We start from the raw sequence: 72,089 nt of genomic DNA on the forward strand, positions 1-72,089 counted from the left end.
ATAAGTCCTTTATGGATTTTGGATATACACCGTTTATCAGATATGTCATTTGCAAATATCTTCTCCTATTCCATTTTTTGCCTTTTAGTTTTATTGATTGTTTCCTTAATTGTACAGAGGCCTTTTATTTTGATTAAGTCTCAATAGTTTATTTTTGCTTTTGTTTCTCTTGCCTCAGGAGGCACATCTAGAAAGAAATTGCTACAGCTTATGTCAAGGAGGGGACTGCCAGTGTTTTCCTCTAGGATTTTTATGGTTTCAGGTCCCACATTTAGGTCTTTAATAATTTTGAATTCATTTTGTGTTTGGTGTAAGAGAATGGTCCAGTTTCATTCTTCTGCATGTTGCTGTTCAGTTTCCCAACCCCATTTGTTGAGACTGTTTTATCCATTGGATATTCTTACCTGCTTTATCAAAGATTAATTGTTCATATAGTTGAGGTTTTATTTCTGGGTTCTTTATTGTGTTCCATTGATTTGTGTGTTTTTGTGCCACCATACTGTCTTGATGACTACAGCTTTGTAATATAACTTGAAGCTTGGAATTGTGATGCCTCCATCTTTGCTTTTTTTTTTTCAAGGTTGCTTTGGCTATTTGGGACTTTTGTGGTTTCATACAGATTTTAGGAATTTTTGTTCCAGCTCTGTGAAAAATGCTGTTGACATTTTGATAAGGATTGCATTGAATGTGCAGATTGCTTTGGGTAGTATAGACATTTTAACAATATTTGTTCTTCCAGTCTATCAGCATAGAATGTCTTTTTTTTTTAAAGATTTTATTTATTTATTCATGATAGACATAGAGAGAGAGAGAGGCAGAGACACAGGCAGAGGGAGAAGCAGGCTCCATGCAGGGAGCCTGACGTGGGACTCAATCCTGGGTCTCCAGGATCACGCCCTGGGCTGAAGGCAGGCACTGAACCGCTGAGCCACCCAGGTATCCCCAGCATAGAATGTCTTTCGATTTCTTTGTGTTATCATCAATTTCTTTCACTAGTGTTTAATAGTTTTCAGAGTACAGGTCTTTAACCTCTTATGTTAGGTTTGTGGTTTGTTCCTAGATATCTTATTATTTTTGGTACAGTTGTAAATGGGATTGATTCCTTCATTTCTCTTTCTGCTGCTTCATTATTGGTGTATAGAGATGTGACTTATTTCTGTACATTGATTTTGTATCTTGCTACTTTACTGAATTTATCAGTTCTAGCAGTTTTTTGATGGAGCCTTTTGGGTTTTCTATATAGAGTATTGTGTCATCTGTAAGTAGTGAAAGTTTTACTTTTTTCTTTGCAGATTTGGATGCCTTTTATTTCTTTTTGTTTTCTGATTGCTGCAGCTAGGACTTCTAACATACACAAAAATAAACTCAAAATGGATTAAAGATCTAAATGTGAGATGTGAAACCATAAAAAACCAGTTAAAAAGAGAAGAAGACATTAATAGAGATTTTCTCAAAGAAGACATACAGATGGCCAAAGACACACGAAATGATGCTCAATATCACTGATCATCAGTGATACAAATCAAAAGTACAATGAGATATCATCTCACACCAGTCAGAATGGCTAAAATCAACAACGACAACAACATCAACAACAACACAAGAAGCAACAGGTGTTGGAACACCTGGGTGACTCAGCGGTTGAGCCTCTGCTTTCAGCTCAGGGGTGGTCCCAGGGTCCCGGGATCGAGTCCTGAATAGGGCTCCCCATACGGAGCCTGCTTCTCCCTCTGCCTGTGTCTGCCTCTCTCTGTGTGTCTCTCATGAATAAATAAATAAAATCTTAAAAAAAAAGAAACTACAGGTGTTGACAAGGATATGGACAAAGGGGAACCTTCTTACACTATTGGTGGGAATGCAAACTGGTGCAGCCACTGTGGAAAATAGTATGGAGATTCTCAAAAATTTAAAAATAGAACCACTCTATGATCCAGCAATTGTACTACTATGTAAGTGACCAAAAAATACAAAGACACTAATTCAAACGGATACATGCACACCAGTATTTATAGCAGCATTCTCTACAAAAGCCAAATTATGGAAATAGCCCATGTGTCCACTGACTGATTCAGTGGGATATGGACTGGACACATGGGATACACACACACACACACACACACACACACACACACACACACTGGAATATTACTCAACTATACATTATACAATAGAATATTACTCAACCATCAAAAGAATGGAATCTTGCCATTTGCAATGATATGATTGGAGCTAGAGAGTACAATCTATGCAAAATTAGTCCAAGAAAGATATTGCCACATGACTTCACTCATATGTGGAATTTAAGCAGCAAAACAAATGAGCAAAGTATTAAAAAAGAGAGAGGCAAACCAAGAAACAGACTCTAAACTACAGAGAACAAACTGATGGTTACAAGAGGGGAGATGGGTGTGGGGATGGGTGAAATAGGTGATGGGGATTAAGGAGCACACTTGTTGGGAGGAGCACCAGGGGATGTATGGAATTGTTGAATCACTATTGTACACTTGAGACTTATAATACACTATGTTATTTAACTGGAATTGAAATAAAAACTTTTTAAAAAAATGGGAAAGAGCCAGTCTCTTCAAAAAATGGTATTGGGAAAACTGGACAGCCACATGAAAAGAATGAAACTGGACCACTTTCTTACAGCCTATGCAACTTTCATGTTTTTAAGTGTACAATATGGTGGCAAAATTACACTCACGGTATTTACCGAACATTGCATCTGTTTCTTTTTTTTTTTTAATTAATTAATTTATTTATGATAGTTACAGAGAGAGAGAGAGGCAGAGACACAGGCAGAGGGAGAAGCAGGCTCCATGCACCGGGAGCCCGATGTGGGATTCGATCCCGGGTCTCCAGGATCGCGCCCTGGGCCAAAGGCAGGCGCCAAACCGCTGCGCCACCCAGGGATCCCATTGCATCTGTTTCTATAGCTTTCATGAATCAAAGGGAAAATCTGTAGCCATTTATGAATAACTTGATCTAATGTAATGTCACAGGACCTGCCCTTGACAACTTCTAGTCTACTTTCTATCTCTATGATTTTTCTTACTCTAGATATTTCATCAAAGAGAAGTCATAAAATAAAAGTTCTTTTGCATCTGGCTTATTTTACTTAGCATAATGTTTTCATGGTTTGTCCATGTTTTAGCATATTTCAGAACTACATTCCTTTTTATGGCTGAAAAATAATCCAGTGTGTGTGTGTGTGTGTGTGTGTGTGTGTGTGTGTGTGTGTGTCTACATTTTGGGTCTTGTCAGTAATACTGCTATGAACATTGTTGTATAAGTACCTGTTTGTCTTCCTGATTTGGATTCTTTGACTATATACCTGGCAGTGAAATTGCTGGGTTGCATAGTAAGTCTTTGTTTAGCTTTTTTTTTTTTTTTAAAGATTTTATTTATTTATTCATGAGATACACAGAGAGAGAAGAGAGGCAGAGACACAAGTAGAGGGAGAAGCAGGGCTCATGCAGGAAGCCTGACATGGGGCTGGATCCCTGGTCTCCAGGATCAGGCCCTAGGCTGAAGGCAGCGCTAAACCGCTGAGCCACCTGGGCTGCCCTCTTTGTTTAGCTTTTGAGGAATTCCCAAACTGCATTCAATTCCGAATTCAGAAAGTTTATGTCCTCTGATTTTGTTCTGTGTAAAATTGTTTAGGCTCATTGGGGCTTCCTGAAATTCCATCTGAGTCTGAGGATCAGTTTTTCTATATCTTGATAAAGGCATTACCGCTTTTTGCACAAAAATAGTATTGAAAGGGATCTCATATATGGTCATTGAATCTCTGTATTTCTTTGTATAGACTGACATCTTAATGATGTCTTTCTACCTGTTAGCACCAGGCACAGTTCCATTTATTTAGATTTCCTCCAGTTTATTTCAGCCATGCGTTTTGTTTTCAGTGTACAAGTCTCTTATCTCCTTGGTTAAATTTATCTCTAGGTGTTTCATTGTTTTAGATGCTATTTTAAACAGAATAACTTTCTTCTATTCAGTTGCTTCTTTCAGATGTGTAAGAACACAACTGATATTGGTGTGTTGATCACCTATCCTGCAACTTTGCCCAGTTCTTTTTTTTTTTTTAAAGATTTTATTTATTCATTCAGGAGAGACAGAGAGGGAGAGAGAGAGGCAGAGACACAGGCAGAGGGAGGAGCAGGTTCCATGCAGGGAGCCCGATGTGGGACTTGATCCCGGGTCTCCAGGATTACACCCTGGGCCAAATGCGGTGCTAAACCACTGAGCCACCCGGGCTGCCCAGCTTTGTCCAGTTCTTTGCTCAGTGCCTTTCCTGTGGACTCTTTAGGGTTTTTTATATATAAGATCAGGTCCCTGTGAATAGAGATAGTTTTACTTCCTCCTCTCCAATCTGGATGACTTTTATTTGGTTTTCCTGACTAAGAGCTCTGGCTTGAACTTCCAGTTCCATGGTGACCAGCAGTGGTAAGGCAGGCTTCCTTGCCTTATCCTTGATGTTAGGGAGAAAGCTTTCAGTCTTTCAAGTATGGTGTTAGCTGTGGGTTTTCCATTAAAACCATTTAACATCTAGAGGAATTATTGTATTATCCCTAGTTTTCTGAGTTTTAAATTATTATGATACAGATGCAATGAAGTGCCGAGACACCTGCACCCTGATGTTTCTAGTAGCAATGTCCATAATAGCCAAACTGGAAGGAGCCTCGGTGTCCATCGAAAGATGAATGGATAAAGAAGATGTGGTCTATGTATACAATGGAATATTACTCAGCCATTAGAAACGACAAATACCCACCATTTGCTTCGACATAGATGGAACTGGAGGGTATAATGCTGAGTGAAAGAAGCCAATCGGAAAAGGACAAACATTATATGGTCTTATTCATTTGGGGAATATAAAAAATAGTGAAAGGGAATAAAGGGGAAAGGAGAAAAAAATAAGTGGGAAATATCAGAAAGGGAGACAGAACATGAGAGACTCCTAACTCTGGGAAACGAACTAGGGGTGGTGTAAGGGGAAGTGGGAGGGGGGTGAGGGTGACTGGGTGATGGGCACTGAGGTGGGCACTTGATGGGATGAGCACTGGGTGTTATTCTATATGTTGGCAAATTGAACACCAATAAAAAATAAATTAAAAAATAAATTATTATCATGAATGGGCTTTGGATTTCATGAAATTCCTTTTCTTCATCAATTGAGATACAGTTTTTCATACTTATGTTTATTAATGTGATGCATTTCCTTGATCTACTTTCTTATGTTAAATCATCTTGAGTTCTTGGATAAATATTATTTGGTTATGGTAAATTATCCTTTTAATTTGGTGTTGGATTCAATTTGTTAATATTTTGTTGAGGATTTTTGTATCTGTATTTATCAGGGATATTCTTTTGTAATTTTACTGTGATGTCTTTATATGGGCTTGGTGTCAGGGTAATGCTGGGTTCATGAGATGATTTAGAAAATGTCTCCATCTCTTAAAATTTTTTGGAAGAATATGAGAAATATTGGTATAAATTCTTCTTTAAATGTTTGGTAGAATTAACCAGTGAAACCCTGTCATCAGGAGGTTTTTTGTGTTGGGCGGTTTTTGATTAGAGATTCAATCTCCTTCCTCATTATTTATCTGTTCAGATTTTCTTTTTTCATGATTCAGTCTTGGCTTTGTTTACGTTTCTAGGAGTCTCTTCATTTCTTCTAGGTTATCCAGATTGTTGGCATATAATTGCTCATAGTATTCTCTTATGATCTTTTGTGTTTCAGTTTTTAAAAAATATTTTATTTTTAAATTTTAATTTAATTTTTAAAAAAGATTTTATTTATTGATTGATGAAAGACACAGAGAAAGAGGCAGAGACACAGGAAGAGGGAGGAGAAGCAGGCTCCATGCAGAGAGCCCCATGTGGGACTTGATTCCGGTACTCCAGGATCATGCTCTGAGCCAAAGGCAGACGCTCAACCGCTGAGCCATCCAGGCATCCCAGTATTTTATTTTATTTTTTTTAAAGATTTTACTTATTCATGAGAGACACACAGAGAGAGGAAGAGACACAGGCAGAGGGAGAAGCAAGCTCCATGCGGGGAGTCCCGATGCAGGACTCGATCTCAGGACCCCAGGATCATGACCTGAGCCAGAGGCAGACGCTCAACCATTGAGCCACTCAGGTGCCCCTCTGTGGTATCAGTTGTAATGTTTCCTCTCTAATTTCAGATTTTTTTTTTTAATGATAGTCACAGAGAGAGAGAGAGGCAGAGACACAGACAGAGGGAGAAGCAGGCTCCATGCACCGGGAACCTGATGTGGGATTCAATCCCGGGTCTCTAGGATCGCGCCCTGGGCCGAAGGCAGGCGCTAAACCACTGCGCCACCCAGGGATCCCTAATTTCAGATTTTATTAGAATCTTCTCTTTTTTCTTAGTCTAGCTAAATTTTCTCAATTTTGTATATCATTTGGAAAACCAACTCTTTGTTTTGTTGGTCTTTTATATAGTTTTCATGGGCACCTGGGTAGCTCAGTCAGTTAAGCATCTGACTCTTGGTTTTGGCTCAGGTTATGATTTCACAGGTGGTGAGATGGAGCCCTGAGTCAGGGCTCTGCACTCAGCAGGGAGTCTGCTCAAAGATTCTCTCCCTCTGCCCCTCCTCCAACTTGTTCTCTCTCTCTGTCTCTCTCAAATAAATAAATAAATAAATAAATAAATAAATAAATAAATAAAATAAATCTTTATGTAGTTTTCTGGTCTCTATTTCATTTATTTCTGCTCTTTGTGTTTACTTCCTTCTAAGTTTGACCTCAGCTTGCTTTCCTACTTGAGATCTTTTTTTCTTTTTCAAGTGTAGACATGTATCACTCTAAATATCTCCCTTAGAACTGTTTTTGGAGCATCCCATCGTTTTTAATATATCGTGCTTTCATGTTTTTGTTTCAAGGTGTTTTTATTTCCCTTTTGATTTCTTCTTAGACTTATTGGTTGTCCAGGACTGTATTGTTTAATTTCCACATATTTGTGTGTTTTCCAGCTTTCCTCATGTTATTGATTTCTTGTTTCATAGCATTTTGGTTGGAAAGAATACTTGTTAAGATTTTATTTTTATTTTTTTGTTTTTTTAATAATAAATTTATTATTATTATTTTTTTTGGTGTTCAATTTGCCAACACACAGAATAACACCCAGTGCTCATCCTGTCAAGTAATCTTTATAAAACTGCCAAGACTCTTTGGGAACCTATCATATGATCTATCCTGGAGAAAGTCCTATGAGCACTTGGGAAAAATATGTATTCTGAGGTTGTCAGTTGAATATTCTGTATGTCTGATAGGTCCATTTGGCCTGATGTATGGTTCAAGTCTAATGTTTCCTTGTTGATTTTCTGTCTGGATGATTTCTTCATTGTTGAAAATGGGGCATTGAAGTCCCCTACTATTATTGTATTGTTTATTTCTCCCTTTGGTCTGTTGGTATTTGCTTAATATTTAGGTGCTCTGATGTTGGGTGCATATATATTTATGGTTTTTATATTTTGGCAGTGGGACCCAGTAATGGGGGTTGGTCTGGGAGCATGTAGGAGCATAGTTGGAGGGGTTGGTTACAGATGAGCTCAGTGGTATAAACCAGTGACAGAAGGCAAGGTCTGATGCATGTCCACAAGCAACTGTGGGGGCCCCAGCTTTTGGTGAGTTCTTTTTTTTTTTTTTAAGATTTTGTTTATTTATTTATGAGAGACACAGAGAGAGACAGAGAGGCAGAGACATAGGCAGAGGGAGAAGCAGGCTCCATGCAGGGAGTCCGAAATGGGACTCAATCCCGGATCTCCGGTATCACACCTTGGGCTGAAGGGCGCTAAACCGCTGAGCCACCCAGGCTGCCCTTTTGGTGAGTTCTTTTGCTGCACGATCTCTCCCAGGCATGCACACTGCCATGGAGGTTGGTGATGAGTATCAGGCTGGTGGCTTACAATGCACAGCTGGAGGGACTATCTCCAAGTGAGCAGCACATGGTGCTAGGGGCCAGCAAGAGGGTCTGGGGTAGTGCTTTGCATTCACACAGCTTCAGAGGCTTGAGCTGGCTGCTGGTGTGGGTTAAGGGCTCAGAGTACAGGGGGAGGAATGTGAGGGACTCAGGTGGATGGTGTTACTGAACATGAGTAACTGGGGTGAAAGGGAATGCAAGGAGTGGACTTTGTTTTTTTCTGTGACAAAATATGCTAGGTTTTTATGCACTTCAGGTCCCAGTGAACTGAGATCAGTTCTGCTATTCGTATCCCCTGCTTTTTTTAATTTTTTAATTTTTAAATTTTTTATTGATCCTTGCCTTCTGATTATGTCTCAGCTTTGCTAGTCTGGGTGGGGTGGAACTTAAGGCATGTGCGATGCCCTGAAACACTGGGAAACTGATGGCTCAACCACTCGTTCTTTTCTGGTACGGGGACTCTTTCCATCTGAGGTCCCTCTTGGTGCTCACAAATGTCAACTTGGGGAATAGGGTAATGAAGGCAAAATGAAACTGGTTTCCTTCTCGTGTGATTGTTCTCAGGTTTTACCACTGTGTTGGTAAAATTTCTTAAGTGTACTCCAGAGCTCTCTAAGAGTTGTTTTTGTTTGTTGAATACGTGTCTAATTTTTTAAAAATTCTACTTGTTTGAGAGGGAGACAGAGCAAGCATGAGCTGAGGAGAGAGGCAGAAGGGAAGGGGAGAAGCAGAATCTCCACCGAGTAGGGAGCCTTTTGACAGTGGACTCACATGGGGCTCACCCAGGGCTCGATCCCAGGACTCTGTGTTCATGACCTGAGTCGAAGGCAGGCTTAACCTACTGAGCCATCCAGGTAGCCCTGAATTGCACCTTGATTATATATCCATCTTCTTTGCCTCTTTTTATAATTTTTTAAAGATTTATTTTTGTTTTTTTTTAAGACCTTTTATTTTATTTACTCATGAGAGATACAGAGCGAGAGAGAGAGGCAGAGACACAGGCAGAGGGAGAAGCAGGCTCCACGCAGGGAGCCCGACGTGGGACTCGATCCCAGGTCTCCAGGATCATGCAGTGGGTTGCAGGCGGCGCTAAACCGCTGCACCACCGAGGCTGCCCTAAAGATTTATTTTTGTAAGAAAGAGTGCAGCAGGGAGAGGGGCAAAGGAAGAGGGAGACAAGCAGACTTCCCACTGAGCAGGGATCCCAGGACTCTGAGATGGTGACCTGAGCCGACATCGAGAGTCAGATGCTTAACTGATGGAGCCACCTAGGTGTTCCTGCCTCTTGTTATAGTTTTTTACATAAAGTCTATTTTATCTGATGTAAGTATAGACACCCCTGCTCTCTTTTGGTTTCCATTTGCATGGAATACCTTTCTCCACATCTCCACTTTCAGTTTATGGTGTGCTTAATTGATGAAGTGAATCTTTTGTAAGCATGATATAGCTAGATTAGATTAAATCTCATGATAGGGATTAGAAAAAAGTCTATTCATCATTTTATGTGTTTTGATCAGAGAATTTTACATTTAAGTGATTATTGATAGGTGAGTTCTTACTATTGTCATTTTGTTAACTGTTTTCTTGGTGTATTGTAGATCCTTTTGCTCCTTTCTTCCTATATTACTGTCTTCCTTTGAGATTTGTTGATTTTCTGTGATTTGTTGATTCCTATTTTTTTTGTATAGGGTTTTGATGTGTGGTTAATATGGGGCTTACATTAAACATTTTAGTTGTAACAGCCTGTGTTAAGCCAACAACTTAATTTTGATTACATACCAAAGCTCCACCCTTTTACTTCCTTCATTTCATATTTTTGGTGTGTCAATTTATCTTTTTATATTGTATGTTTGTTCAATTATTGCAGTATAGTTATATTTAATAATTTTGTTTTTTACCATTACCCTAGAGTTACAAGTGATTTACAGCACCCTTAAAATGTTATATTTTTCTATATTTGACTATGTTTTTACCTCTATCACTGAGTTTTATATTTCAATATGTTTTCATGTTATTAACTGACATTTATTTTAGCTTGAAGAACCACTTAGAATTTCTTTTAAGACTGGTCTAGTGGTGATGAACTCCTTCAGTTCTTCATCTTTATCTCTCCTTCAGTTCTGAAGGACAGCTTTGCTGTGTAATGTATTCTTTTTTTGGTAATGTATTCTTGGTAGGTTTTTTCTTTCAATATTTTGCATAAAGCATCTCACTCTCTCCTGGGTTTCAAGATTTTTGCTGAGAAATCTGCTGATTGTCTTATGGGGTTTCCCTTGTATTTTTTTTAATTTATTTTTTATTGGTGTTCAATTAACTAACATACAGAATAACCCCTGTGGGCGTCACCCATTCACTCCCACCCCCCGCCCTCCTCCCCTTCCACCACCCCTAGTTCGTTTCCCAGAGTTAGGAGTCTTTACGTTCTGTCTCCCTTTCTGATATTTCCCACACATTTCTTCTCCCTTCCCTTATTTTCCCTTTCACTATTATTTATATTCCCCACATGAATGAGAACATATAATGTTTGTCCTTCTCCGACTGACTTACTTCACTCAGCATAATACCCTCCAGTTCCATCCACGTTGAAGCAAATGGTGGGTATTTGTCATTTCTAATAGCTGAGTAATATTCCATTGTATACATAAACCACATCTTCTTTATCCATTCATCTTTCGTTGGACACCAAGGTTCCTTCCACAGTTTGGCTATCGTGGCCATTGCTGCTATAAACATCGGGGTGCAGGTGTCCCGGCGTTTCATTGCATTTGTATCTTTGGGGTAAATCCCCAACAGTGCAATTGCTGGGTCGTAGGGCAGGTCTATTTTTAACTCTTTGAGGAACCTCCACACAGTTTTCCAGAGTGGCTGCACCAGTTCACATTCCCACCAACAGTGTAAGAGGGTTCCCTTTTCTCCACATCCTCTCCAACATTTGTTGTTTCCTGCCTTGTTAATTTGCCCCATCCTCACTGGTGTGAGGTGGTATCTCATTGTGGTTTTGATTTGTATTTCCCTGATGGCAAGTGATGCAGAGCATTTTCTCATATGCATGTTGGCCATGTCTATGTCTTCCTCTGTGAGATTTCTCTTCATGTCTTTTGCCCATTTCATGATTGGATTGTTTGTTTCTTTGGTGTTGAGTTTAAGAAGTTCTTTATAGATCTTGGAAACTAGCCCTTTATCTGATATGTCATTTGCAAATATCTTCTCCCATTCTGTAGGTTGTCTTTGAGTTTTGTTGACTGTATCCTTTGCTGTGCAAAAGCTTCTTATCTTGATGAAGTCCCAATAGTTCATTTTTGCTTTTGTTTCTTTTACCTTCGTGGATGTATCTTGCAAGAAGTTACTGTGGCCGAGTTCAAAAAGGGTGTTGCCTGTGTTCTTCTCTAGGATTTTGGTGGAATCTTGTCTCACATTTAGATCTTTCATCCATTTTGAGTTTATCTTTGTGTCTGGTGAAAGAGAGTGGTCTAGTTTCATTCTTCTGCATGTGGATGTCCAATTTTCCCAGCACCATTTATTGAAGACTGTCTTTCTTCCAGTGGATAGTCTTTCCTCCTTTATCGAATATTAGTTGACCATAAAGTTCAGGGTCCACTTCTGGGTTCTCTATTGTGTTCCATTGATCTATGTGTCTGTTTTTGTGCCAGTACCACACTGTCTTGATGACTACAGCTTTGTAGTACAACCTGAAATCTGGCATTGTGATGCCCCCAGATATGGTTTTCTTTTTTAAAATTCCCCTGGCTATTCGGGGTCTTTTCTGATTCCACACAAATATTAAAATAATTTGTTCTAACTCTCTGAAGAAAGTCCATGGTATTTTGATAGGGATTGCATTAAACGTGTATATTGCCCTGGGTAACATCGACATTTTCACAATATTAATTCTGCCAATCCATGAGCATGGAATATTTTTCCATCTCTTTGTGTCTTCCTCAATTTCTTTCAGAAGTGTTCTATAGTTTTGAGGGTATAGATCCTTTACATCTTTGGTTAGGTTTATTCCTAGGTATCGTATGCTTTTGGGTGCAATTGTAAATGGGATTGACTCCTTAATTTCTCTTTCTTCAGTCTCATTGTTAGTGTATAGAAATGCCACTGATTTCTGGGTATTGATTTTGTATCCTGCCACGCTACCGAATTGCTGGATGAGTTCTAGCAATCTTGGGGTGGAGACTTTTGGGTTTTCTACGTAGAGTATCATGTCATCGGCGAAGAGGGAGAGTTTGACTTCTTCTTTGCCAATTTGAATGCCTTTAATGCCTTTTTGTTGTCTGATTGCTGAGGCTAGGACTTCCAGTACTATGTTGAATAGCAGTGGTGAGAGTGGACATCCCTGTCTTGTTCCTGATCTTAGGGGAAAGGCTCCCAGTGCTTCCCCATTGAGAATGATATTTGCTGTGGGCTTTTCATAGATGGCTTTTAAGATGTTGAGGAATGTTCCCTCTATCCCTATACTCTGAAGAGTTTTGATCAGAAATGGATGCTGTACTTCGTCAAATGCTTTCTCTGCATCTAATGAGAGGATCATATGGTTCTTGGTTTTTCTCTTGCTGATATGATGAATCACATTGATTGTTTTACGGGTGTTGAACCAGCCTTGTGTCCCGGGGATAAATCCTACTTGGTCATGGTGAATAATTTTCTTAATGTACTGTTGGATCCTATTGGCCAGTATCTTGTTGAGAATTTTTGCATCCATGTTCATCAGGGATATTGGTCTGTAATTCTCCTTTTTGGTGGGGTCTTTGTCTGGTTTTGGAATTAAGGTGATGCTGGCCTCATAGAATGAATTTGGAAGTACTCCATCTCTTTCTATCTTTCCAAACAGCTTTAGGAGAATAGGTATGGTTTCTTCTTTAAACGTTTGATAAAATTCCCCTGGGAAGCCATCTTGCCCTGGACTCTTGTGTCTTGGGAGGTTTTTGATGACTGCTTCAATTTCCTCCCTGGTTATTGGCCTGTTAAGGTTTTCTATTTCTTCCTGTTCCAATTTTGGTAGTTTGTGGCTTTCCAGGAATGCATCCATTTCTTCTAGATTGCCTAATTTATTGGTGTATAGCTGTTCATAATATGTTTTTAAAATTGTTTGTATTTCCTTGGTGTTGGTAGTGATCTCTCCTTTCTCATTCATGATTTTATTAATTTGAGTCTTCTCTCTCTTCTTTTTAATAAGGCTGGCTAATGGTTTATCTATCTTATTAATTCTTTCAAAGAACCAACTCCTGGTTCTGTTGATCTGTTCCACAGTTCTTCTGGTCTCGATTTCGTTGAGTTCTGCTCGAATCTTTATTAACTCCCTTCTTCTCCTGGGTGTAGGATCTATTTGCTGTTTTTTCTCTAGCTCCTTTATGTGTAAGGTTAGCTTTTGTATTTGAGTTTTTTCCAGTTTTTGAATGGATGCTTGTATTGCGATGTATTTCCCCCTTAGGACTGCTTTTGCTGCATCCCAAAGATTTTGAACAGTTGTATCTTCATTCTCATTAGTTTCCATGAATCTTTTTAATTCTTCCTTAATTTCCTGGTTGACCCTTTCATCTTTTAGCAGGATGGTTCTTAACCTCCACGTGTTTGAGGTCCTTCCAAACTTCTTGTTGTGATTTAGTTCTAATTTCAAGGCATTATGGTCTGAGAATATGCAGGGGACGATCCCAATCTTTTGGTATCGGTTCAGACCCGATTTGTGACCCAATATGTGGTCTATTCTGGAGAAAGTTCCATGTGCACTTGAGAAGAATGTGTATTCAGTTGAATTTGGATGTAAAGTTCTGTAGATATCTGTGAAATCCATCTGGTCCAGTGTATCATTTAAAGCTCTCGTTTCTTTGGAGATGTTGTGCTTAGAAGACCTATCGAGTATAGAAAGAGCTAGATTGAAGTCACCAAGTATAAGTGTATTATTATCTAAGTATTTCTTCACTTTGGTTAATAATTGATTGATATATTTGGCAGCTCCCACATTCGGGGCATATATATTGAGGATTGTTAAGTCCTCTTGTTGAATAGATCCTTTAAGTATGAGATAGTGTCGCTCTTCATCTCTCACTACAGTCTTCGGGGTAAATTTTAGTTTATCTGATATAAGGATGGCTACCCCTGCTTTCTTTTGAGGACCATTCGAATGGTAAATGGTTCTCCAACCTTTTATTTTCAGGCTGTAGGTGTCCTTCTGTCTAAAATGAGTCTCTTGTAGACAGCAAATAGATGGGTCCTGCTTTTTTATCCAGTCTGAAACCCTGCGCCTTTTGATGGGGTCATTAAGCCCGTTCACATTCAGAGTTACTATTGAGAGATATGAGTTTAGTGTCATCATGATATCTATTCAGTCCTTGTTTTTGTGGAATGTTCCACTGAACTTCTTCTTAAAGGGGAATTTTAAGAGTCCCCCTTAAAATTTCTTGCAGAGCTGGTTTGGAGGTCACATATTCTTTTAGTTGCTGCCTGTCTTGGAAGCTCTTTATCTCTCCTTCCATTTTGAATGAGAGCCTTGCTGGATAAAGTATTCTTGGTTGCATGTTCTTCTCATTTAGGACCCTGAATATATCCTGCCAGCCCTTTCTGGCCTGCCAGGTCTCTGTGGAGAGGTCTGCTGTTACCCTAATACTCCTCCCCATAAAAGTCAGGGATTTCTTGTCTCTTGCTGCTTTAAGGATCTTCTCTTTATCTTTGGAATTTGCAAGCTTCACTATTAAATGTCGAGGTGTTGAACGGTTTTTATTGATTTTAGGGGGGATCCCTCTATTTCCTGGATCTGAATGCCTGTTTCCCTTCCCAGATCAGCAAAGTTTTCAGCTAGAATTTGTTCAAATACATATTCTGGCCCTCTGTCCCTTTCGGTGCCCTCAGGAACACCAATTAAACATAAGTTTTTCTTCCTCAGGCTGTCGTTTATTTCCCTTAATCTATCTTCATGGTCTTTTAATTGTTTGTCTCTTTTTTCCTCAGTTTCCCTCTTTGCTATCAACTTGTCTTCTATGTCACTCACTCGTTCTTCCACCTCGTTAACCCTGGTCGTTAGGACTTCTAGTTTGGATTGCAGCTCATGCAATTGATTTTTAATTTCTTCCTGATTAGCTCTAAATTCTGCAGTCATGAAGTCTCTTGAGTCCTTTATGCTTTTTTCTAGAGTCACCAGTAGCTGTATAATAGTGCTTCTGAATTGGCTTTCTGACATTGAATTGTAATCCAGATTTTGTAACTCTGTGGGAGAGAGGACTGTTTCTGATTCTTTCTTTTGAGGTGAGGTTTTCCTTTTAGTCATTTTGCTCAGTGCAGAGTGGCCAAAAGCAAGTTGTATTGGGAAAAGGAGAAAAAGAGAGGAGAGAAAGAAGGAAAGAAAAGAGAAAGAGAAAAAAAAGGAAGAAAAAAAAAAGAAAAAGAAAGAAAGAAAAAAGGGGGGTGGGGGAAGGAAACAAATCAAAAAGCAAAACAAAACAAAACAAAACAAAACAGAACAAAAAAAAAAAAAAAAAAAAAGAACCACGGGGGAGTATCTTCTGATTCTGTGTACTTTAAGTCCCTTGGCTTCCCCTGGAACTTGTCCGTCTAGCTGGTCTTCTGGGGGAGGGGCCTGTTGTGCTGATTTTCAGGTGTTAGCAGTTGGGGGAGCTGCTCTGCCCCCTGCCTGGTGCAGGGCTCAGCGGGGGTTGTTTACCCCGTGAGGCCCCAGGAGCAACAGCCCTAGTGGCGGGGCCAGCTCTGGAAACCTGGATTCAGCTCTGGCAGGAACTCCGGAGCTCTCCGTCTCCAGGGCCTGGAGGCTCCGGGGCGGGGCCGCTGATCTGCTCAGCTCGGGCCAGGAGCGTCCTCGCTGTCCTGGGCCCTCCCGGCCTCTGCCTGTCCCGGGGGGAGGCCGGATCCTGGGCTGTGTCCCGGCGCCCTGTGCTCCGGAGCCTGCGCTGGTGGATTCGCTCCCGGCCACGCAGCCCCTTCCGCGGAGCCGCCGCCCGAGCCCCTCCGAGCTGCTCCTGAACCGCGCAGCCCCCTCCGCACGGAGCCTCTTCCTCTGCCCGAGCCCCTCCGAGCTGCTCCAGGTCCCGCCGTGCCCGCTGCAGCCCTTAGGGAGCTCGGCGCACTCTCCCGGGGCGCAGGTGTCTGTTAGTTTCCCAGGGAACCCGAGGGCATCCTCGCCCTCCTGGGTCCTGCTCCAACTCCCTGGGAGCCCCTTTCCGCCCGGGAAGGTTGGTGCAGCTCCTGCGTCTCCGGGACGGGGCTCTCCTGTCCTGGGGACACTCGCCCCGGCCTCAGCCCGGCTCCTCGCGGGCCCCTCCCCCTTGGAGGCCTTTGTTTCTTTATTTCTTTTTTCCCGTCTTCCTACCTTGATAGAAGCGCAAACTCTTCTCACTGTAGCATTCCAGGTGTTCTCTCTTTTTTTTTTTTTATTTTTTTATTTATGATAGGCACACAGTGAGAGAGAGAGAGGCAGAGACACAGGCAGAGGGAGAAGCAGGCTCCATGCAGGGAGCCCGATGTGGGACTCGATTCTGGGTCTCTAGGATCGCGCCCTGGGCCAAAGGCAGGCGCCAAACCGCTGCGCCACCCAGGGATCCCCAGGTGTTCTCTCTTTAATTCTCAGGCCGAATTCATAGATTTTCAGGATAATTTGAAGGTTTTCTAGGTAATTTGGTGGAGATAGGTGACCTGGGGACCCTACTCTTCCGCCATCTTGCCCCTCCCCTCCCTTGTATTTTATGAGTCTTTTTTCCTTTGCAGAACCTCCAGAATCAGTGATGAAGATCCAGGACAGGGAGTTGTAATGGTCAGGGTTAGCAGAATGCATGCACTCTGCTATGGGTGCTAGCTGTAGTTTTCTGCATGGTAGCACAGCTGACTGTAAATACTTGCATGGTGGTGAGGGTCAGGACAATGTCAGGGGTCAGCCATGGGTGTGTGCATGGTGGTAGAAGCCAATGATAAAAGTTGGGGTTCTCTGCCTGAGTATGCACAGCTGTGGTTTCTGGGGCTGGTGGTATGCATTTGTATCATGACAGAGATAGCCATGAATATGCATGGATTTGGGGACCAGGGATAGGGAATGGGGCTGGCTGCATGCACATGTGTAGTTATGGGGGCCAGGACCAGCTGTGAGTATGTGTTCAGGGACCATGGTGACTTCTAGGATGAAGACACCTGTGGTGGTGGGAATGGAGTGGGACTCAACCTGTTGGTCTTTGCATGTGAAAATCTGCAGAACTCTTGGTGATGAAAACTGCAGGGAGACTATAGTAGCTGAGCTGGCTGTTGGTTTCCTCAGTGATGAAAGCTGCTGGAGTCATCTGTGGAGCAGGCCTCTGGGGTCTGCAATGGTGAACACTTGATAAACAAAATATGGTATATATACACAATGGAATATTATTCCTTAAAAAGGAAGGAAATCCTGACCTACAATACATGGATGAACCTTGAGGACATAAAGCTAAGTAAATGAGCCAGTCACAAAAGGACAAAAATTGTATGAATCTATTTATGAGGCACCTAGAGAAGTCAAAATTATAAAGCCAAAAACGGAATGGTGGTTACTAAGGGCTAGGGAAGCAGGAGACCTGGCCTTATCAAAATGACATAGAATTTTATGTTTTTTATTTTTTTTATTTTTATTTTTTTACCAGATGAAGACTTCTGGAAATTGGTTGCACAACAATGAGAAATACTTAACATTAATGAACTACACACTTAAAAATGGTTAAGATCACTTATTGTTAGTGTACAGAAATGCCACTGATTTCTGTGCATTGATTTTGTATCCTGCCACATGGCTGAATTGCTGTGGGAGTTTTAGCAATCTTGGGGTGGAATCTTTTGGGTTTTCTACATACAGTACCATGTCATCTGCGAAGAGGGAGAGTTTGACTTCTTTGCCAATTTGAATGCCTTTTATTTCTTTTTGTTGTCTGATTGCCAAGGCTAGGACTTCTAGTACCCTATGATCCAGCAATTGCACTACTGGGTATTTACCCCAAAGATGTAGTGAAATGCCAGGACACCTGCACCCTAATGTTCATAGCAGCAATGTCCACAACAGCCAAACTGGAAGGAGCCACGATGTCCTTTGACAGATGAATGGATAAAGAGGAGCACTGGGAGGATCCCTGGGTGGCGCAGCGGTTTAGCGCCTGCCTTTGGCCCAGGGCGCTATCCTGGAGACCCGGGATCCAGTCCAACGTCGGCTCCCTGCATGGAGCCTACTTCTCCCTCTGCCTATGTCTCTGCCTCTCTCTCTCTCTCTCTGTGACTATCATAAATAAATACAAATTAAAAAAATAAAAAAAAAGAGGAGCACTGGGTGTTATGCTATATGTTGGCAAATTGAACTCCAATGGAAAAAAAAAGAGGATGTGGTATACACACACACACACACACACACACACACACACACACACACAATGGAATATTACTCAGCCACCAGAAAAGGTGAATACCCACCATTTGCTTTGATGTGATTGGAACTGGAGGGTATTATGCTGAGTGAAAGCAGTCACTTGGAGAAGGACAGTCATCATACGGTTTCACTCATATGTGGAATATAAGAAATAGTGAAAGGGATTATAAGGGGGAGGAGAGGAACTGAGTAGAAAAAAATTAGAGGGAGACAAACCATGAGAGACTTCCTAACTCTTGGGAAACAAACAAAGGGTTGTGGAAGGGGAGGTGGGTGCGGGGATGGGGTAACTGGGTGACAGGCACTGAGGAGGGCACTTGATGGGATGAGCACTGGGTGTTATACTATATGTTGGCAAGTTGAATTTAAATAAAAAATAATTAACTTGAAAATCTTTGTTATAAAAAAAGATGAAAAAAATGATTAAGATGGCAAATTTTATGTTCATATTAATGTTTCAATCCACAGTCCCCTAAGTAATGAACACTGTACCTTAACTTGTGACAAAATATTGCATAGCAGTCAGAATGGCTAAAATAAACAACATAGGAAACAATATTTACCCAAAGAATACAAAAATACTGATTTCTAGGGCCACACACAACCTGATGTTTATAGCAGCATTTTCAACATTAGTCAAAATATGGACAGAGCCCAAGTGTCCATCGACTAATATATGGATAAAGAAGGTGTGCTATATCTATACAATAGAATACTGCCTAGCCAGAAAAAGAAAATGAAATCTTGCCATTTGCAACAACATAGATGGAGCTAGAGGGTATTTTGCTAAGTAAAATAAGTCAGCTAGAGAAAGACAAATACCATATGATTTCACTCATGTGTGGAATTTAAGAAACAAAACAGATGAATATAGGGGAGGGGGGAAAAGAGCAATAGAGGGAAACAAACCATATGAGACTCTTAACTACAGAGAACAAACTGGGAGTTGATGAAGGGATGTGGGTGGGGGATTGGCTAGATGGGTGATGGGTATTAAGGATGGTACTGTTATGATGAGCATCAGTTGTTGTATGTAAGTGATGAACCACTGAATTCTACTCCTGAAACTAATATTGCACTGTATGTTAACTAACTGGAATTTGAATAAAAACTTGAAAAAATGAAAATGTGACTGTGAAAACCTAAGGTGGGAGTAGCAGTTCTGTTTGAATTAATCAGAGAATTATTGCAGAGAATAGATTAGAATATATTGTATAAAACATCTTGTATATGCTCTGTGTATACACAGTGAAGATCAATGTTCGGGAAACATTTAAAGACTCAGAGATAAACCTTTGGGTGTTTGCATTTTTATAATAACATAGTTATATTTTTAAATATCTTATTTATATTACATATAATATAGCATATTAAGATATATTAAAATATACATCATGTATATAAACATGCACACTGTATTATCATACCCCAAATAGGTATCAGAATTCCTTATAACATTGATTAGATGGCAATATCTTTGTCCATAACTAAGAAAAAAAGACCTTTAAATTTTTTATTTTTAAAAGATTTTATTTATTCATGAGAGACACAGAGAGAGGGGCAGAGACATAGGCAGAGGGAGAAGCAGGCTCCTTCTGGGGAGCCTGACTGGATCCCAGGACCCTGGGATCACCACCTGAGCAAGAGGCAGACGCTCAACCACTGAACCACCCAGGTGCCCCAGAAAAGAAGACTCTTACCAAGTTAGAGAAGGATGGTGTGTCCACAATTACCAAGAATTTGAAATGGATGGATACCTACCCTTTACATCGATATGGGTGAAACTGGAGGGCATTATGCTAAGTGAAATAAGTCAATTGGAGAAAGACAATTATATGGTTTAACTCATATGTAGGAATATAAGAAATAGTGCAGAAGACCATAAGGGAAGGAAGGAAAACAGAATGGAAAAAAATCAGAAAGGAAGACAAACCATGAGAGACTCTTAACTCTGGAAAAGAAAACAGGGTTGCTGGAGGGGAGGTATGTGGGGGGATGGGGCAACTGGATGACGGGCATTAAGGAGGGCACAAGATGTGATGAGCACTTGGGCGTTATATGCAACTGGTGGATTATTGAAAATTACATCTGAAACTAATGATGTACTATATGTTGGCAAATTGAATTTAAATAAAGAATTTGGAATGAAGATGAGCAGACACAGGTGGAGAAAAGTACCCGATGTACACTCGGTCTCACAGGATCAGGGAATTCCTTCCTTCCAGATTCTTGGTCTTGAAGGATTTGCGTTTGCCTGGGATCTCAGTGACAATGAGAATGTTTGACTAATGAGGAGCTTTGGAAATTGAACCTCTAGAGATACAGAGACTGCAATCTGCCTGTGACCACTTATTTGAGCAATTCTTCCCATGAAAAGTATAGCATAATTGAGCCTCCTCCCATAGATGATCCTGCTTGCTCAGGAGCCTACATCTCATTCAGTTCCTCTGCCCCTTTCTGAGTACAAATTTCCCAGGTGGTGCATTCGGGGGAAATGTCAATCCTCATTCCACTGTGATGCCAGCCAGGTAACCTACATCGATGTTTGGAAACGAGGGCAGGTGTTTTACTCCAGGTTCATCGAGGGGAAGTCAGGAAGAGAGTACATGTACTGATGACTAGAAGGAAGTCATCCAGGGTTCTCCTGCCTGTCTGTCATCCCCTTCACATCCTTGTACTTTGTACCAATCTCAAGTACCTCCATTTACTAGTGTACCCACTCTCTAGGTTAGTCAGGACCATTTCTTAATGAATAGAAATCTGCTTTAAAAAAATAGGATGGACATTTACTGAATGGGCTCCACAACAGATTGGAAGTGGAAGAAAAGTGAATTAATGAATGAGGAGACAAGGTGGCAAACTTAGGCCTGACCATAGAGCCGATGTCAGCAGATGAACCGTTCCAGGACAAAACACAGATCAGACTAGATAAAACGGCCAAAGGCATACTATGCGGAGGAAATGGAGTCTGGATACAGACAAACAGGCTGAAAGCAAAGGAAGAAAAACGGAGCCTCAGCCTCCCTGTGGTCTGCTCTGGTCCACGCGCTCAGCCCTGGATGACTCCCAGGGCCTCTGACTCCAGCCTGGGAGCTGGAGAAGCCTCCACACCTGCAGACTTGAGGCAGGCCCTGTTCCCTCCGGCAGGCTTTCCCTTCCTGAGTGGACCGGGGCTTCTTCAGGAGACCCCACTCCAATGTTTAAGAGGTTCAGGCCCAGCTCTGAGCTACCTCGACCCCCGTCCCTGACCTCAGCAGACGTCCGGATGCATGTTTGAGGTACCTCACGTATGTACCCTGTTGCTCCACCGGGCAACTGCTGGAAGCTTTTCCAACTGTTCTTTCTTCCACTGGGGAAGAGACCTTGTGATCTGTAGCTCGCCTCACAGGGTTCTTTGCTCTCTGGAATTTTGAAGCCTTTAAAAATAGAAGATCTGTAATAAAAAAAAATAGGATGACTGTTAGACAAGTCTCTGACATTTACTTACAATTTTGTGGAGGTGAGAGGGCAGAAAAAATTTGGCAAAGTTCACTTTATCTTCCCATTCCTGGCTCCTGACATACTTACGTATTACCTCAGTTGCTTGCCAGCCACTGAGGTCTCTGGGCATCCAGACAGCATCTTCAGCTGCCTCCCCAATCTGTTTCTTTATAAAATTACCAAATGTTTCAAATAATCACAACACTATAGATAGTACAGTATTAAGAAATGGCCACCTGGCAACCCTTGTGGAAATTAATAAGGGATGACACTCTGCTATATCAGCTTCAGTTTTTTGATAATGGAACAGGATAATATGCCTTCAGAAGGCATTCATTTCTTATCCTTCTCTATTAGTCTCTGTCCCATCCTAAGACAGTGTTTGTCTCTGATGATGCTCCTTCTGCTGGCCTAGAAAACACACATTTGACTGTGTTGTCACTTCACCTTCTCCATCAGATCCATCAACAACATGGGACTCAGAAACAACACAGGGGTTTCAGAATTCCTTCTAATGGAAGTGACAGAGGATCCAGAACTGAAGCCCCTCCTCTTTGTTCTGTTCCTGTCCATATACCTGGTCACCATCCTGGGAAACCTGCTCATCATCCTGGCTGTCATCTGTGACTCCCACCTCCACACCCCCATGTACTTCTTCCTGTCCAACTTGTCCTTTACTGACATCTGTTTAAGCACAACCACCATCCCAAAGATGCTGGTGAACATCCAAGCAGAGGATCAGAGCATCACTTACACAGGCTGCCTCACACAGATCTACTTTATCCTGGTTTTTGCTAGTTTGGAAAGTTTCCTTCTTGCACTAATGGCCTATGACCGCTATGTGGCCATCTGTCATCCACTGAGGTACACGATCATCATGAACTCCCACCTTTGTGGCCTCTTGATTCTACTCTCTTTGTGCATTAACATTGTGGATGCCCTGATGCACAGTCTGATGGTGTTGCAACTGTCCTTCTGCACAGACCTTGAAATCCCTCTCTTCTTCTGTGAAGTTGTTCAGGTCATCAAGCTCGCATGTTCTGACACCCTCATCAATAACATCCTGATATATTTTGCAACTAGCGTATTTGGTGGTATCCCTGTGTGTGGAATCATTTTCTCCTATACTCAGATAGTGTCTTCTGTTTTGAGAATGCCATCAGCAGGTGGAAAGTATAAAGTTTTTTCCACCTGTGGGTCTCACCTCTCTGTTGTGTCCTTGTTCTATGGAACTGGTTTGGGGGTGTACATTAGTTCTGCTCTTACTAGCTCTTCCAGAAACACTGCGGTGGTTTCAGTGATGTACACTATTGTCCCCCAAATGATGAACCCCTTCATCTACAGCCTGAGGAACAGGGACATGAAAGGAGCCTTGAGGAAACTCATGAGTAAGATACCATTGTTTTTTCAGGAACGTGCTGTTTAATTTCCACATATTTGTATATTTTCCATTTGTCCTTCAGCTACTGATTTCTATCCTCACACCATGGTGATCAGAAAAGATACTTTGCACGATTTCAATATTTTAAAATTTAAATTTATTTTAAAATTTAAAATTTACTTTGCACATTTTCTACCGTTGTTGGATGGAGTGTTCACAGATAACTGTTAGGTTTTGTTTGTTTATTATGTTTTCCAAGTTCATTCTTTCTTTTTTATCTATCCAGGGGCACTAAGCATTGTTGAAAGTGATGTATTGAAGTCTCTTGTAATATTGTGGAAACATGTATTTCTTTTTTTTTTTTTTTTGAAACATGTATTTCTTACGTCACTTCTATCATGTGTGCTTCACTCATTTTGAGGCTCTGTTGTTTGGTGTTTGTATGTTTGTAATTGTCACACTGTCTTGATTATTGACCTTTAAATCTGTATTTCTGTGTACCTATTTACCTATATTCCATCTTGCTTGCTTTGTCTATTTCAACAGTTTTGGTTTAAAGTCTACTTTTTCCTCCTGACGTTAGCTCTCTTTCGGTAACTATTTGATTGGTTGTATTTTTAATTTTTTCATTTAAAAAGCTATTTGTTTGTGGATCCATAGTAAGTCTCTCATAAAAACCTATATTCCTGTGGTGTTTCCTTTACTTGTCTTCCAATCTCTACTTTTTGATTGGACAGTTTAATCTATTTACCTTTAAAGTACTTACTGATGAGGAGATTCTTAATTCTTCCAATGAAAATTTTATTTATTTATGTCTTTATTTTTGTTATTCTTTCTTTTTTTTAATAAATTAATTTTTTATTAGTGTTCAATTTGCCAACATACAGAATAACACCCAGTGCTCATCCCGTCAAGTGCCCCCCTCAGTGCCCGCCACCTAGTCACCCCCACCCCCCCGCCCTCCTCCCCTTCCACCACCCCTAGTTCGTTTCCCAGAGTTAGGAGTCTTCCATGTTCTGTCTCCCTTTCTGATATTTCCTACCCATTTCTTTTTTTTTTTTTTTAAGATTTATTTATTTATTTATTTATTTATCTATTTATCTATGTATTTATTTCTGAGAGAGAGACAGAGACAGAGACAGAGACAGAGACAGAGACACAGGAGGAGGGAGAAGGAGGCTCCACGCCAGGAGCCTGACGCAGGACTCGATTCCAGGATCCAGGGTCGCGCCCTGGGCCAAAGGCAGGTGCTAAACCACCGAGCCACCCAGGGATCCCACGGAAGAAAGATTTAGATGAGTATCTTGGCACATTATCTTGGGTGGAAGCTGCCAACTACCTATCATCATTTGCCTGTTCTGAAAGTCTTGGGTCAATGCCCTTTTCGAATGACTGACTACTTCCAGATGATGTCTGAGGTTCCTGATTGAGTAGCCTTCTTCTTTTGTCCAATTCTGAATTTTTTTAAAGTTAGTTAACATTTGAACCTCCTAGAGTTTCATTGCTATTTTTTAAATTTATTTTCTTTTTTTCTTCCAGTTTATTTTTTTATACATTTATTTTTTTATTGGTGTTCTATTTGCCAACATATAGAATAACACCCAGTGCTCATCCCATCAAGTGCCCCCCTCAGTGCCCGTCACCCAGTCACCCCCCCCCCCCCGCCCACCTCCCCTTCCACCACCCCTAGATCGTTTCCCAGAGTTAGGAGTCTCTCATGTTCTGTCACTGCCCTCCTTTCGGCCCCGTTGATTTTTTGTAGTGAACATTTTGGATTTTGTTCTTTTTGTTTTTTTGTTTTTGTTTTTTTAAAAATTTTTATTTACTTATGATAGGCACACAGTGAGAGAGAGAGGCAGAGACACAGGCAGAGGGAGAAGTAGGCTCCATGCACCGGGAGCCCGATGTGGGATTCGATCCCGGATCTCCAGGATCGCGCCCTGGGCCAAAGGCAGGCGCTAAACCGCTGCACCACCCAGGGATCCCAGATTTTGTTCTTTTGGAATATATCCAGGTAACTGTCTTTAAGGTTACCACGGGCATTATGTTTAACATGCTAAATTTAAAACAATCTAGTTTGAATTTATACCATTTTTATTTCAATAGCATGCACAACCTCTGATCTTCTATTGCTCTGTCCTTCTTTATGTTGTTACTGTCACAAATTAAATTTTTATATTGTTGCCAATAACACAACTTTAACATTTTTACATTTGTTTTTAAAACCAGTAGGAAATAAAAAGTGAAGTTATAAACCAAAAATACAATGCTGTTTTTTAATTTGCCTATGCATTTATCTTTTTCCGAAATCTTTATTTTTTTCCATGAAGAACTGATTACTGTTTTGTATCTTTTCATTTTAGCTTGAAAGAATCTGTTAGATATTTTCTTTTTTTTTTTTTTGTTAGATATTTTCATAGAGTAGGCTTAGTAGTAATGAACTCCTTCAGCTTTACTTGTTTCTTTCTTCTTTATTTGTTTCTATTCAGTGGAATATTTTGTTTCTTCCTCAGGTTTGGAAGGAAAATTTTATCAAATATAAAATCCTTGTTTGCCAATATTCTTTCAGGACTTTATATATGTCATCCTACTATCCTCTCACCTTCATGGTTCTGATGAGAAATTGGTTGTTAGTCTTATTGAGGACATCTTGTATGTGTGGAGTTAATTTTCTCTTAGGTTCTTGTATGTGATAAGCTCCTTTCAAGATTCTTTCCCTTTGGCTTCGCCAGTTTGAGGATGATGAGTCTTAGTGTTAGTATCTTTGAGTTATTCTCCTTGGAGTTCACAGGGTTTCCCAGATTTGTAGGTTCATGTATAGCATCATGTTTGGGGGAATTTCATTCATTTTATCTTCAAATACTATTTTCTCTTTCTCTTTTTCTGGGACTCCCATAATGCATATATATATCTTTTTTCACTTGATGGTGTCCCATAGGTCCCTTAGGGTCTGCTCACTTTCCTTCATTCTTTTTTTCCTTCTGGTTCTCAGAATCAGTATTGTAATGTAATATCTCTGAGTATCAGAATCTCCCCCACATTTGCTCTTTTACACAGTTTTATTGAGAAGTAATTGAGATATATCACTATATAAGTTTAAGGTAAACAGCATGATGGTCTATTCTACACATATTGTGAGATGATGATCACAATAGGTTTAGTTAATATCCATCATCTCATATAGGCACAATCAAAAGAAAATAAAAAATATTTTCTCCTTGTGATGAGAATTCTAAGGATCTACTCTAATAACTTTCCAATATATCATACAGCAGTGTTAGCTGTAGTCATCATGTTGATATATCCCTAAAACTTATTTAACTTATAACCAGAAATTTATACTTTAGATGTCCTCCCTTTAATTCCCCTTACCCCACCTCTCATCTGTCTTAACCATCAATCTGTTTTCTTTTTCTGTGAGTTTGGTGTTTTGTTTTTTAGATTCTACATATAAGTGAGATCATACAGCATTTGTCTTTCTTTGACTTATTTCAGTTAGCACAGTGCCTTCAAGGTCCATCCATGTGTGTCCAGTGATGGACAAATGGATTAAGAAGTTATGGTGTATGTGTGCATATACCATAAAAAATTAGGAAATTATACCATTTACTATTTTAAAAATTGTTCAAGGTGGTAGTAGTCTGTTTAGTGACTTTCCTAGAATGTATTTGCAGACTGTAATTTTTATGGTGTGTGGTCATCGAAATCTTTGTTCTTTATTTTGTTCAGGTAGTACTGTTACAGAATTCCTTAAATTCTAGGAGTGACACAGACAAAGAAATAACACAGCTCTCTCAGTCTTCATAGATTGGATCCGTGCTGCAGTATTCTTTCTTTTTAAAAAGATTTTACTTATTTATTTGAGAGAGAGAGTGGGAGGGGGTAGGGAGGAGCAGAGGGAGAGGGACAGGCAGATTCCATGATGAATGTGGAGCCTAACTTGGGGCTCAATCCCATGATCCCCAGATCATGACCTGAGCTGAAACCAAGAATCAGATGCTTAACCAACTGAGCCACTCAGGCGCCCCTGCTGCAGCACTCTTACAACACTTATCCAGGTTTGCACTGAGCATAGAGATCAGTGTGAAAATTTAGGATCTTCTCTGGCCTTTTCTGAGTATATGTCTTATCATGGGCATGCATGTGGCTTTCTAAATTTTCCCATACACTTGGTTGATTTTAAACATCCTAATTTCCTAAAGAAAACTTCCCCTGTTTTACTCTGGGGTTTAGCTGGTCTAGTTTATGTTTCTTTAAAAAAAAATAAAGATTTTATTTATTTATTTTTTAATTTTTATTTCTTATTTATTTATGATAGTCACACACACACAGAGAGAGAGAGGCAGAGACATAGGCAGAGGGAGAAGCAGGCTCCATGCACCGGGAGCCCGATGTGGGACTCGATCCCGGGTCTCCAGGATCGCGCCCTGGGCCAAAGGCAGGCGCTAAACCGCTGCGCCACCCAGGGATCCCTACTTATTTATTTATTGAGAGAGAGAGAGAGAATATGGGGGGGAGAGAGAGAGGGATAGAATCTCAGGTAAACTCCCCGCTGAATGTGGAGTCCAATGTAGGGCACCATTTCGTGACTCTGAGATCATGACCTAAGCCAAGACCAAGAGTTAGATGCTCAACTGACTGAGCCACCCAGATGCCCTCTATTTTACATTTTGACTTAATCTTTTATCATAGGTATATATAAGCTGCTAGTTTGGTTTGCAGTATTTTTGAACAATGCCTGCTACTTTTCCAGCCTGAGGTCTGAGTTAGGCAAAACAGAAATGAATGCAAAACAGAAATGAATTGTGTCAATCCTTCAAGCAGCAACCAGCAGGTTACAGCAGACATACAGAATGCTTTGAGTAAAGATCCACTCTGCTTCCTTGGAATACCTGCTGAGAATACAGGCTATGACAGTTTTCATACTAAGACTATTGCCATGCCAGGGAAAGGGAGCAGCAAGGGCAGGTAAAAATGCCACATAATTTTCCTACCATTTTGAAGTTGCTTTTTCCTTGACTCGGCACTCACTTGGTTGCTATAAATTTTGACTGTTTTCAGGAATTCTGAGAAAGTTAGTTCTAACAATTCTGTTGTTTTTTCAGTGTTATTTTGAGAGGACAAGAGCTTTGAGCTGGCTAACCTCCCATTTTACTATTGCACTGAGGCTATTCTTCCATGCACACTTCATTTTAATTATAGGGCAAACATTAGAAACTGTTGAATTGACAGGTCAAGGCTCGCAGGCTGTGCTGTCCCATGGGGGAGCCACTGCACACATGTGACTGTTGAGCACATGGAGAGTGGTGGTCCAAACTAAGACAGGTGCTGAGTTTAAAACCCACACTACATTTCAAAGAGGAAAAAAAAGTAAAATATCAATAATTTTGTACGGTTTACATATTGAATTAATACACTAGGTTAAAGAAAATATATTAACATTTATAAAAAAAGAGACAATTGAATATGTAGAAAAAGAATACAAAGAACCATACATAGAATTTGCTTTTTAGGGTATATTTGCTGTAATATTATGTATATTAACACTTGCATTTTATAGATGATGCATTTATCTATCTCCATATAATAAACTATATTTTTTAGCTTACATGTCCTGTCTTCCTTAGATTGTTGCTATAAAAGGTGTCTTTGAATGTATTTTAGACATTCTTTGAATGTCTTTGAATGTATATTCTAACAATATTAGAATCCAATTACAGAAGGGAACTGTATCCATGTATAAAAGGATCTTGAAATGGATGTGTAAAGAAATAGGTGGATGGACAAGAACTGTTTACTTTTGGCCTCCCAGGATGCAGGAATTAGCCAGTTTTAAGTTACTCCTCTGAGCCTTGTTTCTTAAGGATTTTTACTACCCTGGGATCAGCATAATAGCAAAAGAATGTGACTAATGAGGAACTTTGGATATTGAACCTTGAAGGGCCACAGAGACTGCAAATTGCCTGTGGCCACTTTGCTCAGGTCACTGGGCAATGCACCTGAGTCTTTTCTCAGGGACCATCATTTTGTATAATGGCCTAGTCCTTTGCGCTGTGTTTTCATCCCCCTCAGAAGAGGGCTTCCATTTATTTCCTTTAGTATTAAAGGGAGAAACTGGATATCATTCCTGAGGGCTGGCACCCGGGTAATCTGAAATTCCCTAGTCTATGGTTTTCATATAGGAAGAGGTGTTTGTCTACTAGTCCATTTGGGTCTGTTATTGGGAAAATGCTGAAGACAACCTGATCTTACTCACCTGAGAAGTGCCTAATTGTTGATCAATTGATATAAACATGTACTTTTGCAACAATACCTAATAAATCTCATTTTCTACTCTGAATCCAAAGTTTTAGAGATCTTTTCTATCCTCAGGAGAAATTTCTTTGCACAATTTGTGGAAAGTTCTAGAATTCTCTAAAATGTTTCTTAATTTCTGGGTACAGAATTGAGGTAGATAGTTAGCATATATTTATCCTTCCACATCTGTTTTTAATATTCCTTTGTAAGAATGATCCTTGGGGGCAGCCCCGGTGGCTCAGCGGTTTAGCGCCGCCTACAGCTCAGGGCGTGATCCTGGAGACCCAGGATGAGTCCCACATCAGGCTCCCTGCATGGAGCATGCTTCTCCCTCTGCCTGTGTCTCTGCCTCTCTCTCTCTCCTCTCTGTGTATTCTCATGAATAAATAAATAAATAATCTTTTTTTAATAAGGAAATATATATATTTTTAAATTTTTATTTATTTATGATAGTCACAGAGAGAGAGAGAGAGAGAGAGAGAGAGAGAGGCAGAGACACAGGCAGAGGGAGAAGCAGGCTCCATGCACCGGGAGCCCAACGTGGGATTCGAATCCGGGGCTCCAGGATCGCGCCCTGGGCCAAAGGCAGGCGCCAAACCGCTGCGCCACCCAGGGATCCCAATAAAAAAATCTTAAAAAAAAAAAAAAAGAATGATCCTTGGTCTTGACCCTGGTGCTTGAGTTTCAGATAAGTGTATACTCATGAAACCGTCACCACCATCTACCATCAAGACTATAGACATATCCATCATATCCCAAAGTTTCCTCCCATTTTAATTATTATTTTTATTATTATTTTTTGTGATGGTTATACTTATTTTTTTAATAATAAATTTATTTTTTATTGGTGTTCAATTTGCCAACATGCAGAATAACACCCAGTGCTCATCCTGTCAAGTGCCCCCCTCAGTGCCTGCCACCCAGTCACCCCCAATTGCCATCAGGGAAATACAAATCAAAACCACAATGAGATACCACCTCACACCAGTGAGAATGGGGAAAATTAACAAGGCAGGAAACCACAAATGATGGTTATACTTAATATAAGATCTACCCTCTTACCGAATTTTGAATCTACAATACGATGTTGTTAGCTGTAGGCACTACGGTGCATAGCAGATTTTCAGAACTTCTTTATTTTGCACAACTGAAACTTTTTACCCTTTGACCATCACCTCCCTATTTACCTCTCTTCCAAGCTGGTAGCAACTACCATTTGACTCTCTTCCATGAGTTTGACTACCTTAGATCCCATATATAATGATCCCATACAGTATTTGTCTTTCCCTGTTGTGCTCATTTCACTTAGTATAATGTCCTCTGGGTCTATCTGTGTTGTCACAATGGCAAGATTTTCTTCTTTTTTTAAGGTTAAATAATATTCTATTATGAATATATATCTCACTTTCTTTATCCATTCATACATTAATGAACATTTAGATTGGTTTCATATTTTGGCTATTGTGAATAATGATGCAACAAACATGGGAGTGCAGGAATCTCTTTGATATCCTGATTTAATTCTCTTGAGTATATACTAGAAGTGGGATTGCTGGATCACATGGTAGATATATTTTGAACTATTTGACGTACCTCCATAGTGTTCCCCATTGGGCTGTACCAACTTACAATTTCCACTAAGTGCATCAGGCTTCATTTTCATTTTCTCCACATCCCCCCCTTTTTTTTAAATAAAGAATTTATTTATTTATTTATTTATTTATTTATTTATTTATGAGAGAACACGTGAGCTGAGGGGAGGGGCAGAGGCAGAGGGAGTAGCAGACTCTCCCCCTGAGCCGGGAGCCTGACATTTGTATGTCTTGTTTGGAGAAATATATTTTTAGGTCTTTTCATCATTTTTTAATGGGGTTACTATTTTTTTGCTATTAGTTTGGATATTAACACCACATCAAGTGTGGTTTTGCAAATATTTCTCCCATTTTGTAGGCCAGCTTTTCATTTTGTTGAACATTTCTCTATGCTGTGCAAACTTTTTAGTATGATGTGTTCAACTCGTTTATTTTTTCTTCTGTTGCTTGTTTTTCTTAAGATTTATTTATTTATTTATGTATTTATTTATTTATAAATTTATTTTTTATTGGTGTTCAATTTGCCAACATATAGAATAACACCCAGTGCTCATCCCATCAGGTTGCTTGTGTTTTTGATGTTATATCCAAAAACACATTGCCAAGACCATGTCAAGGAGCTTCTCCCTTATGTTTTATCCTGGGAGTTTTATGATTTTAGGTCTTCTGTTTGAGTCTTTAATCCATTCAAGTTGATTTTTTAAAATTTTTATTTTTTAAAAGATTTTATTTATTTGTTTGAGAGAGAGATAGAGAGAAAGAGAGAGACAGATAGCAAGAGTGTGTGAGAGAGAGAGCACAAGTGGGAGGGATGATCAGCCTCCCTGCTCAGCAGGGAACCCAATGGGGGGCTTGATCTCAGGACCCCAGGACCACGACCTGAGCCAAAGGCAGATGCTCAACCAAATGAGCTACTTGGGTACCCCTCCAATTGATTTTTAAAATATCTATCTTTTTATTCTACTTTTTCTTTTTTATATTTGAGTATAGTTGACACATAATGCTACATTAGTTTCAGACATACAACATACTGATAGCACAAGTTTATACATTCTGCTATGTTCACCACAAGTGTAGCTACCACCTATCCTGCCTGATACATCGCTATTACAGTATCATTGACTATATTCCTTATGGTGTGCATTTTATTCCCATTACCTATTCATAACGTAACTAGAAGCCTGTATCTCCCACTTCTCTTCCTCCATCAATAGATGAAATAGGATAAGGAAGATGTGGTATACATATGCCATGGGATATTAGGCAGTCATAAAAAGGATGATATTGTGCCATTTGAGACAACATGGCTGGACCTAGAGGGTATTAAGCTAAGTGAAATAAGTCAGACTGAGAAAAACAAATACCATATGACTTCATTCATAATTTTGGTGTAGTGTAAGGTATGCATCCAGTGTCATTCCTATGCATGCAGTTTTCTTAATACCATTTATTGAAGAGACTACCCTTTCCTCATTGAATATTCTTGGAACCCTTGTCAAAGATTAGTTGACTATATATGTGTTGGTTTATTTATGGACTCTCTATTCCACTCCATTGGTCTCTGTGTCTGTTTTTATGCCAGTATTATACTGTTTGGATTACTATAACTTTGATATGTTGCTTGATATAAGGAAGTGTAATGCCTCTAGCTTAGTTTTTCTTTTTTTTTTTTTTAATTTTTTTATTTATTTATGATAGTCACACAGAGAGAGAGAGAGAGAGAGAGGGGGGCAGAGACACAGGCAGAGGGAGAAGCAGGCTCCATGCACTGGGAGCCCGACGTGGGATTCGATCCCGGGTCTCCAGGATCACGCCCTGGGCCAAAGGCAGGCGCTAAACCGCTGCGCCACCCAGGGATCCCTAGCTTAGTTTTTCTTGCTCAAGATTGCTGTGACTGTTTGGGGTCTTTTGTGGTTCCATATACATTTTAGGATTATTTTTTCCCCTATTTATTTATGAATATTGTACAGTGAATGCTATATACCTAGCCTCATAGTCAGAAAAGCAGTCATCCTGAATTCCTCCCTTTGGAGTCTTGGCCTTGAAATATTTGCATTGCCAGGGATCACAGTGACAATAAAATTGCTTGGCTAATGAGGAGTTTTGGAAATTGAACCTCTGGGGATACAGAGAAAGCAATCTGCCTGTGACCACTTGCTTCAACAGTTCTTCTCCAGAAAAGAAGTAGCACACCTGAGCTTCATCTCATAGGTGATCCTTCTTGCCCTGGAACCTGAGGGTCACTCAATCCCTCTGCCCTTCCTGAGTATAGATCTTCCATTTGGTACATTCAGAGAAGATGTCACATCATTCTACTACGATGCCCACCAGGTAACCTAATGTGTCTTACTCAATGTTTGGAAATGAGGGCAGTTGTTTTGCTACAGTTTCATCCAGAGGAAGCTGTGAAGAGTGCATGTATCGAATGATTAGAACTGTGTCACCCAGTGTCCTCTTGCCTGTCTGTCATCTTCTTCACATTTCCTTGTACTTTACACCAATCTCAAGTACTGGTGATTTACTAATATCTTAGTCTCTACTATAGCCAGGACCATTTTCCTACTGAGCAGAAATATGCTTTATATAAAACAGGATGGCTGTTATAAAATTATCTGAGATTTACTTGCAATCTGGTGGTGTAGGAGGCAGGAAATTTGGTAAAGTTCATTTTATCTTCCCATTCCTGGTTCTTGAAATACTTATATATTACCTCAGTTGTTTGCCTCCGAGGTCTCTGGGCATCCAGACAGAATCTTCAGCTGCCTCCCCAGTCTGTTTCTCTTTAAAAAATTACCAAATGTTTCAGATAATCAGAACAGCATAGATAGTGTAATTTTTAAAAAAAAATTATTTACTTATTCATGAGAGACAGAGAGAGGGAGGCAGAGGGAGAGTCAGGCTCTCTGCAGAGTAGAGAGCCTAATGCAGGACTTGATCCCAGGACTCTGGGATCATGGGATCATGACCTGAGCAGAAGGCAGATGCTTAACTGGTTGAGCCACCCAGGTGCCCAGATAGTGTATTTTTTTTTTAAAGGCCACCTATCAATCCTTGTGGAAATTAACAATGGATGACACTCTGCTGTATCAGCTTCAGGTTTTTGGTAATGGAACAGGATAATATGCCTTCAGAAGGCATCCATTTCTTATCCTTCTCTATTAGTCTGTCCCATCCTAAGACAGTGATTGTCTCTGATGATGCTCCTTCTGCTGGCCTAGAAAACACACATTTGACTGTGTTGTCACTTCACCTTCTCCATCAGATCCATCAACAACATGGGACTCAGGAACAACACAGGGGTTTCAGAATTCCTTCTAATGGAAGTGACAGAGGATCCAAAACTGAAGCCCCTCCTCTTTGTTCTGTTCCTGTCCATATACCTGGTCACCATCCTGGGAAACCTGCTCATCATCCTGGCTGTCATCTGTGACTCCCACCTCCATACCCCCATGTACTTCTTCCTGTCCAACTTGTCCTTTACTGACATCTGTTTAAGTACAACCACCATCCCAAAGATGCTGGTGAACATCCAAGCAGAGGATCAGAGCATCACTTACACAGGCTGCCTCACACAGATCTACTTTATCCTGGCTTTTGGTGGTTTGGAAAGTTTTCTTCTTTCAGTAATGGCCTATGACCGCTATGTGGCCATCTGTCATCCACTGAGGTACATGGTCATCATGAACTCCCACCTCTGTGGCCTCTTAATTCTACTCTCTTTGTGCATTAACATTGGGGATGCTCTGATGCACAGTCTGATGGTGTTGCAACTGTCCTTCTGCACAGACCTTGAAATCCCTCTCTTCTTCTGTGAAGTTGTTCAGGTCATCAAGCTCGCATGTTCTGACACCCTCATCAATAACATCCTGATATATTTTGCAACTAGCGTATTTGGTGGTATCCCTGTGTGTGGAATCATTTTCTCCTACACTCAGATAGTGTCTTCTGTTTTGAGAATACCATCAACAGGTGGAAAGTATAAAGCCTTTTCCACCTGTGGGTCTCACCTCTCTGTTGTGTCCTTGTTCTATGGGACTGGTTTGGGGGTGTACATTAGTTCTGCTCTTACTAGCTCTTCCAGAAACACTGCAGTGGTTTCAGTGATGTACACTGTTGTCCCTCAAATGATGAACCCCTTCATCTACAGCCTGAGGAACAGGGACATGAAAGGAGCCTTGAGGAAACTCATAAGTAGAATGCCTTCTCTTCTGTGACTGTGTCATTAGCATTTGACTGTGGTTTCTAAAATGAGTCAAAGTGACAAAAATACAGGGTGAGCTGGAATATTCAATTCTTGCATCATCAACTTCTACTAAAATTACAAGATGGCCATGTGCATTTTAACTTGATGTGGAAAGCTAACTTGTACTTTATCCAGCAATGTGGTATGGTGTTTGGCAAGGGATTTCAAAGCTCTAATTTCAGTTTCTTTTTTTTTTTTAAAGACTTTATTTATTTATTCATGAAAGAGAGAGAGAGAGAGGCAGAGACATAGGCAGAGGAAGAAGCAGGCTCCCTGCTGGGAGCCCGATGCAGGACTTGATCCTAGGACCCCGGGATCATGACCTGATCCAAAAGTAGATGCTCAACCACTGAGCCACCCAGGCATCCCTCTAATTCCACTTTCTGAGTCAAATTCCCTAAAAGCAGAACTTCAGTCAGAGGTTCTTATAGCAGTGATTTTGTGAAGTTTATTTTCAGAAGAGAAGTAGGATAAGGTAGATAGAACAGGGAAAGAATTTAAATGAGGATGTCATGAGTCTACCTGATTCTAGGATTATACCATGAGAACTGCACTTCAGTGTTGGAACTACTGGAAGGCCATGTGCTGATGTTTTGTACCCCAATTCAATAATCACCAATTCCAGTCACTGGAAACTGTACCTTCACAGGGCAACCTCAGCAACCACTACACTTAGTTTCATTACATATAAAATGCCGTTATTATATTATCTTAGTGGTTTGACGTGATAGAAAGAATTAACTTTTATCAGTACAAGATATTTGGTTGTAATAAGAAAAAGAAATCCTGATTCTAATATGCTCAACACATAAAGAGGGTTATAAGGTGATGGATGTGTTCATTAACTTTCTTGTGGCAATAAGTGTACAGTGCATATATATATATATATATATATATATATATAAAGTCATCACATTGTACACCTTAATTTTGTTATTTATACCTCTGTAAAACTGTAAAAAAATGAGTTATCCTTCATTGTAGGGACTTTAGAAGTAGGAATATATAAGAACTGGACAGTAAGGCTCCATTCATTCTTCCATATGGTGGCTTCCTCCCAGATCTGGCTCTCCTATAGTCCAGATGGTTGCAACAGATGGAAGAAATCTATGGATGAATGTATTTAAATCTGGAATATGAAACCTTTCCTAAAGTCTTCTTGTTAAAATATATACAAAGCATATATAAAATGTATCTATAGGAAAAAAAAAAGGTAAGATAGTGAAACACATACCTCTCACCCAGGTGAAGAAATAAAGCAGTGCCACAGAGAATCCACTTGATGGTGTCCCAGCCACGTTACCTTCTTTCTCCCCAGTGGCAAACACTATACCGAACTTTGTATTTATCATTTGGTTGATGTTCTTCTATTAGGTTGAATCCTATGAACTTGCCAGTATTTGATCATGTTTGTCCTTTAAAATGGGCAGTGGGATTCAATGTTAGTATCACCCAAATGTATCCATAGCCAATGTGTAAATTTTCTTATTTTTGAACAAGTTAAAAGTTAAATCTTAATGAATGCATCTTGTGTCTTGTTTTTCCATCTTTGCGCTTTTGAGGTTCAGAAGTGTTTATTTTAGCAGTAATTCATTTATTTTCATTGCTTTCTATTCTTATATTATGTACAGAGACATTACAAAGTAGGTATTCTTGTGAGGTTGAAAGATATTTTGGTTGGTACTTTTCTTCGTGTATAAATAAATCTGCTTGAGTATTATCACATACATTTCATGGTGGAAAGAAGAACGTTTTATACTCAGGATAGAATTATTATGTGTATGAGGTATACTCATACACATAATATTTGGATATTTCTTTTTAAAAAATTTTAAATTTAAATTCAGTTTAGTTAACATATACTGTATTTTTAGTTTCAGGGGTAGAATTTAGTAATTCATCAGTTGCACATAATACCCAATACTCATTACATCATGTGCCTTCCTTAAAGCCCATCACACAATTGCCCCATCCTTCCACTGACCACCCCTCCAGCAACCCTCAGCTTGCTTCCTAGAGTTAAGAGTCTCTTATGGTTTGCCTCCCTCTCTGTTTTCATCTTATTTTATTTTTCCTTCTCTTTTCTATGTTCATCTGTTTTGTTTCCTAAATTCCGCAGATGAGTGAAATCATAGGTTATTTCTCAAAAAGTTAAAAATAGAACTACCCTACAACCCAGAAACTGTACTACTAGGGATTTATTTGAAGGCTACAAACATAGAGATTTGAAGCAGGACATGCACCCCAATGTTTACAGCAGCAATGTCCACAACAGCCAAAATATGGAAAGAGACCAAATGTCCATCAACAGATGATTGGTAAAGATGTGGTATATATTTATAATGGAATATTACTCAGCCACCAGAAAGAATGAAATATTGCCATTTGCAATGATATGGATGGCACTAAAAGCTATTATGCTACATGAAATAAGTCAGTCCTCTGGGTATTTCTGAAGACTTTCCCTAAGTGATTGAATCATTTGACATGCTCACCAAAATTTCCTGGTGATATATACTATCACTAACATGTTTTCATTTATACTGACAATCCAGTGAGCGTAACATTATTTTATTATTGGCATTTCCATTATTATCTATGAGATTGTCATTTCATATATTTATGGGTCATTTATTTTTACTCTCTGTTAAATACGTGGTTATGGTTTTTCTGCTGAGCTGTTGTCGAAATGGCTGAATTTCTTTCTATTTTTATAGCTGAATAATAATTCATCGTATATACACCAAATTTTCTTTATTCACCTGTCAGTGGACAATTAGGTTATTTCCATATCTTGATTATTGTGAATAATGCTGAAACTAACATGTGAGAACAGGTATCACTTAAAGATACTGATTTTGCTTCCTTTGCACAGGTACCCAGAAGTGGGATTACAGGCTCATACAATAGTTCCATCTTTAAGTTTTTAAATTGAGGTATAATTGGCATAAAACAGTTTCAGATGTACAACACAATGATTCCACATATGCATATATTGTAAAATGATCACCACAATAAGTCTAGTTAACATTCATCACCATAGATACAAATAATTTTTTATGATGAAAACTTTAACATTTACTTTCTCTCTCTCTCTTTTTAAAAGATTTTATTTATTTATTTGAGAGAGAGAGAGAGAGAACATGAGTGAGGGGAAGGGGCAGAGGGAGAAGGAGAAGCAGACTCCCTGCTGAGCGGGGAGCCAGATGCAGGGCTGGATCACAGGACCGGGATCATCACCTGGGCTGAAGGCAGACACTTAACTGACTGAGCCACCTTGGTGGCCCTAAGATTTACTATCTTAGCAACTTTCAAATATGCAATACAATTTATTACATCACATCCCCATGATGTATAATTGGAATTTTTTGCCTTTTGACCACTGACACACATTTCACCAACTCCTCCATCCCCACTTATGGCAACCGCCAATCTATTCTCTGTATCTATGGGCTCAGGTTTTTGTTTTGTTTTTGAACTCAACATCTAGATGAGATCATATGGCATTTGTCTTTGTCTTATTTCACTGGAACCTGAACCTCAGGGTTCATCCATATGTTTCAAATGGCAGGATTTCCTTCTTTTTTAAATGGGTGAATAATCCATTTTGTGTGTGTGTGTGTGTGTGTGTGTGTGTGTGTGTCTGTACACATACATATACCAATCACATTTCTTTATCCATTTATCTGCTGATGGACACTTAGGTTATTTCCATGTCTTGGCTATTGTTAACAGGGCTGCAATGAACATGGGAGTATACATATCTCTTCAAGATAGTGATTTCATCTCCTGCTGATATTATCTCCAGGAGTGGGGTTGAGGGATCATATGGTAGTTCTATTTTTATATTTTTGAGGAACTTCATACTGTTTTCTATAATGACTTCATCAGTTTACATTCCTACCAACAATATGCCAGACTTCCTTTTCTCCTCATTTGTGCCAACACTTGTTATCTCTTGTCCTTTTTTTTAAAAGATTTTATTTATTTATTCATGAGAGACACACAGAGAGAGGCAGAGACACAGGCAGAGGGAGAAGCAGGCTCCCTGTGGGGAGCTTGATGTGGGACTTGATTCCAGGACCCTGGGATCATGACCTGAGCCAAAGGCAGACACTCAACCACTGAGCCACCCAGGTGTCCCTCTCTTGTCCTTTGTATGAAAGCCATTCTAAAAGGTGTCAAGTGATATCTCACTGTGGTTTTGATTTCCATTTTGTGATGATTAGTGATGTTGAGCATCTTTTCTTGAACGTGTTAGCCATGTGTATGTAAAAAGCCACAGCTAATATACTAATTGGGGAAAAACTGAGAGTTTTTCCTTTATGGTCAGGGATATCCACTCTCACCACTTTTATTCAACATAGTACTGGAAGTCCTAGCTAGCAATCAGGCCACAAAAAGAAATAAAAGGCATCCAAATCAGCAAGGAAAAAATAAAACTTTCACTATTTGCAGATGACATGATACTATATACAGAACCCAAAAGACTGCTAGAACTATGTATACCCTTTAGAAAATATGTATTCAGTTTCTCTGCTGATTTTTAAAATTTTTTTATTTTTTTAAAGATTTTATTTATTTATTCATGAGAGACAGAGAGAGAGAGAGAGAGAGAGGCAGAGACACAGACAGAGGGAGAAACAGGCTCCCTGTGGGGAGTCCAATGTGGGACTCGATCTTGGGACTCCAGGATCATGCCCTGAGCCAAAGGCAGACACTCAACTGCTGAGCCACCCAGGCGTCCCTAAATCAAATGGTTTATTTTTTGCTATTAAGTTATATGTGTATTTTATATACCTTGGCTATTATTAATCTCTTATCAGATACATGATTTATAAGGATTGAAATAAGTAAGCTTTTCATTTAGGTGATGGTTTCTTGCTATGCAGAAGCTTTTTAGTTTGATGTAGACACATTTATTAATTTTTGCAGTTGTGGCTTGTGTTTTTGGCATCATAATTGTTGCCAAGATGAATGTCAAGGAGCTTTCCCTCTGTTTTCTACTAGCAGTTATATGCTTTTCAGGTCTTATGTTTAAGTCATGAATAATTTTGAGTTAATTTTGTGAGTAATGTAAGATAGGGGTTCAATTTCATTCTTATGTGTGGGGGTATAGTTTTTCCAACACCATTTATTAAAGAGATTATCCTCTCTCCCTGGAGTGTCCTTGGCTCCTTTGTCAAATACAAGTTGATTATATATGTGAGGGTTTATTCTGGGCTCTCAGTTCTGTTCCATTAGTCTATGTGTGTGATTTAATGTCAATACCACACAGTTTTTAAAAAGATTTGATTTATTTCAGAGCAAGAGAGATAGCAAGAGAGAACATGAGCAGGGAAGAGAGGGAGAAGGCAGCTACCTGCTCGGCAGGGAGCCCAATACAGGGCTTGATCACAGGGCTTAGGGGTGATGACCTGAGCTGAAGGCAGACACTTAACTGATTGAGCCACCCAGGCACCCCACCAAACAGTTTTTTTTTAATTTTTTTAATTTTTATTTATTTATGATAGTCACAGAGAGAGAGAGAGAGAGAGAGAGGCAGAGACACAGGCAGAGGGAGAAGCAGGCTGCATGCACCGGGAGCCCGACGTGGGATTCGATCCCGGGTCTCCAGGATCGCGCCCTGGGCCAAAGGCAGGCGCCAAACCGCTGCGCCACCCAAGGATCCCCCAAACAGTTTTGATTGCTATAACTTTGTAGCATAGTTTGAAGTCAGGATACCTGATGCCTCCATCAGAAGTGTATAGAAGCCATTTCAGGCTTCCAGAGGGGCCCAATCAGATCACAGATATAGGCTGACTAGAGCCCAACCCTTGGGAAACAGTTGGGAAAGTATGCAGTTAAACACTTTCCAGGAAGAAGGTGGGAGCCTTGTGTTTCTGCCTCCTCCCTGTGTGCTGAGCCCAGGGGGTAACCACAAGAAGTATTTATGTAGCCCTACAAAACTGTCTCATGATTTTCTGTGGTATCTGGGGATTTGGAAATGCCAAGCCCTATTGCTCTCAGAGCTAGAAGATTTGGGAGCAAGTTCCTGGAGTTTGTCATACAAGTTGGGTCCCCATGTGTGTGGTCTTATCCCTTCATTCCTCAGAGATGAGCTGAGTTGGGGATTCTCACCTGGCGGTAAGGTGCTGTCCTATGGGTGGGTGGGGGGGTTGATGGTGTGAGCATACTTCAGTTTTTCCCACCTCTTTTGAGGTAGGTATTTTCTCAGTGCTCTGATATGTAGGAGTTACCCAACCAGTTTCTGGATTTTTCTCAAAGGGAATTAACGCATGTGTACCTCAATGGTAAGTGTGTTCCCAGGAGGAGGGGGGTCAGGAAACCCCTCTTCTGTCATATAGCTGATCTTGGTGAGAATTCATTAGGTTTAAACATTTAACAAGGCCAATATTAGGTCAAATTTCTTTAATATGTAGTGTTGGGCAATGTAAAGGAGTGATTTTTTTTAAAAAAAGGACACATTAGGGTCCTATCAAAATGACAGTTTTGTAGGATAAAAATGACAGTTTTATAGGACAAAAGATGATCAAATATGGAAATCAAATACTGGTTGCATCAATCTGATATGTGTTTTTATGGTCACATTTCCTCTTCCTTTTCTGTTTTTTCTTCTACCTATTTTATAAGGAAACATATGATGTCTATTTAGGGCTCACCTAGATAACTCAATGTAAGTGCATCCTTGACAAAGACCCTTTTTCAAATAAGTTCCAATAACATTCATCCTTTTATCATGAGTTACTAATCACAAATTGGGGGGACTAGGAGTAGACCTATCATATTGAGGGCCTCCATTTCACTTCCTACAGATGTGCTTTGGTTGATTCCATCGAGAGGCCTAGTCTCATCTAAAACTGGGAGGGAGAGTTTTCTGTCTCCTGGCTTCAGGTTCAAGTATGACATCTAAATTTGCTGCCATCACCTTGTGACTTGAGTAGAACCAGTCTTAGGACAAAGCCACCAAATGGAGAAATGGAGTGAAGCCCTATCCCTTGTTCTTGTACATTTCTTATCTCTGAAGTCCTAGTAATGACAAACAACTGTTTCTTGTTTGACCATATTATAGTCAGGAGTATTCTTGTATTCTTCTTATTAGAACTGAAGTCTTCCTCACTGATGAAGCACAAATAACTCACAATTATTTAAAGCTGAGATGATATCATTATACCAATCTTATAGAAAACAAAACTGAGTATAGTGAGTGTTAATATTGCCTCCCAGGGATACAATTTACCAGTGACTGGTCTCCATCCTTACTAAATTGGGGTGTGACAGGTAAGTTCCCTTACTTCACTAAGGCCTGACTTTGGGTTTCAATTGACATGGTCTGTCATGGGATAAGGTGGAAGCCAGTCTGCAGATATGACCCCAGTTGTGCTTCTATCCTTTATTGAGCTATCCATATTCTACAATTTTCCTTCTTCTGGGAGTCATGCATGCAAACATTATAAAACTATGACCTCTGCCTCAGGTTCTACCCCTAGGGAACTGAGAAAAAACTTGAAATAAGAACTGAAATAATTTGTCAAACATAACAAAGCTAAATAAAAATAAAAGTCAGGCTTCAAGTCTAAGTTAAAATGCATGTGGCCATTACGTTATCTAGTCACATTACAAGCATTTGGTTACAGGTGAATTATACATCATGGTTCTCCTGTGAGTCCTAAAACTCTGATTTATTCTAACAACCAGCCCAAAGTACACAGAACAATCACAGAAAGGAAGGTATCCTACTGAAAAGTTTCTTCAAGGCACCCTGCATGTCACTATTTCTCAGACTGTAGATAAAGGGGTTCATCATTTGAGGAATCACGATGTACATCACTGAAGCCATGGCAGTCTTCCTGGAAGAGTCACTAAGTGCAGAACTAATGTATACTCCAAAAGCTGTCCCATAGAAGAAGGACACAACAGACAAGTGAGAGCCACAGGTGGAGAAAGCTTTATATTTCCTGCCCGCTGATGGCATTCTCAAAACAGAGGAGAAAATTTGAGTATAAGAGAAAATAATTCCGGAGAGAGGAACACCCCCAAATAAGCCAGCTGCAAAATATGCCAGAATATCATTGATGAGAGTATCAGAGCAGGCAAGCTTGACAATCTGACCAAGCTCACAGAAGAAGTGGGGGATGTCCATGTCCTTACAGAAGGATAACTGTAGCACCATCAGACTGTGGAGCAGGGCATTGACAATGCTAATGAGCAGTGAGAGTACCATCAGCAAGCCATAGAGTTGGGGGTTCATGATAACAGTGTACCTCAGGGGATGGCAGATGGCCACATAGCGGTCATAGGCCATTGCTGCAAGGAGAAAATTTTCTAAACCAACAAAAGTCAAGACAAAGCAGACCTGGGTGAGGCAGCCTGTGTAACTGATGCTGTGACTCTGTGCTTGGATGTTCACCAGCATCTTTGGGATGGTGGTTGTACTTAAACAGATGTCAGTAAAGGACAGGTTGGAGAGGAAGAAGTACATGGGAGTGTGGAGGTGGGAGTCACAGATGACAGCCAGGATGATGAGCCCGTTTCCCAGGATGGTGGCCAGGTATATGGACAGGAACAGGCTGAAGAGTAGGGACTGCAGTTCTGGATCCTCTGTCAGTCCCAAGAGAAAGAATTCTGAAAATACTGTTTGGTTTTTGGGTCCCATGTTGTTGATGAATCTGATGGAAAAGATGGAGTGAAAACCAAATAAAATGAATGGTCCCTGGATGAGCCACAGCAACATCACCTGGGAATTGCTAGAAATACAAACCTGATATCACTGCAGATATACTGCTGATAAACTCTGAGGTTGAGGACCAGCAATCTGTTTTGGCAAGCCCTCCAGGTTAATGTGATATATGACAAAGTTTGAGAGCCAGTGATTTTAGAAAAATGAATAAAACCTATTGAGAATCCATGTGAATATTTCAATCATTTCCTCTTCTAATTTTTCCCTCTGTCATAATTTCCCACTCTTCTTGCCCTTCTCCCTCTATTGACCCTTATTTTTATTGGTCACTATCTCTTCCTCACACATTGTACTAAGTGCTGAGTCTGAAGTGAATGAGTGGTATTTATTTTGGAAATATTTCTTGCCTTCATGCAAATGGTAAGATGAGAATGAAGTTATCCATTCTCTCCTGCAGAGTCTGCTCTCCAAACTTAGACATGCTCAGAATCATCTGAAGATTGTGTCAAATTACTGATGATAAATCATTATTACTCCATTCACCCATGAGGATTCTTAGTTGAGGTGAGATTATATCATGAGTACAGATTATGGCAGACTAGATCTGAATTCAGGTCATATGACTGCTGAGTTGACCATCCTTTTTTTTTTTAAGTTTTTATTAGAATTCCAGTTAGTTAACATACAGTGCAATTATTAATTTCAGGCAGCAATACAGTGATTCAACATGTCCACAGAAGGTGATCACACCAGGTGATCAACACAGGTGCCTTCCTTGATCCCCATCATCTAAGCTCTTTCTCCATCCCTTTTCCTCTGGTAACCATCCATTTGTTCTCTGGATTAAGAGTCTGTTTCTTGGTTTGCCCTCTCTTTCTCTTTTTCCTCTTGCTCATCTGTTTTGTTTCTTAAATCCACATATGAAATGAGTTGACTGTCTCGACCAACCATTGTTAACACTTCTGGATGACACAGCATTAGCATTCCTAAATCACCTCTCATGTAAGTTCCTTTCAAAGTTTTAATATTTCCATTTTGAGAAATGCCTTCAATCTTTTCCCTCACCTACAAGGCGTGTCCATTTCTACCCATGACATAGAGTTGTAGTATGAAAAAGTGTAGAAAGTCATGGCATCCATTCAAGTATATGCCCTTACCTGAGCATAGATTTAAAAATGTTGCTTATTAGCAATGTCCACAATAGCTAAACTGTGGAAGGAGCCTCAGTGTCCCTCAAAAGATGAATGGATAAAGAAGATGTGGTCTATGTATACAATGGAATGTTACTCAGCCATTAGAAATGACAAATACCCACTATTTTCTTCTATGTGGATGGAACTGGAGGGTATTATGCTGAGTGAAGTAAGTCAATCGGAAAAGGACAAACATTATATGGTCTCATTCATTTGGGGAGTATAAAAATTAGTTAAAGGGAATAAAGGGGAAGGAGAGAAAATGAGTGAAAATATCAATGAGGGTGACAAAACATGAGAGACACTTAACTCTGGGAAATGAACAAGGGGTAGTAGAAAGGGAAGTGGGTGGAGGGTTGGGGTGACTGGGAGATGGGCACTGAGGGGGGCACTTGGCAGATGAGCACTGGGTGTTATGCTATATGTTGGCAAACTGAACTCCAATAAATAAAAAAATAAAAAATAGAAAAACAAATAAATAAGTCTTTATTTAAAAAAATTAAACTGTTGCTTATAAACTTGAAAATCATAAGACTTCTCCTTGGAATTGCTACTCATCTGCATTAGTGATGCATTGTAAGGCAAACTAGGCAGGTATGCCAATGACATTCTCTGTTTTAAGGGGACTTTTCTGAGGGCACTTGATGGGATGAGCACTGGGTGTTATATGTTAGGCAAAATGAGTTTAAATTTAAAAATTTTTAAAAAATAAGGGGACTTTTCCACCCAAGGTGGTAGGTGGCAGATCATTTAAAAAAATAGCTAATGAAAAAGAAAGAATTAAATTCATAGACTCCTCAGGGAATAGAGGAAAATTTAAGCAATTATTGGTCCTTGGAAGACAAAGACTTTCAAGACAGTGCAGATTTATATGGTACTTATAAGATAATCAAGTGCCCTAATAGAAGTGCTTCTGTAAAGCAGTGGTGCTCTCTCACCTAGGGCCGATAGAAGTGGCCATGACAGCCTTTATCATTTGGTGTATTACTTAGATTCAGAACTCTGAATTTAATACAAACTAGCACTTGCTTTGTGAATGGGGAAAGCCTTTCAACTGTGTGGAGGTCTTGGTTTCCTCAATGTAGAGTGGAAACTGTCATCAAATCTTATGGGGATGTTGCAGTGATGAGCAGTGCATAGAAGAAAAGCAGCCAGCACAGCACTAAGCATATAGGACCCTCCTAATAACATTTGCTATTGTGTGTGTAGTTTTAGGTCTGTGAATGGTGGCACCTGGAATGTTTCATTTCTCAGAAGAAAACAGTAGGGTGTGCAACAGAGGAAAGACAGTAAAGAGAGAGGAAGTACATCCCTAGCATGATAACTGCAAATTTCAGAGTAGTGTTTATGAGCTGAAACTCTAGCTGGGATTCTTTATTGTGTAGAAAAGGAATGAAATGCACAGGAATTATACCAATATTCATTTGGCATGGACAGATGATGAATTATATAGCAATTAAAATGAATTAAAGAAAAAATATGATTAAGAACACATATATTCTTGAAACCGTAAGGTATAAAAATCCTATATACACCTATTAAATTGAACTTATTAATTTTATTTTTAAAAAATTTTTATTTATTTATTCATGAGAGACACACAGAGAGAGGCAGAGACACAGGCAGAGGAAGAAGCAGGCTCCATGCAGGGAGCCCTATGTGGGACTTGATTCCGGGACTCCAGGATCAGGCCCTGAACCAAAGGCAGACGCTCAACTGCTTGAGCCACCCAGGCATCCCTATTAATTTTATTATTAAATTTTCATTATGTTTATTTCATATACTAGATATGTCTGATTCCAAAGACAGCATATAAAATTCCTTCTCCACAATTGCTTTTTCTTTTTTTCTGCTCTAATCAAGTAATCACAAAAAACTTTAGCAAATATTAAAGTATAAATCTTTACGGTGACATTATCTGATCATAAATTAATAGAAGTATAAGTAAATAATAAAAAAGATTATTTTAAAAAAGAAAAAATGAATCAGATTTATAAGTTGATAAAAAGGAAAAACCTATAAACATTCGTATGACAAAAAGTCTATAGCATGAGAAAACTCTAAATATATATTGAAATCTCTCAGGTAGTAATCCCTAATAAAAATAAACCCAAGCAAAGAATAACACAGAGACAACAATGAAGTGCTGGGTTTCCCACCTGTTGACATGATCAAATTTAGATACTTCACTGTCCTCATTCTGAGTGTTTTTATTGCAATTGATAGTGGAGATATAGGTGAAGTCCCCACATCATAAGTATGCACAATCCTGATTCTTTTTCTTCCCTAGGAGAACCAGTACACTAACTTTATGTACATTATTCCCCTGAAATTTTTGCTATGATTAGTAATATCATTTTATAAAAACTTACATTCTTTTGCATTTTAAAAGCCTTATATAAATGGAACCATACAGTACATGCCATTTAAAATGGGTATGCTTCTGCAGTTTATTTTTTGATTTTTTTCATATATTCAATCCCATTCACTGATTTTAATTACTAGAGAGTCTTACACGATATTGTTACATCATGGTTTATTTCCCCATTCCCTAACTGATGGATATTATGGTTGAGGCCTTTTATCCTATGTATGTTTATGAAGACATGTATAATATAAAACTATGAATGGGGGCTACCATCACATTCAAGACTGTGTTGTCTCTCTGGGAAGGGGAGAACAGGAGGGGAAGAAAAAGAGGTGCATATATATTTACTTTTTTTTTTTTAACTTTATAGAAAAGACCTGAAGCCAATATATCAGAAAATCAACATTTGGTCATCTGGAATGAGTGGAAGGGTGTTCATATGTTTTTTATTATACATCTCTGCTATTGTGATATAAAATTCTTGGTAATTTTATGATGATGAATACATGTACTCACAGGGTAGCCAGCTATATCTGCCTGTACCTTGACTCTTTTTCTTGTGTCCTCAAGGGAACTACAGGGATAATACACTCTTCTATGCAACAGTATGTCAAGAACCAGGAATGCAAGTAAAAGGAAAAGCTGACCCAAATTCTTCCCCACGACCATCACAAGAATTCAAGTAAATGTGGGAAAGTGTATAATGCTCATCTTGTTTTAAAAGGGGTTGATTTTTGGGATACCTGGGTGACTCACTCAGTTAAGAGTCTACTTTTGGCTCAGGTCATGATCCCAGGGTCCTGGCCTCCTTGGTCAGCAGGGAGTCTGCTTCTCCTTCTCCCTCTGCCCCTCCCCACTGCTCATGCACACGCTCTCTCTTTCTCTCTCAAATAAATAAATAAAATCTTTAAAAAAATTTCTCATCACAAGAAATGAATGTGAGGTGACAGATGGCAACTAAACTTAAAAAAAGGGGGGGCTGATTTTAATCAGAAGGAAAATATTTTCTGTCATATTTTAGGGAGATTAGGGGACCAACTGATTGAGACCAGGGTCAGTATCAGTACAAATATACAGAGGAACTTGTCAACAGGAAGACAGGCTAGAGTGCATGGGACACTTGGTTCTCATCATTCCATGTATGCACACTCCTCATTGCTTGCCCTGGATGAATCTGTAATAAAATAACCTGCTCCTTGTACAGAAGCATTACCTAAAGGACTTTCAGTTACCTGGCTGGCATCAGTGTGGAATGATGTATCACATGTTACCTAGATATAAAGATGGAAGATCTGTCTTCAAGAAGGGCAGAGAGACAAAGTGAGGCAATGGGCTCCTGGTCAAGAAAGATCATTCCTGTTTGGAGTCTCAGGTGTGCTTCTTCTTGACTAGGTAAGGGCTACGGAAGTGTTTTATCCCTGGGGAGTCAATATCCAAAGCTCCTCATTAGACAATATTTTTAGTGCCTTTCTGATCCATAGGCTCTGCAAATCCTTAAAGACCGAGACTAAGAAGAGAGGAATTCATGATGGCTAATCCATGAGCCTATGAGGCCAGGTGTATGTCATTTTCCCCGCCCATTCATGCTTACCTCTCTCTCATACACCTTGCACACATTTACACACACTCCTTTTTTAATGAGTTCCAGGCTTCTTTTCTTAAAGTTACAGAGAGAGGTATCACTATATGATTAATATCTTGAAGCCTAATTCCAATTTTAAATGTGTAAGTATTATTCATGTACTGGGTGTAAATAATATATTTATAAATATAAAGATATTGTAAAATTCAAACTCCTAGGAATATTTCACTTTTATTTTTTTTAATTTTTATTTATTTATGATAGTCACACACACAGAGAGAGAGAGGCAGAAACACAGGCAGAGGGAGAAGCAGGCTCCATGCACCGTGAGCCCGACGTGGGATTCGATTCCGGGTCTCCAGGATCGTGCCCTGGGCCAAAGGCAGGCGCTAAACCGCTGCGCCACCCAGGGATCCTGAATATTTCACTTTTAGAGTCATCGAATGTTTCCTGTACCTGTTTTCTGTTCTCCATCGGAGAATCTCATCTATTCACTGTGATCATTAGGGCTGTGATCAATACAGACAGACTTAATACTCTCTTTTTAAATTTTCATAATCACCTGGTCCATAGATACAATGTACATTTTTTTCCCAGTGTGGAGTTTTAGATTGAATTATGGTTCTTCATTTTTTTATTCTGTTATGATAAAGTTCAATGTCACTGAAAGGAAGTACTGTGCAGTTTTCCATCACCCAGAGATTTCATGTGTAATAATAGATGTGGATGATACCCCATGTTAATATTAATAATAATACTTGAAAACGTATTTCTTTAAGCGTTTCAGTATTTTCACATATTCACCAATGTATTTCACATTTTAACTTGATTTTTTTTCACATTTTAACTCTTTCTAATAGAATTTTCTTAAGCCATATTTTGAAAAAATATATTTTTGAAAATAGACTTATGACAAAATGGCATTATAATATCACTCTTCACCATCATAACACCAATAAACTTCAAACACACGAATAATAGGGAGATATGAAGACTTAGCTGGGTTCAAAAAATGATAAAGTTTTCCACATATTACAAGAAAATGAAACCATAAATGGTAAGTGGGATGGGGGCAAGTGATTCTGCTGGTTTATGTTCACAGGTAAGTGGATACTTATTCTGGGTAATGAAGATTAAAGAATGAAACCGGACCCCAACCTTACACCAATCACAAAAGCCAAATATAAGATCTGAAACTGTAAAACTCCAAGGACAACATGTAGGGGATAATCCATTGATTTTGGTTTTGGTGATGATGTTTTGGATTGGACATGAAAAGTAAAGGCAACAAAGCAAAAATAAACGTGTTGGACTACATCAAACTAAAAAGATTCTACATAGGAAAAGGAACAATCAACAAAATGAAAATGCAACCTCTGGAATAGAAGGAAATCTTTTCAAAGCTCATATCCTTAAGGGGTTCATATCCTTACTATATAATGAACTCATACAACTCAACAGTAAAAACTCAAATAATCCTTTTTTGTATATTTTTTATTGGAGTTTGATTTGCCAACATATAGTGTAACATCTAGTGCTCAAAAACTCAAATAATCTTATTTAAAAATAGGCAAAGGACCTGAATAGATGGCAACTTAAAAAAAAGACATACAAATTGCTGACATGTACATAAAAAGGTTCTCAACATCACTAAACATCAGGGAAATGCAAATCAAAACCTCACTGAGATATTACTTAATACTTGTTAACTTGGCTGTTACCAGAGACAACCCACAAGTAGGTGGAGAAAGGCAACCCTTTTACACTATTTGTGGGAATATAAACTGGTACAGCTGCTATGGAAAGCCATATAGCAAGATCTCAAAAAATTAAAACTATTTCTAAAAAAGACCCAAATAAATGAAAGAATATTCTATTTTTAGATAGATATGCACAATGTCATAGAAACAATTTACCTTAACTAACTTTATAGATTTAATGGAAATTCCGAGATGTTATTGTATTTTGAGAGATTGATTTTAAAATTTGTATGAAAGAGCAATGGAGAAAGAATATTTGATTTGAGGACACATAAGAGGAAGGAGTAATTGCTTTAGTATGTATCAAGATTAATTATGGAGACACAGTAACTAAAATGGTATGGTTCTGGAACACAGTGAAAAACAGAACCAGTGAGACCAGCAAATAGGAAGATTTTATTGAGGACAGAATCAGTGGATGGGTTACTTAGGACAATTGCTGGGGAAGGTGCCAGTCAACAAGAGCCTTTAGGTTGTAGGGAATCAAAATATTTACATCAAAATTGCTTAGCAGACGCTGGCATTGTGCAGTACTTGTTAAGATTATCAGGATAATTGGTGAAGGAACCAGAACTTAATTTGCCAAATTCCTTACCTTTCTCAAATTCACATAGGCTGTTTGTCTCAAGCTGAGACTGAGAATGCTATGTTTTTCTCTCTACCTCTCTTTTTCAAATTTATTTTTTACTTTTTATTTTTTAAGATTTGTTTTTATTTATTTTGAAGATTTATTTTATTTTATTTTATTTGAGAGAGAGAGAGAAAGAGAGAGAGAGAGAGAAGCTATGAATGGGAGGAGGGGCAGAGGGAGAAGAAAACTCCTCACTGAGCGGGGAGCCTGATGTGGGCTTGATCCCAGGACACTAAGATCATGACCTTACCCTAAGGGAGATACTTAACCGATTGAGCCACCCAGGTGCCCTATTTTTATTTATTTGAGAGAGAAAGAGAGAATGTGTGAACAGTGAGAGGAGCAGAGGGAGAGGGAGAGGGAGAGAATTCTCCAACTAACTTCCTACTGAGAGCAGACCCTGATGTGGGACTCAATCATAAGACCCTGAGATCACAGCCTGAGATGGAATCAAGAGTTGGACCCTTAACCAACTGAGCCACCGAAGTACCTCTCTTTTTTTTTAATTATATATTTAAAGTGTACATAATGATGATTTGATATACATACATAATGGACTTATCATGCTGAGCAAGCTAATTACCATATCCATCTTCTCATATAGTTACCACTTTTCTAGTGTCTAGTGGTTAAGAGTACAACAAATCTAGGCTGAGGCCAGTCCTCTGGCTATAATGACACCCTTGTTCAGTCCTTTCCCACCCTATCCTTCTGTCACTAACATTTTCCTGAGAACCTGTCCCCTAAAATAACCATAGACAGAATCCATTCTACTTCAATGGTTCCCAAAAATCAAGCTCAGAGTGTTCATATACATCCTCAAAAACACCAAAGCTAGAGAACCCAAAGTCAGTTTTCAACCTAAGTTGAACTACCTTTATGGTATTTAACCACTGAAACATAAGAACTTGTTGAGGGAAAGGTCAGACAACCTGATCACCCAGTATTCCTGTACTTTGACTCATTCTAGAAGCCCAAGACCAAGGCAGATGACACAGTAGCAAACAAGATGAGTTTCTTCAAGGCTCCCTTCATGTCCTTGTTCCTCAGGCTGTAGATGAAGGGGTTCAACATTGGAGGGACCACGGTGTACATCACTGAGGCTCTTGCAGTATCCTTGGAAGAATGAGAAACTGCAGAACTAATGTACACCCCAAAAGCTGTCCCATAGAACAAAGAAACAACTGAGAGATGAGCCCCACAGGTGGAAAAGGCTTTATATTTCCCCCCAGCTGATGACATTCTCAGAGTAGAAGAGACAATTTGAATGTAAGAGAAAATAATCCCAAGGAGAGGAACACCACCCAATACACTGGTCACTAAATACATCAGGATATTATTGATGAGGGTATCAGAACAGGCGAGCTTGATGACCTGAGCAAGTTCACAGAAAAAATGGGGAATTTCCAGATCTGTGCAGAAGGAGAGTCGCAACACCATCAGACTGTGGAGTAGGGCATCTGCAATGCTGATGATCAGGGTGAGTAGAATCAGCAGGCCACAGAGGTGGGGGTTCATGATGACTGTGTACCTCAGTGGATGGCAGATGGCCACATAGCGGTCATAGGCCATTGCTGCAAGGAGAAAGTTTTCTAAGCCTGCAAAAAACAGGACAAAGCAGACCTGGGTGAGGCAGCCTGTGTAACTGATGGATTTGCTCTGTCTTTGGATGTTCACCAGCATCTTGGGGATGGTGGTGGTGCTGAAACAGATGTCAGTGAACGCCAGGTGGGAGAGGAAGAAGTACATGGGTGTTTGAAGGTGGGAGTCAGAGCTGATAGCCAGGATGATGAGCAGGTTTCCTAGCACAGTGACCAGGTATATGGTCAGGAACAGTCCAAAGAGAAGGGGCTGCCATTCTGGATCTTCTGAGAGACCCAGGAGGATGAATTCTGCTACACCTGTTTGGTTTTCTGGTTCCATGTTCTTGATGAGACTGATGGAAAAAAGCACAGAGGAGAGTACATGTAACAGAGGTACAAGTATCCCTTGTCTTTAGAAAATCCTGATATGAATTGAATATTATTTCTTTTCTTATTAAAAAGAAAATAATATTCAGGTGTAGTTTTTATTTGAATGCCTGGGTGACTCAGTGGTTGAGCATCTGCCTTGGGCTCAGGGCCTGATCCCTGGGTCTTGGGATCGAGTCCCACATCGGGCTCTCTGCAGGAAGCCTGCTTCTTCCTCTGCCTATGTCTCTGCCTCTCTGTGTCTCTCATGAATAAATAAAAAAATCTTTAAAAATAGTTTTTATTTAAATCCCAGTTAGCATAGAGTGTAATATTAGTTTCAGGTATACATTATAGTGATCAAGACTTCCATAGAAGACCCAGTGCTCATCACAGAAATTAATATTATTCATCTTTTCTTTTGCCTTTTACCTGTCTTGGTCTCTCTCCTTTTCTCAACCTCTTTTGTTTTTGTCCTCCTCTTTTTTACATTCCTCAATTACTCCAAGTTTATGTGTTATTTTCTCACACCATGCCACATAATAGGAATAAGATAGGAAAAATATATGTTTTTATTCCTTCAAAATTCTCCAGCTTCCAATTAGCAAGCAGGAAACTCAAGACCAAGCAATATTAAATCAGGGTTTTAGTAATAGCTGAGTAATATTACATTGTATACATATACCACATCTTCTTTGTCCATTCACCTTTCGATGGACACTGAGGCTCCTTCCACAGTTTGGCTATTGTGGACATTGCTGCTAGAAACATCGGGGTGCAGGTGTCCCGGCATTTCACTGCATATGTATATTACTCATCCATTAGAAATGACAAATACCCACCATTTGCTTTGACGTGGATGGAACTGGAGAGTATTATGCTGAGTGAAATAAGTCAATCAGAAAAAGACAAACATTATATGGTCTCATTCATTTGGGGAATATAAAAATTGTGAAAGGGAATAAAGGGAAAGGAAAGAAAATGAGTGAAAACATCAGTGAGGGTGACAAAACAAGAGAGACACCTAACTCTGGGAAATGAACAAGGGGTAGTGGAAGGGGAGGTGGGCGGGGAGTTGGGGTGACTGGGTGATGGGCACTGAGCGGGGCACTTGGCGGGATGAGCACTGGGTGTTATGCTATATGTTGGCAAATTGAAGTCCAATAAAAAATATTTTTAAAAAATCAGGGTTTTAAAGCGGGGTTTCTCAAACTATGCCTTGCATCAGAATTCACTCAAGGCTTTGTTAAAACTCACATTACTGGCTCCCCTACTCTGAATATGAGATTCAGGCTTGGGCATCAGGCTGACAATTTGCCTTTCTAACAAATTCCCAATGTTGCTGCTCACAGTCTGAGTTTTACTTTGAGGACCCCAATTCTAGAGCATAGCAGATTGTGGGCATGGCAAATCTACTTGACTATAGGTTGGAGCAGACCCAGCATAACTATGGGGGAAATGCTGGCCTGCCCATCAACTCTGCAGAGTGAGCTGGCTGGGAGTTCAAACACATGACTCAGTTAAGCCTCTTTATATTCTTTTTTTTCATATTCCTTCTCTCCCTCCCCCTACTCCTTCTTTCCTTCCTTCCTTCCTTCCTTCCTTCCTTCCTTCCTTCCTTCCTTCTTGGAAATAATGCTCTGCTTTTATTAACTCATTCTTAGTTACAGAGTAGACTCTATCATCACTCTGTAGCAGTAATTATTGAGAACTCTAGATTTAAACCTCTTCATTTTCAATGGATCATCAAAATCTGCCTATTGAATATCCCATTTCCATTTCAGTGTCTGGTCATTGGATTCTATAACAAAACCCTTGCTATGAGGCACTTGGTTGACCAGTGGTTGAGCATCTGCCTCCTGCTCGGGTTGTGATCCCGGGGTTCCGGAATCAATTCCCACATTGACCTCTCCTTGAAGAGCCTGATTCTCACTCTGCCCGAGTCTCTGCCTCTGTGTGTCTCTCATGAATAAATAAATAAAAATCTTTAAAAAACCCTCTTCCTATAATTGTTGTAATTAATGGTAATAGCGGATATTATAAAATAAATATGATAATTATTTTAAACTGCACACACTACCTCTAACACAACATCTGTTGCCAAGCATGTCCTCAGTTCTTTTCTCATGCTGATTTTATTCGGTCTATGGCAGGATAAGTCAGGTGCTTCTACCATCCTCCTGTTTACCTCTGACTTCACGAAGAGAGAAAGGTCAAGAGGCACCTGGATGGCTCAGTTGGTTAAGTGTCTGCCTTGGGCTCAGGTCATGATCCCGGGATCCTGGGATTGAGCCTGTAATAGATTCCCAGCTCAGTGGGGAGTCTGCTTCTCCCTCTCCCCGTGCTTGTGCTCTCTCCTACTCTCTCTCTCTCTGTATCTCAAATAAATAAATAAGATCTTTTAAAAATTAAAAAAAGAGAGAAAAGTGAAGTTATGGTTACAAAACCTTGACACTCCAGTGAGATGTGGTGCAGAGAATTAAATTCAGGCTTCCAGACTTTGGAGCTGAACTCAGAACATCATGTGATGTGGTCTCTGACGAGTGAAGATTTAGGTGTCCTATAGGGTTGATCAGACTTCAGCACCAGCTTTTTGAAGTTTGCCCCTGCATAAGACTGCGAGTGGAAGTCAAGAGCTTCCCTGCCTGAAGTTCTTCTAATTTCCAACCATGTAGGTAGTACGTAAGCAAGTGATAGCTTCAAAACAGGATCCACACTCAGAACTAGAGATCAAGATTATCATATAGTATTTTAGGCTGTTATGGTTATTATTTCAATGAGATTCACTTTTCTTTTAACATTAAGATATTAAAACATTCTCATAAGGTTTACATAACACATCTATATTTTCCACCCCATACTGAAGAATTTGAGGAAGGAGGAATTGCATGAGGTCTTGAAGGAAAGAAAAAAGTTAAAAAGCAAAAATTTGTTAATGTGTTAAAAATCAGAATCCTGGGATAAGAGAGATAAAATCTACGGACACTAATGTCCAGGCTGTTTGACAAGAGTGTTGCTACTGTCGTAAGAAGAGGAGGAAGATTGTCAAGTTAGCTTTAAGAAAGAAAAAGGAAATTGAGAAAGGTATATCTGGATACCTTAAATGCCTTGCTAGTTGGGCTTAAATAATTTAATTCATATAAATGGGAGCTTAGTGCCTGTGGAATGTGAAGCACTTGTTATTTAGGATGATGGGGACAATTGGATGAGAAAATGAGACCTTATTTTTAGGAATTACTTACTTATCCCTGATCCCGGGGACCTACACCCTCCACAGCAGTAAATGAAATAAATACATGCACACTCTTTTTTGTTTGACCACTCCTTTTGTTTGACCACCAGTCACATTTTTCATACATTTTTTAAACACTTAATTTTTTTATATATTAGAGAGAGAGAGCGCACTGAGTGAGTAGAGGGAGAGGGGCAAGCAGCCTCCATGCTGAGTGCAGAGCCCAAAGTGGGGCTTGATCTCACCACCCTGAGATCATGACCTGAGCTGAAATCAAGAGTTGGACTTCTAACAAGTGAGATATCCAGGCATCCCTGCCAATCACATTTTTACATGCAAAGGAATAGAAAAAGACTACAAACAAATTCAAATTTTAAACTAACAAGTGTGATAATTATCTTTATTAATAGGCAATAACTTCCAAGAAAATTTTGAACCTTTTTCCTTTCCAAGATAGCTTAATGATATCAGCCCCTTTCATTTTCCTCTTTTTTATGGTAGATTAAGGAAATAATCCCTTCCTACTCAGCAGTTTAACTGATTTTCTCTTGCTCTTTTTTTTTTTTTTTTTTTTAATACCGATTCTGTCCCTGTGGTATAATGGACAATTTTAAGGAAAGAAATGTTGAACACCATTCATAGAAATTCAGATCCTCTATGTGTTTCATCAAAGTCTAGGTTAGGCAGCCTTGGCCACTCGTTTCCAAAGGAATCCTTAGTTTATGTGTCAGGAAGAACTCAAGGATACTTCTGTTTTCTTTGTTAGAGTGAGTTCCTGAGAATACTGTTATTGTATCATCCAAATAGGCAAGACATGGCTACGTCCCAGGTGCATCAATGGATCTGCCAAATATTCTCATGAATCAATGTTTTAGAAAAAAGTCTGTAAACGTCTCTTCTGTGAACAGCTTATTAAGATACTAATACTGAGGAGCTGAACGGCCCTAGGTAATATCTGTTTCACCAATGAGAAAATATGAGCCCTTAGCATGGAGTCATGAAAACAAGCAACCAGTAATATCAATTAATATTTAAATTCAGGCACCTATGAGTTTGATTCTGTCTCCAGCACTTTCTTTGTAAAGAAGGACAATTTCTTTTCAATTGTGCAAGAAGCCTCAGTCTCATTTGGATAATGGAAAAAATTATAAAACCTTATGGGAATGTTGCAAGAATGAGTGATGTGTAGATGAAATCACTAAGTGCAATGTTTGATATATGAAACACTCTTAATATTTCCTATTGTGATTTGTTTCTGCCATGGACACAAGTGTACCATCTGGCATGGTTCATTTAAAAAGGGAAGTGTTAGGAGGGGAAAGTGTAGGAAGAGAGGAGAAACAACCATAAACATGGCAACCATAGCATGACAATCATAAATTTCAAGGAAAAACGGATGTGTTGAATCTCTTAGTGGGATAATTGCTTACATAGGGAAACCAAAGTGAACAATCTGAATGAACATAATAGTTAATTCTCATTTCTCATGGACATATGATAAAATGTATAGCATCTAAAACGAATAAATTAGGCTCAGACATATCAACAGATATTAAAAACTCCAAAGAGAAAGTAATTTTCCTAACAAGACCAATATTATGATACAGTTTAAATGTTTTAAAATAGCACTGATCTTAAAACTTTAATTTCTTACTATATAGCATTTCACATATACAAAAAGCACAGAGAAAACAAAGTCCTGGGTATCTGCCACTAAGGACCATTAAATTAAAATACATTGACATATTGGCAGTAAATATTTTAAGAATCAAAGTAATACGTATTTATTTTTTCATATCCTTAATAACTTTTTCTTGCCCAAGAGAACTACCGTACTGAACTTGGCATTTATGATTTCCTTATGGTTTTAATCGTTGAATACAAATGCATAACTTTTTGTTTTACATTTTAAACTTGACATATTGTACATTTTACATTTAGTTTTAACAATAATACACTTGATGTCTTGGTACATTTTTCTCTGGTTCATTAACTTGAAATACCTTACTTTATTCCAGTGTCATATTACATCACAATTTATTTGTCCTTTCTTTAACTAAGAGGCATTTTACTGTTGCCTTTTTTTTTTTTTACTGTTGCCTTTTATACACACAAACAAACACACACAATGTGCAAACAATTTAAATAACATGCAGAGAATAACCAAACTCAAGACTCTGGTTGCCTCTGGGAATGAAAAGAACATAAAGGGATGCTCTATTAATTCATGTTATTTTGTTACTTTAAAAAACATTTTAATTTTAATTACAGGATAGTTAACATACCCTGTTATATTAGTTTCAAGATGTCCAATATAGTGATTCAATGATTCTGTACATTACTCAGTGCTCATCATGATAAGTGTACTCTTAATCCCCTTCACCTATTTCACCCATGCCCAACCCAACTCCCCTCTGATAGCTATCAGTTTGTTCCATGTTATTTTGTTATTTAAGAAAAGAGTTCTATGTGGAAAACAGTATGGAGGTTCCTCAAAAAGTTAAAAATAGAACTACCACTACCCTACAATCCAGTAATTGCACTACTGGATATTTACCCAAGGAATACAAAAACACAAATTCAAAGGGATACACGCACCCCTATGTTTATAGCAGCATAATCTATTATAGCCAAGATATAGAAGCAGTCCATTGATTGAGGAATGGATAAAGAAGTGGTATATATATATATTATATTATATTATATATAATATTTATATATAAAATATATAATATAAATAATATAAAATAATATAATATATAAAATATTTTATATGTATATAAAATGAAATATTATTCAGGCATCAAAAAGGATGAAATCTTGCCGTTTGCAATGACATGGATGGAGCTAGAGAGAATAATCCTAAGTGAAATAAGTCAGAGAAAGACAGACACCATATGATTTCACTTACATGTGGAATTTAAGAAACAAAACATAAAAGCAAAGGGAAAAAATGAGAGAGAGAGAGAGAGAGAGAGAGAGAGAGAGAGAGAGAAATTTAAAAACAGATTCTTAATTACAAAGAACAAACTAATGGTTACCAGAGGAGAGGTGGGTAGGGGATGGGTTAAATAAGTGATGGGCATTAAGGAGTGCACTGATGATGAGCTCCAGGTTTTGAATGGAAGTGTTGAATCACTATTGTACACTTGAAACTAATATAACACTGTATATTAACTGACTGGAATTAAAATAAAAACTTAAAATGAAAAAAAGGAACTCTGATGGCAAAATATCAAGTTTTAGTAATTCTGGAAGCATAGGTACCTGTTTATTTGTTCTATTATTCTATGCTCTTTTGCCTTAAATATTTCATAGATTACTAAAAAGAAACAGATAGCCTCATTCTCCACCTCCTCTGTCTCAGAACACTCATAACCAGGAAACAGTGTCAAAAGCAAAGGTCTCTTCTACAAAGGAGTATCATGAGCCAGGAGTGGAAAGGAAAGGAGAGGCTGGCCACACACCTCTGCCCTTTGCCAAAGAAATTAAAGAAAATGTGAGAGAATTCTTGAATATTCTTCAAAATTGAGCAAAAGTAGATTGCTCTTGAGAGTGGAAAGAGTCCCAGGACTTTAGGATCAGAATAGGAGATTAGCAGAATGAGAGATAGTCAAGCATTTGTGCAAAGGTGCAAGCAAACAGGTGGAGGAGAAGATTGATGAATTCTTACGCAGGCACCTCAAAGGTCACCTAACTCTGTTCATCTGCATGTCCTCACCTCACAGTTACCAGGTGGACCACTAAACAAAGAACTTTATTGCAAAACATAAAGTAGGGGACTTCAGATTACCTGGATGTCAACAGTAAGGAATGACATTCAGTTCTTCCCTAGATGTGAAGAATTCTCTTCCCTAGAATGAGAGCTCTGTTCTCAGTGAGCACAGAAAGGTAGTGGAGCCCTGGGCTCTTAGTGCAGAGATGCTGGACCTTGGGACGAGGCCCAGGTGGGCTGCAAATGACCTGGGTATGGCTGTTGAGTGGAGTGATCACAGGAAGACTATCTGCAGTCTCTTTCTCTTTTGGGGGTTCAATATCCAAAGCTCCTCATTAGCAAACTCTTTTTTTACTCTCATGTGACCACAGGGCAGTGCAAATCCTGGAAGAGCGAGGCTCAGAGATGAGGAACTTTGCTTTGTCTGATTCTCTCACCCTGAGTGATCAAACATATGTGATCTTCTCCCTCCATAGGTCTTGGCTTATATCCATTTCAAGTAACCTACAAACCCAACCACATCTTCCTTCTGTTATTAGATTCCAGACTTTGTTAAACGTATATTTACATTCAAGTCTGTTTTAATTACAATCTCAAGAAGGCTGATAATACATTTGAGCTAAAAAAATATATAGTTTCCTTATATGGATAGATAAATATTACCTGGATTAATACATGTGATAATGTAGGAAACATACACTAAAAACGCAACACTAAAAAAACAAACAAACAAAACAAAACAACAACAACAACAAAAAACCCGCAACACTACGGGGAGATGTTATGTGTGACTCATTGAATGTTGATTCTGTCTATGCATATTATATTTAGCAGTTTCTAATGTTTTCTGTACCAGACATTTGTTCTTTTGATAAAATGTCACTTCCAACTTTTCCCAAACAATAGTAATGGCCTAAATATATTTTTAATCACATTAAGGGCCATGGGTTAAAACTATTGGTCTTGGTTATCAATACTGTTGTAGTAAATTACAAATGATCAGAGTAATAGTCAATCTGTGATACCATATGATTCTGAGGATGTAATCATAAGATTTGAGGCCTGTTTGTTATAATAATTAAAAAAATTTTAATCTTATTTTTGTTTCAAGTTTTCATTTAAATTCTAGTTAGTTAACATACAGTGTAATATGGGTTTTGGGTATAGAATTTAGTGATTGATCACTTACATAGAACACCCAGTGCTTGGGATCCCTGGGTTGCTCAGTGGTTTAGCGCCTGCCTTCGGCCCAGGGCGTGATCCTGGAGTCCTGGGATGGAGTCCCACATCGGGCTCCCTGCATTGAGCCTGCTTCTCCCTCTGCCTGTGTCTCTGCCTCTGTTTCTCTCTCTCTCTCTATCTCTCTGTGTGTGTCTCTCATGAATAAATAAATAAAATAAAAAAAAAAGAACACCCAGTGCTTATCACAACACATGCCCTCCTTAATACTTATCACCCATTTAGCCCATCCCCTGCCCACCTCCCCTCCAGCAACCCTCAGTTTTGTTCTCTATACTTTATAGTCTTTGTGGTTTGCCTTCCTCTCTGTTTTTATCTTATTTTTCCTTCCCTTCCCCTGTGTTCATCTGTTTTGTTTCTTAAATTCCACATATGAGTGAAATGATATGTTATTTGTCTTTCTCTGACTGGCTTATTTCACTTAGCATAATACACTGTAGCTCCATCCATATCATTGCAAATAGCAAAATTTCATTCTTTTTATGGTTGAGTAATATTCTATTGTACATATACACACCTTCTTTATCCATTCATCTGTCGATGGACATTTGGGCTGTTTCCATAATTTGGCTATTGTTGATAATGTTGCTGTAAACATTGGAGTGTACGTGTACCTTCAAATCAGCATTTTTATGCCCTTTAGGTAAGTACCTGGTGGCACAATTGTTGGGCCATAGGGTAGTTTTATTTTTAACTTTCTGAGGAACCTCCATATTGTTTTCCAGAGGGGCTGCAACAGTTTGTATTCCCACAAACAGTGTAAGAGGGTTCCCTTTTCTCTGCATCTTTGCCAACATCTGTTTTTTTCCTGTGTGGTTAATTTTAGCCATTCTGACAGGTGTGAGGTGGTATGTCATCATGGCGGTTTTTTTTTTTTTAAGATTTATTTATTTGTGAGACATGCACACACACACACACACACACACACACACACAGAGGCAGAGACATAGGCAGAGGAAGAAGTAGGGTCCCCGCAGGGAGCTGGATGCAGGACTCCATCTAGGATCCTGGGATCGTGACCTGAGCTGAAGGCAGCAGCTCAACTGCTGAGCCACTCAGGCGTCTCTCATCATGGTTTTAATTTGTATTTCCCTGATGATGAGATTTCAAGTGTCTGTTAGCCATCTGGATGTCTTTGGAAAAATGCCTATTCATGTCTTGTGCCCATTTCTTAACTGGATTATTTGTGTTTTGGGTGTTTAGATTGATAAGTTCTTTATAGATTTTGGGTATTAGCCCCTTATCTGATATGTCATTTGTGAATATCTTCTCCCATTCTGTAGGCTGCCTTTCAGTTTTGTTGATTGCTTTCTCCACTGTGCAGAAGCTTTTTATCTTGATGAAGTCCCAATAGTTCATGTTCGCTTTTGTTTCCCGTGCCTCTGGAGACATCTCTAGTAAGAAGTTGCTATGGCAAAAGTCAAAGAGGTTGCTGCCTGTGTTTTCCTCTAGAATTTTGATGGATTCCTGTCTCACGTTTAGGTCTTTCATCCATTTTGACTTTATTTTTGTGTATGGTGTAAGAGAGTGGCCCAGTTTCATTCTTCTACATGTTGCTGTCCAGTTTTCCCAGCAGCATTGTTGAAGAGACTTTTTCCCATTGGGTATTCTTTTCTTTTTTAATTTTTTAAATTTTTATTTATTTATGATAGTCAGAGAGAAAGAGAGAGAGAGAGGCAGAGACACAGGCAGAGGGAGAAGCAGGCTCCATGCACCGGGAGCCCGATGTGGGATTCGATCCCGGGTCTCCAGGATCGCACCCTGGGCCAAAGGCAGGCGCCAAACCACTGCGCCACCCAGGGATCCCCCATTGGGTATTCTTTCCTGCTTTGTCAAAGATTAGTTGACCATAGAGTTTTGGGTCCATTTCTGGGTTTTTTTATTCTGCTCCATTGATCTATATATCTCTTTTTGTACCAGTATCATATTGTCTTGATGATTACAGCTTTGTACTATAACTTGAAGTTTGAAATTGTGATGCCTTCAGCTTTGCTTTTCTTTTTCAAGATTGTTTGGCTATTCAGGGTTCTGTGGTTCCATACAAATTTTAGGATTGCTTGTTCTAGCTCTGTTAAAAATGCTGTTGGTATTTTATTGGGGATTTCATTAAATGTGTAGATTGCTTTGGGTAGAATAGACATTTTAACAAGATTTTTTCTTCCAATCCATGAACATGAAGTGTTTTTTCATTTCTTTGTGTCCTCTTCAAATTTCTTTCATAAGTGTTGTATAGTTTTCAGAATATAGATCTTTTACCGTTTTAGTTAGGTTTATTCCTAGGTATCTTATTGTTTTTGGTGCAATGGCAAATGGGATCGACTCTTTGATTTCTTTTTCTGCTGCTTTGGTATTAGTGTATGTAAATGCAACAGATTTCTGCATGTGATTTTATATCCTGTGACTTTGCTGAATTCATGTATTAGTTCTAGCAATTTTTTTTGTGGACTCTTTCTGGTTTTTTACCTAGAATGTCATGTCATCTGCAAATAGTGAAAGTTTGACTTCTTCTTTGCTGATTTTGAGCCTTTTATTTCTTTTTGTTGTCTGATTGCTGAGGCTAAGATTTCCAGGACTATGTTAAATAGCAATGGTGACAGTGGATATCCTTGTCTTATTTCTGACCATATAGGAAAGGCTCTTAGTTTTTCCCCATTGAGGTTGGTATTAGCTACACAGCTAATATCCTTCTCCCCTATTTTGTTGAGGGTTTTTATTAAGTAGGTGCTATATTTTATCAAATTCTTTTTCTTTATCCCTTGAGAGGACCATGAGGTTCTTATCTTTTCTTTTATTAATGTGGTGTATCATATTGATTGTTTTATGAATATTGAAGCAAACTTGTAGACCAGGAATAATATCCACTTGATCATATTCAATAATCCTTTTAATGTACTGTTAAATTTGATTTGCTAGTATTTTATAAAAATTTTTGTATCCATGTTTATCACAGATAATGGCCTGTAATTCTCCTTTTTAGTGGGATCTTTGTCCAATTCTCCTTTTAAGTGGGGTGTTAAAGTCCCCCACTATTATTGTATTGTTATCAGTGAGTTTCTTTGCACTTATTATTCATTGATTTATATATTTGTATGCTTTCAAGTTTGGGGCATACATATTTTCAATTATTAGATCTTCTTGATGGATAGACTCCTTAATTATGATATAATGCCTTTCTTCATCTCTTGTTACAGTATTTGACTTAAAATCTAGTTTCTTAAAAAAGATTTTATTTATTTATTCATGAGAGACACAGAAAGAGAGGCAGACACAGGCAGGGGGAGGAGAAGCAGGCTCCATGCAAGGAGCCTGATGCAGGACTAGATCCCAGGAATTAGGGATCAGGCCTTGAGCCATAGGCATATGCTCAACCACCAAGCCACCCAGGTGTCCCAAAATCTAGTATGTTTGATATAAGTATGGTACCCCAGCTTTCTTTTGATGTCCATTAACATGATAGATGGTTCTCCATCTCCTCACTTTCAATCTGCAGGTGTCTTTAGGTCTAAAATGAGTCTCTTCAGAACATGAGAGAATCCTAACTCTGGGAAACGAACAAGGGGTGGTGGAAAGAGAGGTAGGCGGGAGGTGGGGGTGACTGGGTGACAGGCACTGAGGGGCGCACTTGATGGGATGAGCACCGGATGTTATGCTAGGTGTTGGCAAATTGAACTCCAACAAAAAAAAGTCTCAAAAAAAATGAAAAAAATGAGTCTCTTGTAGGCAGTATGTTGATAGATCCTGTTAGGTTTTTTGTTTTTTAAAAGATTTTATTTATTTGTGAGAGACAGAGAGAGAGAGGCAGAGACATAGGCAGAGGGAGAATCAGGCTCCATGCAGGAAGCCCAATGTTGGACTTGATCCTAGGACTCTGGGATCACACCCTGAGCCAAAGGTAGAGGCTCAACTGCTGAGCCACCCGGGCATTCATTGTTGGTTTTTTTTTTTTTTAATCCATTCTGATACCCTATGTCTTTTGATTAGAGTATTTAGTCCATTTACATTTAGAGAGATTATTCAAAGATATGAATTTAGTGCTATTGTCTTACCTGTAGAATTGGTGTTTCTGATGATGTTCCCTGGTCCTTTCTAGTCTTTTTTGCTTTTGGTCTTTTTTCCTCCCACTTAAAGAGTCCCCCTTAATATTTCTTGAAGGGCTGGTGTAGTGTTTATGAACTCCTTTAAGTTTTGTTGTGTGGGAAACTCTATCTCTCCTATTCTGAATGACAACCTTGGTAGATAGAGTATTCCTGACTGCATATTTTCCCCATTCAGCATATTGAATATATCCTGTCACTGTCTTTGGCCTCTGAAGTTTCTGTGGCTGTATCTGCTGCAAACCTGATCTGTCTTTCCTTGTTGGTTAAGGACTTTTTTTTCCCTTGCTGCTTTCAGGATCTTTCCTTGTTATGTATTTTGTGAATTTGATTATGATATGCCTTGGTGATGATTGGCTTTTGTTGATTTTAACAAGAGTTCTCTGTGCTTCTTGGATTCTGATATCTGTGTCCTTCCTCAGATAAGGGAAGTTTTTTAGCTATAATTTGTTTGCTTAAGCCTTCTGCCCCTTTTCTTTCTCTTATTTTCTAGGACTCCTATGATACAACGTTATTACATTTTAATATGTTACTGAGTTCCCAAAGTCTACCTTCATGATCCATTACCTTTCTTTCCTTCTTCTTTTCAACTTCATTATTTTCCATAATTTTATCTTCTATATCACTGATTCATTCCTCTGCTTTTTCCATCCTCCTTTTTATGGTCTTCATTTGTCTTTGCATCTCAGTTATAGCATTTTAAATTTTGGCTGGACTAGATTTTAATTCTTTCATCTCTGCAGTAAGGGATTCTCTGGTGTCTTCTTTGCTTTTTTCAAGGCCAACTAGTATCTTTATAATTGTTGTAAATTCTAGTCCAGACATCTTATTTATATCTGTATTGATTAAATCCTTGATCATGAGTTCTTTTTCCTGTTCTTTCTTTTGGGGTGAATGTATCCATCTTGTCCTTTTTTCCAGAAAATAATAATAATAATAATACCCTAGATCTTGGTTGTGTTTTGGTCTACTTCTTAAAAGAAAATTTAATTTTAATAATTTATATAATTTATATATAAATTATATAATTATAATAATGATAATTTTAATAATTTAATAATTTCTTCTTAAAAGAAAATTTAATTGTAATAATTTATATAATTTATATATATTATATAATTATAATAATAATAATTTTAATAATTTAATAATAATAATAATACCCTAGATCTTGGATGTGTTTTGGTCTACTTCTTAAATTCAAAAATTTTAAAAAAGTAATAAAACAAAATAAACAAAAAACAAAAATATATAAATGAAAAATTAAAACAATAATAAAAATAAAGGAATTTAAAAATAAGGGAAAAATGATAGAATAGTAATAAAAATTAAAAATAAAAGTAAAAAGGAAGGCAGATCCTATTTCCTTTTTTTTTTTTTAAAGATTTTATTTATTTATTCATGAAAGACACACACAGAGAGAAAGGCACAGAGACAGGCAGAGGGAGAAACAGGATCCATGCAGGGAGCCTGACGTGGGACTTGATCCCGGGTCTCCAGGATCACACCCTGGGCTGCAGGAAGCACCAATCCGCTGAGCCACCCCGGGCTGCCCAGATCCTATTTCCCATAGAGCTGGAACTTTCCAGCATCTATGGTCAGTAGACTTGGTGCAGTAGACTTGGTACATGTTTGTGCTGGTCTTCTGGGGAGAGGCATGCTGCTCTGATTCTCAGGTGGATAAGCCCTAGTGGAGAAGCACTTCCAGGGCTCAGGGAGGTGGAGTTTAGTGTAAGTGGCTCTGGGCTCCACTAGGGGGAACAGTGTTGCTTCCTGAAGTCTTTCAGCACTGTTGGGCTGGATAAAAATGGCTGTCCCCACTCTCTAGCCCCAGAGCTGAGAGTTCACATCCCCCACTCTTCAGGAAGCCCTCACAGAAAAGCAGTCAATCATCCTTCTTGTATCCCTGGTTCTGTCAGATGCCTGTCTTCACTCTGTCTGTATCCCAGCTGTTTTATCTCAGATGCATGGCTGAGTTTTAAAACTCCAAATTTTAGGGACTCCCATGACGCAGACCCACGATGATCCTCTAAGAGAAGGTCTTGCCACACACTTTTGCTGTTTGCCAGACCATGCCAGGAAAGCAGTTGCATGACTGTACAGCGGTTGAGTTTATGACAAGGCAGAGCAGAGAGTTGGCACCCAGGCTCGCTGCCCTTGGCTGGAGTTCCTGCTCTTATGCTTGAGAACAGTGAAGCATGTGGGTGCTACCCATTCTTCTTGTGACCCAGGGGTCACATGCTGTCCATGCCTGGGCCTTCTCCACTTGAGTCCCAGGCATAATCCTGGTGGTGGTGGACTTCTAAAATTTCAGATTTTGCACTCCACTGCTTGTAATTCTTTCTGTAAGCAGTGGTCCCTCCCAATGGCAGTACACACGGTTATATCTCCCCCAGATAAACTCTCCCACCTTCCAAAAGATGGTTGCTTTTCTACTTGTAGACATATGATTTTGTCCTCTCAGATTGATTTCTTAGGTGTTCAGAATGAGTTGATAACTATCTAGCTATATTGAAAGAGGAGGTAAGCTTAGGGTTCCCCTGTTCCTTTGCCATCTTAATTCATCCTCCTATGCTCTTTTAACATTCATGTCATATTTCTCAGGCTTAAGAGTATATAAGAAACTTACAAAGTACTTATTTATAAACTCACATTTTGGATGTCTCCCCAGTGAATCAAAGTCAGTAGTTCTCAAAGTCAGCATTTCAAAAATCTGCAGTGTGAACAAGGGCTTCAGGTGATTCATCTCTGCAGGTGTTCTGTGGATGTTGGCACTAGAACACACCAGGGCAGCAAGGAGCTGTTCCCCAGTTGTGGTGATGATGTAATACTTCCTCTCCTCACAACGAATGCTACTCCTTTAGTTTCCTGGGAGACCTCTGTCATTCTCCCCTAATACACGCATCCAGAAAAAAAAAATACTTCTAGGGGCAGCCTGGGTGGCTCAGGTCATGAGCCAAATGATCATGATCCCTGGGTCCTGGGATCAAGCCCTCCATTGGGCTCCTTGTTCAGCAGGGAGTCTGCTTCTCCCTCTCCCTCCACCTCTCCCCCTGCTTGTGCTCTTTTTCTCTCAAATAAATAAAATCTTTAAAAAACTTATGAATATAGGCAACATATGAAAAACTATATTAGTTAAATGTTGTTGAGTCCCACAATATTTGTCAGGCATTGTATTAAGTGTTTGTTTTGGTTATGACAGTTGACTGCCCGACAAGAATTAACTCTAGATGGTCAGTCTAAAAGCTTCCATATTATTTCTCCCGTACAAGTAATTAGATTAAGAAGGAGCATATGATCTTCTTAGTGATGACCATATGATCTTCTTCTTGGTGATGAGATTTTAAGGGGTATCTTCTGGATGATGCCATGGAAAGGTCAATTTTCAAATGGCCCAGGGAAAGAAAGTCAGTTTTCTGTCCCTGGGTATCACAACCAAGTATGACACCTGTGTCTGCTGCTACCACCGGTCCTAGAATGAAGCCACCTTATGGAGAACTAAATGAATCTCTATTCTCTCTTTCATTGAGAATATTAGAGAATATTCATTGAGAATATTAGAGAATATATTAGAGAAAGTATTAGAGAAAACTTTTCCTTTTCTTCTTCTTCTTCTTCTTCTTCTTCTTCTTCTTCTTCTTCTTCTTCTTCTTCTTCTTCTTCTTCTTCTTCTTCTTCTTCTTCTTCTTCTTCTTCTTCCTCTTCCTCTTCCTCTTCCTCTTCTTCCCCCATTTCCTTCCCCTTCTTCCCCTTCTCTGCCATGAACAATAGCATCTGGCTTGTTTCACTCCTAAGGTTGAACTGGTGAGTTGGGTCAAGTTGAGGAAAGAGGAAAGTAAGAGAATATCCTTACTGTGATTATTGCAAATTTCAGGGATGAGTTTTTGTGCTGAAACTCCCTCTAGGAATCTTGGTCTTGTACAGGGGAAAGGAAGGGAATATTAATATACCAATATTTATTTGACATGGCCATAAAGCAATTAAAATAAATATTTAAAAAATTAGATCTTATGAATCAATATAAGCAATGAAAACGAGAGATAAAATTGTTCATATGAAATAACATAAGTATTTACACATAAATTATCACATATACACACAGAGTATGAAAGCATGCTTGAGGAATACCATTACATTAGTGCTGCCTTTGTTAGGGGAACTAAGGGAAACATAAAAAGAGTGCCTTCTGTATTTGTATTATTTTCTTAATTAAAAATTTAGGCATGAGATGATACAATAGAATACCATCATTTGTTAACTCTGGGAATGGGTAAATGGTAGCATATTAAATTTATTATTATAATATCTATGCTGTTCTTATAATTTAAAATATATGATAGTTTTATGAAGATGAAGAAAATAACCTTCTGTCTGTCTGGGTCTATACTTCCTTCTTCTAAGTCTTCATAGCCAGGCTATAAAGATAATACCAAAGTTCTTCTATACAGTGTATGGGGGGTTAAAATGAAGCTGACTAGTATCTCTCCCTTCCATCACCAAAGGATGCAAGTAAATGTCAGAGAATTTTATAATAGTCATCATGTTTGTGAAGAGGAAGATTTTAAGATCAAGAGCAAAGTGGTTCCTGCTATTAGACAGAACAGAAAACTAGCACAATCAGAGCTGCATCAGCATTGTGGAGGTACAAAGTAATGTCAAGATGATGACATTAAGGCAAGAGTCCCATTGAGGTCTTAGTACTGATTGTCTTAGGCATAGGTCCATCTCATGACTATGCAGGGAAGCAGCTCCAGTAAACATCTTCCCTCTGTCCAAAGCATTGTCTAAGGGACTTTCTGTTACCTGGCTGGCATCATTGCAGGATTATACTGACATCATCCCTGGATATTGAATGATTGAGACAGAAGGTCTGTCTCTGAGAAGGGCAGAGGGACTGAGTGAAGCCCCACGTTTCTAGGCAAGTAGGATCATCACTGGGAGGTGGCCCACACTGGGCAGAGCTGTTAAGTTAGGTGGTCATAGACAGATTATTTGCAATTTCTACACCCTTGAGGGTTCATTATCCAAAGCTCCTCATTAGACAAACATTTTATTATTATTTGGATCCCAGGACAGTGTAAATCCCTAAAGACCAAAGCTATAGAAGAGAGGAATTCAGGATGGTTGATCCCTGACCCTCAGAGGCCACACACATGCCACATAGTTCTCCCCACCTGCTCATGCTCACCTCCATTTCACATACCTAACACATGTGGACACACCATCTTTCTCTTTGGATTCCACTCTTCAGGTTTTAGATATAAGCAACAGCATCTCTATCTTAAGCAACAGCATCTCTATCTAATTAGTGATATCAGGAAACCAGATTCTAACTTTAAGTGTGAAAACACAGTTTATATATGTGAGTTTAAAAATATATATTTATAAATACAGCTAAGCTATGTAAAAATGCAAACAACTAGTGAAGTTTTTTCTGAGTCATTTAAGTGTTTCCTGAACATCAATTTTCATTCTGTAGAGTTAATACTGCAGATCTTAATCTGTAATCTCTAAACAATTCTGACTCTGATCAATATAGACAAGACTTTAGAATTTCATAAACACCATTTCCAATTTTATCACAATGGGTTCAGTGTACATATTTCTTCACATTAATGGGTCATGCATTGAAATTATGACACTTTTAAAAAATAGATTAATGAGAAATTACAATGTCATGGACAAGGCAACAGTGTGCTGGTTCATCCATACTCTCAGTAGAATGAGTGAGATTTCAGCCATAATTTAGCAGGTAAAGATGGTGCTCTGTGTTAATACTTAATTACAAATTTTCATTATTTAATGAATTTATTATATTTACACACTTATCAATTTATTTTTGCCACATGTTAACTCTTTATGTATAACTTCATTTTAAAAGATTTTATTTATTTATTTGAGACAGAGAGTGCACAAGTGGGAGGAGGAGGAGCAGAGGAAGAGGAGAAGCAGACTCCTCACTCAGGGGGAGCCTGATGTGAGGCTCAATCACAGGACCCTGGGATCATGACCTGAGCCAAAGGTAGACGCTTGACTAATGAGCCACCCAGGTGCCCCTATGACTTCATCTTTTAATTGGTGGAATTTTATGGTAGTATTTGAAACCGACATGAGACAAGATGGCATTTGAATGTCATCCTTTCATTTCAACACATTAAATAATAAGTACATATATAAATTCATAGGTGATCTCATAAAACAAGACAAATTTTGCCATGTGCTATAAAAATAACTCACACATAATGGGTGAGGGCACTAAAGCCTAGAGGCTCTATGGAATCACCTCCATAAGGAAGAAGTTAACTCTCTCCAGGT

The 72,089-nt window shown here is 39.1% G+C and overlaps 4 protein-coding genes across 4 annotated transcripts; 2 read left to right on the forward strand and 2 right to left on the reverse strand.

Annotated features, from left to right (window-relative positions):
* Window positions 1-22,290: 22,290 nt before the first annotated feature.
* LOC144289372 (olfactory receptor 7G1-like) lies at window positions 22,291-23,244 on the forward strand. Its single transcript, XM_077857509.1, has one exon. The coding sequence runs from the start codon at window positions 22,291-22,293 to the stop codon at window positions 23,242-23,244; it is 954 nt and encodes a 317-aa protein (XP_077713635.1).
* Window positions 23,245-34,363: 11,119 nt separating this feature from the next.
* Window positions 34,364-35,302, forward strand: LOC144289373 (olfactory receptor 7G1-like). The gene has a single exon (XM_077857510.1). It carries the CDS (start codon window positions 34,364-34,366, stop codon window positions 35,300-35,302), a length of 939 nt encoding a protein of 312 aa, XP_077713636.1.
* Window positions 35,303-43,048: 7,746 nt separating this feature from the next.
* On the reverse strand, window positions 43,049-43,987 carry LOC144289374 (olfactory receptor 7G2-like). The gene has a single exon (XM_077857511.1). The coding sequence runs from the start codon at window positions 43,985-43,987 to the stop codon at window positions 43,049-43,051; it is 939 nt and encodes a 312-aa protein (XP_077713637.1).
* An 8,524-nt stretch (window positions 43,988-52,511) lies between these two features.
* LOC144289375 (olfactory receptor 7G2-like) lies at window positions 52,512-53,468 on the reverse strand. Its single transcript, XM_077857512.1, has one exon. The coding sequence runs from the start codon at window positions 53,466-53,468 to the stop codon at window positions 52,512-52,514; it is 957 nt and encodes a 318-aa protein (XP_077713638.1).
* Window positions 53,469-72,089: the final 18,621 nt, after the last annotated feature.

The sequence above is a fragment of the Canis aureus genome, chromosome 19 (assembly GCF_053574225.1).
Source record: "Canis aureus isolate CA01 chromosome 19, VMU_Caureus_v.1.0, whole genome shotgun sequence".
Classification (NCBI taxonomy): domain Eukaryota; kingdom Metazoa; phylum Chordata; class Mammalia; order Carnivora; family Canidae; genus Canis; species Canis aureus.

Bases quoted from the DNA above. Each gene is read 5' to 3' on its own strand.
- LOC144289372 (XM_077857509.1), top strand. From the start codon at position 22,291: ATGGGACTCAGAAACAACACAGGGGTTTCAGAATTCCTTCTAATGGAA.
- LOC144289373 (XM_077857510.1), top strand. From the start codon at position 34,364: ATGGGACTCAGGAACAACACAGGGGTTTCAGAATTCCTTCTAATGGAA.
- LOC144289374 (XM_077857511.1), bottom strand. From the start codon at position 43,987: ATGGGACCCAAAAACCAAACAGTATTTTCAGAATTCTTTCTCTTGGGA.
- LOC144289375 (XM_077857512.1), bottom strand. From the start codon at position 53,468: ATGGAACCAGAAAACCAAACAGGTGTAGCAGAATTCATCCTCCTGGGT.